This window comes from Amblyomma maculatum, chromosome 1 (assembly GCF_055883805.1).
Source record: "Amblyomma maculatum isolate TAMU_Amacu chromosome 1, ASM5588380v1, whole genome shotgun sequence".
Classification (NCBI taxonomy): Eukaryota; Metazoa; Arthropoda; class Arachnida; order Ixodida; family Ixodidae; genus Amblyomma; species Amblyomma maculatum.
The window spans coordinates 258,622,283-258,688,875 of NC_139344.1; the positions used below are offsets into that span (position 1 = coordinate 258,622,283).

Sequence of the window (66,593 nt, forward strand, 5' to 3'; positions counted from 1 at the left end):
ATATTTCGTCACCGCCTTTTATATATTTTCCAAAGGAACCAATTCCCATGCATCAGCTAATGTAGTTATGAGCTTACATTCGGTGTTCATATGCTCTGAAAAACCACAATGTACAATCAGTGGCAACCACCTAACATAGACTCTTGGAAAAGCACAATTGAAATTTAGTTAGCAACTGTTGAGTATCGTAGCAGAGACGGCGCCAATTTCTAGTTATAGTGATGATGCCTTTTGTTTTTGACATTTCAAGCGAATTTGTGTGGTTCTTGTTCACTTGCTTTCTTGCGACAGGGTGCATGATCCCTTACAACTGCCCTGGAATGTATTAGCATGGCCTTATAAAAGGACAAGTAAATGGGACGTCCCACTGAGATCTTTCTTTGGAGGTTCGAACATAGCCCAGAAGGGAGCTCGCAGGGACGTTCTGCGGATTACCCTATTAGGATGTGGGAGGTAGAGATTTAAACGGGACGTCCCTGGGAGTTGGTGTGCTGTCTGGGTTATTTATTTCGTAAATACTGCCGACTTCTCTTTGGCGGTCAAGGCAGGAGTGCACAAAGTTAAAAAAAAATTACAAAGCAGTAACAACAAAATAACAGCAACAAAGGGCGATTACAGTACGACGACGTAAATTGAACAAGACCAACGGGAAGCAAAGAAAATACTGGCAAATCATCTGACGTCAACCAGACTGAGTGAACAAAATAAAAACAAAGAAACCGAAATGCACTGTGTACTAGACGCGGTATTGATACATTGGCAGTTATATATATCATTAAGAAAGTTTTACCTTCCTCCATATGTTATATATGGTGTTCAAAAAGAGTCGTTTGGAATACCTCTCACTTTAACGATACCTACGCATGATCCGTTAATTCGAACCAATTGATCGAGTCACACTATTTGTTCAGTCTTACGAAAATTTCTAGTTTTCATATTTTCCAGTAGTTTTTAATATTTCATCTCGGGGTGCAGTGACACACACACACACACACACACACACACACACACACACACACACACACACACACACACACACACACACACACACACACACACACACACACACACACACACACACACACACACACACACACACACACACACACACACACACACACACACACACACACACACACACACACACACACACACACACACACACACACACACACACACACACACACACACACACACACACTTTTTCTATCTCGCTCTCTGTCCGGTGACTTGCGGTGGTCCTAGGTGAGGGTGCGTTTGAATGGAGGCGGTCGATTCGCAAGGCGACCGAGTATACTTAAAGAACATCGGGTGGTCAAAATTATTCGGCGCCCTCCACTACAGCGTCCCCACAGTCTCGCCGGCCGCACTCACAAATGCGCTGACATTTTACCATTTCTATTTTTTTTTTTTTTTTGCTCATGTATGAAAAGTTCTCCAGCATGCGTGCACTACATACAGATGCATAAAAACAAAAAAGTCTCGCCCGACAATCACGGACGCGTTGCGATGGAGGCGAAACAAAAAGAATCTGTGCTTGCGATGCTTGCGATACCAGTGTAAAATTATTCAGGCAGCTCCTTTCTCTCCCTTTTCTTGACTTCCCTCCATTCTTTGCGGTTGAGGAGTGCGCCCAGAAGTGATCTAGATCAGCCCTGAAAACGAAAGTGACCGGTCTGGCGCCCTGGTGGTGCCTTTCTAAAGGCCATAGGAGCATGTAGTGCTGCTTCGAAATATGTAGTATGCAGCTTTAGAGCTGAGAACGGAGAATGGTCGTTATCACACACACATTTTACCCAACCGAGAAACGGCCATCCGGCAATCGCGCATGGTGTGAGCAGCCAATCAGCCTCCGGCACGTGGGTGAGGGCTGCAGTGGCAGCACCGGGCCGGCAGCACCGGTGGGAGTCGCGCTCGCCGCGCCTCCTTGACTTCGTGTGCCGTCGCCCCGTCGCTGACAGTGCTCGTGGCCAGCTGTCCGCGTTGAATGTGGTACCGGCATATCTATTGAACCTTCGCTGCTTACCGGTCACGCTTTGATTTTACAGCTTTTAAAACATGGCATTCGATGTCAGAAGGTATGTATGCGAACACTAATGACACTCCTCTTACGCTTATATATCATACTATGCCGCATTTTGGCCACTTGAGCAAAACAATGCTTTCAATTACCGTAGCACACCGGGCGCCGTGCTTGAGTGATCGAGAGCTTTGCAGCCTCCTTGTTTAATATGGCGCCGATCACACCACCACAGCATGATTTTCCGTGGTCAATAAAGCTGCTTGTTTGAGGCCGGAGTGCTTGCGCTGGCACGAGTGGAACGTGGCGGCTACGGCCTCCTTGAGTACCTCCGCCCAGCTGCTTACGTGTACGCATATGCACGCTTTAGTGACACAGGACCGCATATCTTCACGCTTGTTCCGAAGTACGCTGGTAAAAAGGCTGGCGGCGCGTAATATGCCGGTGCCTTTCAAGCATAGTGGCCCACGCTTACGGACGCTGCATGTAGCGATTACAACCGATATTCCTGTAGGCTTCTCACAATATATTAATATGATCGATGCAGGTTTGATATCTACCGCAAGATTCCAAAAGACCTCACCCAGCCTACAGTAACTGGCGCTGTGATATCCATCCTAAGCTGTTTCTTCATCTCCATCCTCTTCCTGTCCGAATTCATCTCGTACATGTCGCCCGAGTTGTAAGTTCTGTCGCTGATTTCGGTTCGGCCGGAGAGCGATATGGGTGATTCATGCAGCTGTACTTTTGCAGGGTCAGTGAGCTATATGTAGACAATCCAAGCAGTGCAGAAAAGATCCCAGTGTCCATCAATATCACACTCCTCAAGCTCGACTGCAGCGGTACGTGCGTCGCCTCCGCGTTTGAAGAGCACAACAGTAACCGATTAACGTACTTCCAGTTGTGGGCCTCGACATTCAGGATGACATGGGACGTCACGAAGTTGGCTTTGTGGAAAATACTGAGAAGACACCTGTGGGCTCCGGCTGTCGGTTTGAGGGAAAATTCTTCATACACAAGGTTTGGACAAATATAGGTTTTTGCTGTTTTGAAATCAATTAATGATACTGTTAGGCATATCACTTATGTCACAACTACTGCTAGAAGCATTGCTAGAAAAATTGAAATGGTACAGTCGATGTTCTAGTGACAGTTACTTATTCTGAAATGACGCCTTTCTTAATGTTTGATAAGCTATAATGGAAATCGAGAAGGATCCCAAATTGTAAAACACTGACATACCTGATTATTGTCGGACACTTATGCACCATGTGTATGCTCCTACATATTTTCAGTCCTGAAAAAGTTTCAATGGCATTTTCAGGTACCGGGGAACTTTCATGTGTCCACTCATGCAGCTGCTAAACAGCCAGAGAAGATTGATATGACCCACATTATTCATGACCTTACATTTGGTGTTAAAATGGTGAGTATTTAGCCATGTGCCTTGCCTTTCTGTGTCTTCTTGTGGCGCAGTCTTCATAACTTCTTGTTGAATTCTTTAGACTGACGAGGTAAAGGGTAGCTTCAACTCCCTTGACGAAATGGACAAGTCCGGAGGCAATGGTGAGCAGCTTCCCGTGAACGGTGCACTGGCTTGTCAGCTGGTCACACTGGATGAATCTGGAGTTGCGTGACTGCGCAGGTCTTTGCTCATCAACTTTATGCTTATTTCTTTCCCTGCTGTAGGAATTGAGTCACATGACTATGTCATGAAGATTGTTCCCACAGTGTATGAAAAGTCTCGAGGCGAACGAATAGAATCCTACCAGTACACATATGCTTACAAGGTACGTACTGGAGCTTTTCCTTTACCTCTTCTTGCCTGTGGGGAGAGTAGCTCAGCTTCTGTCCTCTCTGCGTTCAGAGCTACGTGTCCATCTCGCACACGGGACGCATCATGCCTGCCATCTGGTTCCGCTACGACCTCACTCCCATCACAGTCAAGTATACTCGTCGTGGCGTGCCCCTGTACAGCTTCCTTACTTCGGTGAGTGATTTGTGAAGCCCGTAGTCTCTGGAGGGATGTGATAGGGCAGGTGCGAGGAGACATGCATGGGAAGCATTTGTCTTGGTGGGATCCCTTCTTGTCTGAGTACCTGTATGCTGACCGTTCAGTGAAGGTGGATCCATCTAGCAGGCTGGTGTCATGTTCTCTTCTGGACAGAACTTTTTTTCTTCTTTAAGAAAAGCTGAGGTTTATATGATGGCAGTAATATTTTGTTCTCTCAGTGTGCAGAATTTGTGTTTCATATGTTTAATGCTGTACTTGTTAAATATTAAACCACATTTCAGATGGGAAGCGTTTTACAGTTATCCCTATACTTTTATTGAAATGATGATTCTGTTGAAATTCTCTTGTAAGAGAAATAACTCATAAGTTGCAAGAATCCTTCGTATTTAGGCATTTTTGTCCTCTCCTAACAGTATAGTTTTTCAGTGTAGGTGTAACAGCTCAAATTATTTGTAAAAGTGGATAGGCTTGTCTCAGAGCATCAGATGAAGAGTCCATTGTTTAAGGCAATTCCCCAAGATGGTGGGACTTGTAATAGGGGAATAATTACTTTTTAACATCCATCCAAGTGCAGCCGTACAGCTGCAAAGGAAAGCTGTTCAGCTTTCACAGAAACTCTGGGAAATATCATGGAAGAGAACAAATTATTCTTTTGCTGTGAAATTTCTGTGAAAGCTGTATAGCATTCTCTTTTAGCTGTGTGGCTGCACTTGGGTGAATGCTAATTGGCAATTTCACCCTTACGAGATGAAGGGATTGCTACTAGAGATTAATGTGTGTGGTCAAGGGAGCTTGCAAGTCAGGAAAAGAAATTGTAAGCTCCAGGGAACTTTTTCGTATGGATTCATTATTAAGTCTGTGGGGTGCATGCTAAGCTGTGTTAGAGTGCACTCTAGCTGTATTAGAGTGCACTCTAGCTGTGTTATTGTACTAGAACTGGGAAATACTTTTGCAAAATTAAAGTGGAAGTTAGCTGTTTGCTTAGGAATATTTATTTTCCCATGCAAAGAAATTCATTTCTATGTAGTATATGGCTCGAATATTTTCTGCAGTACAAGGTTACAGTGAGCTTTTCTATTCTACTCCTTTTTACATAAAAACTGAAACTCCAACAGTTGTTGTCTTTCTGTGCATTACTGCCATTGAAATTTCAGCTCCATGTTTCAAGCATTAAAAAAGCAAAAGTCTGAAATGATCCATGAAATGCCTTAGAACTGCACTTTAGTTTCGTGGTTCAATATTGTTACTTTTTCAGTGCAAGCAGTGAAATGTTAAAAAACAAGCAGAAATAGTTTTAAAGTTTCAGGTATGCTTTGTTTCATATTTAAGGGCAAAAAAGAAAAAAAGATTGATTGTGGTCAAAAATAATGATTTCTGGACCTTGGTTATACAGGGTTCATAAACTAATAAGGAACATGTTTTCCATATTTGGTCATGATCTATGCTGTTGAAATACATAAAATTAAGTGTTTCCCTGTGAATGTGGCGACCAAAGTGTTTCAGGTATTCCATAAAAACTTTTCCAACCTGTAATACAGTGGCAGGCTAGTGTCTTGCAATTCATTTTTTTCTCTTTCTGGCCTGTTGGGGCATTTTGGGAGACCTGCATTAGAAGCATGGTCTTGTGACTCATAATTGTTAGGCAAAACGAAACTAAGTCAGTGATAAGCAGAAATATCAGGTGGTGTTTGCTTCCTGCACTGCTCAATTTGCTGTTCAGCTTGTTTTCATGCATGCACTAAGTCGTGCCTCACTTGAAAAACCACAAAATATGCAAAAGAAGCTGCAAGAAATTGTCATTCAACAGTGTCACATTGAAGAAGGTCCTGCCTAGTCAGCAAGTGTTTATAATTGAAGAAAAAAGGCCACTGAACGAAGTTAGTTTCTCATATCTTTCAAGTCATTTTTTTCAGTTCATGTTTTTATGACACACTGCCCATTTATGGAGACAGTTTTTTTTATACTTATGGTTTCACACATGTGCTGCTGCACTTTCAGTGACATTGCATGCCTGTGGGAGAAAATACAAAATCATCTTAAGTTGAGATAGTCATTTGTTATCAGGCTTTCTCATGCCCTGAATTTGGAATGTCAATAACAGTCTAAAACTGCATAAATGAGTTTTTTTCCACTCGTCCTTCCTAAAGCATGTGGTTGTAATTGGATGTTAGAGGAAAAGAAGTCTGCAAAAACATACGAACAGAAATTGCTGCTTGCAGCAGATGAAGGAATCAACACAGCAACACTCAGCAGTCCATTTCAACTGTCTGTGTGGCTGATAGTGGCTGCTACCAAAATTTGCTGATACCAATTGGTAGCAGCCACTTGGATGTGGTGCCGGTACCTATTGGTGTCTTTTTTTCTGGCTGAGACCTATATGCCACAGCTATCTTGCTAGGGCAGCCTGCAGGCCATGGCATTACTGCACTTTTGACAACCCCATCCATCATATGCTTAGGTGCCCTGCAGAGGGCAGGTGCAAACACACCATGGTTTCCTGCTTATAATAGTCTGTGTACCAGCAGGGTTGGAAAGCTTCTCCCTTTTTTTTCTTTTCTTTTCTTCTGGCTTGCTCTCTTTTTCTTGTTGTTGTGCTATCTTCTCAACTGGCCTTTTTGTGCCATCATATATAGTATCTTTTGCATTACTTGAATGTTTCTCCCATTTTCTTGTGGGGTTTCTCTTTAATTTTCTTGCTATTTGAGAAAACTACAAAATTTATTTTTGTTTTTAGTTTGCTGATTACAAAGTAACAACCATTATAAAGGGCCAATTGTCAGGGCTGAGGCATCTTAAGGTTAAGTCCGTTTCGAGCTTCTCAGTTGGATTTACATGGTGCAAGATGGTAGTTGACAGTCAAAAGTGGTTATCCTTTCACTGGGGTATATTTATGAGCTTTGACATATATTTATTTGTGTCTGGATGATGCATGCTGCTTATAAACCATTGCTGGATATCGTAGTGTAATGCCTAGTAAACACAACGCCTTTGCAGAGGGCTCAAGTGGCACAGTGTTCTGCAAATAATGTGACGCGCAAAAATTGAGCTGGGTAAATCCACAAGCCAAGTGGCCTGAAGGCTGTTAGCTGCTGTCAATTTTATTGTCTGCTGTGCATTGCTCTACTACTGTACATAAACGGGATGCTGGCTGTATGCTTGGTGATCAAGTTTAAGTACAGCTAGTAATGGTTTCTGCCTTTAATTCAACCTGTCGACAGTCTTCAGTTTTGTAGGTCACCAAAGTGCGAATTCATATTTGACCTGAAACACTTTGATTTCTGTCTGAAGGGCCCGGATGAGAGCCTGTGAAGTGTGAATTGCTTGTAACACTTGCTGCTCTTTGTTGTGGACAGGTCTGTGCCATTGTTGGTGGCACATTCACCGTGGCAGGCATCGTGGACTCCCTGATTTTCACAGCCTCCGAAGTCTTCAGGAAGTTTGAAATGGGCAAGCTAAGCTAGAGGCAGGCCTGGACAATGCCTCCATTGCTCTGCGGTCTTCTGTTGCTGCTTGCGCTCTGCTACTCACTTGTGCTCTGTAGGGGTGTGTAAGAGCAGAACTTGCATGACAGATGACTGCAGGGCCTTGAAATGGTGTGGAACATTCTCTGAATTTTCCTTGGGCACTGCGTCATGTGACTCGGTGCTGCAGTGGCCCGTGAGATTTCCTTTGCCTTGCAGGGTGCAAGAACTCACCACGGTGCAAGACTGATGTGATGGGCAGCCAGCCCAGTGCCAGGGGCTGGTTTGCAGTTGTTGTGACAAGGCTCTGGTTTGACTCGGTGGTGGGCTATGCAACATGCAAGAGAGCTCCCCAGTGAAGCTTCGATGGAGTGTGAATCTGGTCCTTTCTGGCTGACTAGAGAGACCGTGTTTTTGTTGTTTTATCTCCAAGCACAAGAATACAACCCCACTGCTCATTCTATGCATTAGTTGCTTATTATGGAAACCAGAGCAGGGAACAAGTCATTTTGTGTGCAAGTTTCCATGACTGAAGCTTTTCCTTTCATTGTTAAAGCATCTTTGTATGTATGTGCATATGTACTTTCGAGGTTTTTGTACTAAAATTGCTCACAGTGCAAATGCTTGTCTTATTTCATGTTGTCATTATTTAGTTATTTAGGGCAAGGTCTTTTTTATGTGTATTTTCAGTATTGAGGCTATGATGTCTTATTTTTTAGTTGTCTTATGCATTTAGCTTCCAAAATGGAGTGAATGGTGGGACATGGTCATGCACTGGAAGCTCAATACATAAGGGACTCACTTTTAGGATTGGGTTTTGCCACCTTATTAGATTTAATGGCTGAGCTTTAAGTTTGACCGTGCTTGAGTAGCAGAACATTTTGTGTGTTGTTAAATGGCATTCTGTGCTTTCTCTGTGCAAGGCATTTATAATTTAAGTTTTTTTCTGTGTGATGCAAATAAATTCACTTTTGAAAGTTCATCTTGTTGACTGCAGTGAAAGTAGACTTATTATGCCAAGCATTCATTTTCTACTGATTATAGCACATATTCTTCATTAGCCAGCAAGCAGTCTACACCTGCAATTTCACAGGCAGATAACCTGCTGGTTAGCTTTGCCAGGTACCATTTTTCATGCCAGTACATTCCTTCTTCACGAAAGGTGTACGCAAAAATGCATTGTCCCCTGTTGCTTGTGCAGGCCAATGCGATGCCGTCGGTGAGAGGAAGGTGTGTGCTGTGCGCACCATGTACTTGTAGTAGGTAAATATTTCTCTTAAATTTGAATAAGTGTTGCTGAAGATGACGGCAGATATTTCTCTTAAATTTGAATAAATGTTGCTGAAGATGGCGGCAGATACTTAGCCCAGTTATCATAATCTGTTTAGTGTAAAGCAAAACCCATCCGTGAATGTATCTGAAGTGCATGTTTGTCTGGTGATATCCAGTGATATGTAGCTGAGCATGTTTGTCTGGTGATATCCAGTGATATGTAGCTGAGCTCATAGCCGTAAAGGTAGATCCATAGCTACGTGTTCTTTTTCCCAGAGTTGAATATTACCTACAGGGAAAGCTGGTGCTGCTGCTCTTCACCCACCACTGCGACAATTAACGATGTTGAGGTGAGGTTTTGTAGTTGGTCTAATTGGCTATCGTTGGGCGTAAAACATGGGTTCAGCTGTAACAATACTACTCTTCAGGTAAACCTCAAGGAAATGCTGTGAAAGCTTCCATGCCAGCCTAATAGTTGCGTTAATTAAGAGCCAACAAGCTTTTCTCGCTCCTAGTGGTCTATTCTGACCGGTGGACTTGCCGACCAATAGGAGTGTGGGCTAACTGACAGTCTTGTGACAGGTTTAGGGATGTGATTGTTGTGTATAATTCGGCTCTTGGCGAGTTCTGGTAAGTTCCAGGTCATTGGAAAAAAATGTAGCGTGTTGGCTAACCAGCGCTCATTCATATGTACTACTGACACTTAATCATGTAACAATTTTCACATGTTGCCTTACAGAAACTGGCAGCAGTGCTATTTCAAGCTTGTGGTAGACTCTACCCCTTTTATGGACAAATAATGTTTATGTCCAATAGACAAGCTGTGACTTCAATTAGAACGAAACTGTGCTCCGTTATGTCTTCATGCATGTACATAGTTTACGAATTTAGATAAACCTCGCACAGGTAACAAACTGCCAACATAGTGCTACATGAAAACCATCATATTCAGCCAAATTATCGGATTACAAGCCTAAGAAGGAAGGGAGAAAAAAAAGAACTTCGGGAGGCTAACTGGGCATTGCAGACGCGGTTGATTACGAAGTAAAATTTTACAATATTTGGCGTATAACTATTTCTGTTGAGCAGAGCCGGGCCAGCCAGGCTTCACTGTACAGCCGAGGTGTTATGCGCGGGTAGTTCTCTAGCGCGGGGCTGTAAAGCGGGAACAGACGGCGAGGAAAACTCGTTCAGAGCCAACAGTTTGTCACCGGCACGTGTCTGAACCGAACTTGTTCTAAACTTCTCCGCCACTCAGAAGTGCGCTGATTAAAAAAAAAAAAAAAAAAAAAAAAAAAAACGATTTTAGCGTTTTAGTGGACGTCTCAACCATCTCGACGCCTCAACCGCTCCATAAGCCCATGCATAAGCTGCCATGAGGGAAGGGGGTGGGAGTAAAATAAGAAAGCGAAAAATGTTTCGTAGTGGAAGCATGTACATAGACCTTGGTGGAAGGCTCCAGAATAACTTTATGTACAAATAATGTTTATGTCCAATAGAGAAGCTGTGACTGCAATTAGAACGGAACAGTGTGCTCTGTTATTATCCGTTTCAATCATTTACTAGCTTTGCTTTACCTACGTCGAGTCTATCTGCCTTGTCTGATCTCGCCATGTTATAGTTGTATCAATCTAGAAACATTGATTACCCTAAAAAAAAAAAAAAAAAAGTTAAAACATGCTTCTGCACCCCAACAACCGCATCATGTCAGTAGCAGTAGTGCCAGGCCTGGCCAGGTGGTACCTTGTAGTGGCTAGTGGCTTCGTTCACGTCTTCGTGGCTGGCAAAGCGCAAAGCACCAGCAAAGCACTGACAATGACAGCTTTCGGTTGGTGTGGAATGGAAATACGCTTTATTCGCCAGATGTGCTGACTGCCTTTCGAAAACCCGCAGGTATTTAATGCCCTGAAGATGTGCAAAACGGTTTTTTTTTATACGCCGTAACGAATACCTACTGACGTTTCGTGTGAGTCATGCAGCGCACAGTGTCACGATAGCTGCATGCATTATTTGCGTCCTGTGGGTGTTTTGTTTGCCTGCCTACAGATATTTGTTCACATCTTGATCACATGCTCGAGGTGTAACGTTTCAGCTAAGAGAAAGGAAAACGATGTCGCTGTATATATTTCGTGCGAGCTGTGTAGCGAGAAGCGCATGATTCGCTTTCCATTTTGAACCTCTTTCGCGAAAGCAGGTCGGGATGACAGCCGGTCAGTGCGTGTATGCTCACGTATGTGAATACTGTTTATGGTAGGTTACCGTGGTGCGCCTTTGGTGACTTAGCGGCGCGACTATGTAGATGCTGCTGACTGCTAGGAGTCGCTGACGAACTGTGTGTGGGAAGTGGTCTTTTCTGTTACTGTGATAAGGCTTATCTGGTGATTTTTATCTAAATCTGCAAAGTTGGGATTGATTCTACTAATTGATTTAAAGTCGCGACAACAGATGACTCAGTAAAAATGTTGGTACTTGTCAGTTAAAAAAAAAAGAAATAAAATTGAAGCTCACCAGGAGTAACAAAACTGAGCCACGAAACCAGGGTGCGTTACTGGGAGTTTATAGACAGTTTCGGTTACTAAAACTTGGGCATTAAACCAACAATGCAACAGCCACAAGAAAGTTTAAGGTTTCTGCGTGCTTGCGTGTTATTTAGTGCAAATATTTAAGGTCAGCCTCTATGGAGGACGTTCAGGCAAAGTATATAACTATTGTGTTATATGAAGTTCAGGTTTTACTAGAATCAAGGAGTTATTTGTTGTGCCTGAAGGTGAGGCATAGTTTATGATATTGTGCATAAAGTGTTGCAACATATGCTATGTGCTTTGGCTTTGTTGGGAAGTTAACCCACGGCAGACAGCAGAGGGGCAAGCATGCTTGATATTGGCACTGATGTTCTTAGGTCTCAGTATAACTACTGCTATGTGAAGGAATGATATATGCCCCTCATCTATGATCATTCTACTAAAGCATTAAAGGCATTCTTCTTCGTGTTAGCCTTAAGTATCCAACCAAAATCTAAGCATCCCATCATGGGGCTTCGATGGTTGGGATGTTGGCGATTGATCATACGGTTACAGGTTTTATTCCCAACCTCAACAAATACACTTCGATGGAGGCAAAGTACAAAAAAGATGCCTATGTACTATGCACCCCTTCATGGATCACTGCCTTGTCGTGGCGGAGGGGCTTGCGAAACTCGATGAAGTCGTGAGCTCTGCTGTGTAGGGCCAGCCAAGATAGACAGGTCACGGCAGAGAGTTCTGACAAAATGTGATTCACTGGAGAAGGTAATGGCAACCCACTCCAGTATTTCCTGCCAAGAAAACCCTATGGCCAGTCACAATACCATTATCGATATGGCGCCGGAAGATGAGCCCCCCAGGTTGGAAGGCGTCCCACATGTTACTGGGGATGAACAAAGGGCGATTCCTAGTAGCTCCAGGACGAATGAAGCGGCTGGGCTAAAGCCAAAAGGACGCTCAGTTGTGGATGTGTCGGGAAGCGACCGGAAAGTCCGATGTTGCAAGGAGATATATCACATAGCAACATGGAATGTAAGATCTATGACGCAAGGTAAACTGGATATCGTCAAGCGAGAAATGGACAGATTGAACATTGATATCTTGGGTATCAGCGAACTCAAGTGGACCGGAATGGGAGAATTTAACTCCGGCGACCATTATGTCTTTTATTGTGGGCACGAATCCAAGAGAAGGAATGGGGTCGCTCTCATAGTAAACAGAAGAATGGGCAAAGCAGTGCTAGGGTACAACCCCAAAAACGACCGAATGATTTCACTTCGGATCCAAGGTCACCCTTTCAACATAACAGTTATCCAAGTCTATGCACCGACCACTGCTGCTGAAGAAGCTGACGTTGAGAGATTTTATGCGGACCTACAATGCCTTTTAGACCGCACCCCATCATCAGACGTCGTTTTTCTCATAGGAGACTGGAATGCTAAGGTCGGGAGTGAAGAAATATCCGGAATTACAGGCAAGTTCGGTCTTGGTGAGCCAAATGAAGCTGGGCAGAGGCTAGTAGAGTTCTGTCAAGAAAACAACCTGACCATAGCGAATACTCATTTTCAACAGCACAAGAGGCGCCTGTACACATGGATTTCACCGGACGGTCTGTACAGGAATCAGATCGATTATATTCTTTGCCGGCAGAGATGGAGAAGCGCTATACAAGCAGTAAAAACAAGGCCTGGGGCCGATTGTGGCACCGATCATCAGCTTCTTGTTGCCAAAATTAAGCTTTGATTGAGGAAAACGCAGAAAACTAGAAGGCCTTTCAGGTATGATCTGGATCAGATTCCATTAGAATATGCTGTGGAAGTGAGGAATCGATTTCAAGAATTAGATCTAGAAGACAAAGAGCCCGAAGAGATGTGGACTGATGTTCGTGATATAATACAAGAAGTTGCTACTAAGGTAGTTCCAAAGCAAAAGAAATGCAAAAAAGCAAGCTGGTTATCTGAAGAGGCTTTGCAAATAGCTGAGGAAAGGAGGATGGCAAAAGGTATGGGGGAAAGAGAAAGATACAAGGTTCCCAATGCGGATTTTCAGAAAATAGCAAGGAGAGATAAGAATGCCTTCCTGAACATACAGTGTCAAGCAGTTGAGGACAACAGCCAATTAAGGAACACAAGAGCTCTGTATAAGACAATCAAAGATATCAAAGGAAGCTTCTGTGCTAAGCTGGGCGTGATAAAGGACAAACGAGGCAAGGACCTCACTGAAGCCTCAGAGATAAAGAAGAGGTGGCAGGAATACACAGAAGAACTGTACAAGAAGGACCCGGATGTGCAAACCCAACATAAGCCGGTTGTGATTACTGATCTCGAGCCGGGCATCCTGAAGAGTGAAGTTGAATGGGCCTTAGCCAGCCTTGCTAAGAACAAAGCTAGCGGAATTGATGGTATTCCAGCTGAGTTGCTTCAAAACCTCAACCACGACGCTGTTAACACACTGCATACATTATGTCAAAAGATTTGGACAACCCGGCAGTGGCCACAGGATTGGAGGGGGTCAGTTTACATCCCCATTCCAAAGAAAGGCAGTGCCAAAGATTGTTCCAACTACCGCACGATCGCGCTTATTTCGCATGCTAGCAAGGTGATGTTAAAAATCCTGCAAGGTAGGCTGCAGCAGTATGTGGATCGGGAGCTTCCGGACGTGCAAGCTGGGTTTCGCAAGGGCAGAGGAACTAGAGACCAAATTGCCAACCTTCGCTGGATCATGGAAAAAGCAAGAGAGTTCCAGAAACCCATTTACTTCTGCTTTATTGATTATGCGAAAGCGTTTGACTGCGTAGATCACAGCAGATTGTGGCAAGCTCTCCAAGAGATGGGAGTTCCAATTCACCTCATCTGTCTCCTCAGGAACATTTATGAAGGGCAAGAGGCCACAGTCAGAACTGGGCATGGTCTTACTGATTGGTTTCCGATTGAGAAAGGGGTGAGGCAAGGCTGCATACTGTCGCCCTGCCTATTTAACCTATATGCAGAGTGCATCATGAGAAAGGCCGGTCTGGACGAGTCTTCAGCTGGAGTGAAGATTGCTGGAAAACGTATCAACAACCTTAGATATGCGGATGATACCACTTTAATGGCAGAAAGTGAAGTGGAACTCAAGAGACTTCTGATGCGCGTACAAGAAGAGAGTGAGAAGTTTGGGCTTAAACTGAACATTAAAAAGACGAAGATCATGGCGTCTTGCCCTATCAAGTCCTGGAGCATCAATGGACAAGAAGTGGAAGCTGTGACAGATTTTCTGTTCTTGGGCGCCAAGATTACCTCGGAAGGAGACTGCAGCCATGAAATTAGGAGACGCCTGCTTCTGGGAAAGAGAGCAATGGTTAGCCTTGACCGCCTAGTAAAGAGCAGAGACATTAGTCTGCCAACCAAGATCCGTATAACCCGTGCTATGGTCTTTCCAGTTGTGATGTATGGATGCGAGAGTTGGACTGTGAAAAAGGCTGACCGCCGAAGAATTGACGCGTTTGAATTGTGGTGCTGGCGAAGACTCTTAAGAGTTCCTTGGACTGCCAGAAGATCAAATCAGTCGATATTGTCGACCATAAACCCTGACTGCTCATTGGAGGGTCAAATTCTAAAGTTAAAGCTCAGCTACTTTGGTCATCTGATGAGAAGAGAGGAGTCGCTGGAGAAAGATTTGATGTTGGGAAAGGTTGAGGGTCGCCGGAGAAGGGGTAGGCAGCGAACGCGATCGTTAGATGGCATTCTCGAGGCATTGCAGATGAAGCTATGTGATGTTAAGAAGATAGTGAGAGACCGGAAAGCGTGGCGTGACATGGTCCATAGGGTCACGAAGAGTCGGACACGACTGAACGCCTGAACTGAACTGATGTACTATGCAAGTTTACGCACATAGAAGTATGACAGGTGTTTGAAGGTCTTCTATGGACCTACATTTTTGTTTCATTTATTTCATCAATACTGCCAGCCTTCAAGGAAGGCATTTTTCTCCTCTCCACTGGTTCCTCCTCCTTCCGTTCTTTCATTGTGTAGTTTTGGCATCCACATAGAGTGGGCAGTTACTGCACCATTCCTCTTAGGTAACCGGAATTTAAAATAAAGGAAGAGGTTCAAACAATGCTATGAAATGTATCAAATGTTGTCTGCCTACCATAGACTTCTAGCCTTTTTTGTTGCACACACTTAGCAAATTTGGGTAACATCATAGTTAAAGAGTGTTTTACTGGCAGTAAAGTTTGTACAATTCGTTCAGAGGCTGCAAAGGAATAAGTTTGGCTTAACACTATGTTGTGCCTCATTTTCATGGCACAAATTGTGGTTAAAACATTATTGGCCACTCTTCAAGAGAGAGCATCTTGGCAATGCCTATGCATGAAGAATTTCACAGCCTTCAGTTTGTGTATGTCACTTCCAGCATAGTGCTGTTGCATCTTAAACACAACAGCCCATGCAACATAATTGGGGTTACTCATTTTTGGGTTTTATATTTTTTCAAATTCGGGGGGTAAAAATCGGGCATTATTTTTTGTGTGATAATAGGGGAGAAATTGGGTTTTGTGTGGAAATGCTCCGAAATTCGGGTTTTGTCGGGTTAAATTTACAAACTAATGATTTGTCTAATTTCTCCTAGGCAGTGGGTAACGATTAGGGTTATGTTTTGGGCTGCTTTCAAGAAAATATTTTATAATTTGGCATTTCTGTCGTAATATTACTCAGTGGTGTGAAACAGTCAGTTTTTAGACTAGAAACATTTTGATCACATGAGCTGGTCATCGACGTTTTACACGTCCTTTTCAACTTAGATAATCATCTGCATGCGCAACATTTCGATTTCCATCCGAGACCTGTCTGGTCTCTGGAGGTATCTTAGCTGAGAGAACGTTCGCTCAACATCATAGCTGCCATTAGCTTGACAAAAAAACGTCAACACTGCATTTGCTAGCCTGGGGTAGTGCACAGTTGCGTCGTTCCAGTATTGTCCATCAGTTCAACACTTTCATTCGTGGGGCTTGCTTCCAGCAGGTACTGGTTACACTCTCCGTGAAGCGAGCCTACATCACCCGTCATGGAAATAGAGGTCGGTAGTCATCAAAGGACTAACTCAGCAGCCGCTTCTGGAATGGATCGAGGAAGGCACCCAGTTTCCACATTGTCAACTGGCTTTCTTCTTTGTCTAAGACGTTCTGTCTCAAAGTGCAGCCCCATTTTGTGGACATCTTCGCGCAATACTCTTCACAAGTTTTTACTAATGTGGCACTGCTCTTAGTTGCTTGATCGCTTTTACTGCTCATCGTGGAACTTGTTGACAGCCTTCAGTAGCTTGATGTTAACGAGGTGATCGAAGCTTGGCATCAGAAGTTTTCCGCTTTCTATCGTTTTTTGAACATCTAAAAGTGGCTCGAGTGCATCTCTCATTAAGACTACCTTCGCGTAAATAACCTCTTTATCAGAAAGTATTGCTCGAATAGCTTCTGCTTTAGCGCTTTCATACGATCTTTCAACAAGTTCCGTGGGCACGGTTGTTCCAGAAACCGGGAAAAATCGGGCTTTACCCAATTTTTTAGGAACATGTTCAGGGTGCAAAAACCAGGTAAAATTGGGCTTTACCTGAACACAACCAAATCTAAACATAATCAACTCATTAACACGGCGAGTACAGAATTCAGTTTTCAAGATGCTGTCATAAGATGAATTTTGTGTTCTCTTCTGGTTTCATGAAGTTCCATGGGTGAGGAAAGGGCTTGAAATAGAGGTATTTTCTCTATTTTCCTCATTCCTAAAATATGTTGGCAAAATGGTTCTGGAAAAAAAAAAATGGCAGTGGCTTAGCTTAGCTATGCCAGGATGTACTTAGCGAGAGGTATGTTTCCCTGGCTGAGCTTGTTGTGGTCTTTTATATTTAGCAATGAGAGACATTGGGTACACACATCTTTTATTCATTTTGCTTGACAGAGACGAAGACTGCCCAATGATGCATGCAGTCGTCTCAGTTTTGTCTATACGGTATTTTGATTTGGCAGAGTCTCCAAACACAAAGTCTCATACATTGGATTATTCACCGATGTCAAGTCCATTTGGTGCACACACTACACATGTGTCCAAAGGGATTGTTCGCAAAGCCTGCTTCAGATGTCCTGGTAGCAGACACACTTTCGGAAACTCGAATGGACTGATCTGTCACATGACGTGCCTTCAGATCCTCTTCTGTTGATTCCCGTTGACTGAACTCTTCCATAGGCCCCGTCTCAGCGGCTGTGCTACATCTATTATGTTCAGCAGTCTGGCATCACCGTTTGGCAAGCCGTTCCTCTCTCTGTTAGGGCGTCTCCGCTGCTCTCTTTGCCTTCTTGCGCTCATTCTCTCTCTGCTGCTGCTTTGCGCTGCTTTTTACATTTTGCCGGCGGCTGCGTTTAAATGGAGGCGAAATGGAGAGACTATGTGCTGTGCGACGGCAGTGCACGTTAAAGATCCCCATGTGGTTGAAATTACTCTATAACCCTCCAATAAGGCTCCTCTTTCTTTCTTTCCACTTTCTCTGCCAACTTCCTACCTTCCATTACAGCGCTGTTCAGGTGTCCACAAAGCAAGCGTGACAGATACTGTGCCTTTCCTTTCCTGTGAACCAATTTATTCTTATTATTAATATTATTATTATTGCGACTCTGCATCTGAGCATCTCCGCTTGGCAAAGCGTTCTTCTCTTTGTTTGGGCGTCTAGGCTGCTCTGCATCTTGGCGTCTCCACTTGGCAAGACCTTCTCTTTGTTCGGGCATCTATGTTGCGATGGCAATGGAGTTGGCACGCGACCACAGCGGCCGCGAGCTCTGATGCCATGCGCAGGGCTCCTGTTGGTCCTCTCCGGTTTCCACACATGTGCACTAGTGGCCTGTCTCACACATGGCGAAAAATGCGCTGCTGACTAGTGTAGTGTAGCTCTTGCTACAAAACACAGGTTGATGCTATATATTTCAGCTTCTGGAAAACTTTTGACCTAGTTAATGACTAGTTACTTGTAGGCAAGCTATGGTTCTACGAACTATCACTGCACCTCTGCAAATGGTTCCAAACCTATTTTAGCAACCAATGGATACTCATCTCTTATGGCAGATGCTCATCTGCTTGTTACCCAGTCAGTTGTGGTTAGTGTAATTTGTCGCTATTATTCAATGTGTTTGGAAGGGATATTTTGGACTGTATTAGTAATTAAGGATACAATTTACGGTTGATCTCCAGCTTTTTTGTACAGTGGATTCAGTGGTAGACTGTGACGATTTGCAAAAAGGTATCTCTGTAAATAGCTGGTGCGCACGAAATGCTTTAATGCTTAATTCCTCCAAAACTATAGCTATTTGTTTCATGAGAAGAAAAAAAATCCAATTTTGTTTTTGTTTTTTGTGAACAACAATCTAATACAGCGGGATAATATTTTTTTGCGATTGTGAAGTGTATCTACACAGTGAAGTCAACTTCCAGGCACACATGAATTATCTAATACACTTGGGTCTTCGTATTTTGTGCACAGTCACACGCTAACTAAAGAAAACAATTAAAGTCTGAAGAGTGTTTCCTTGTGCCCCACAAGTCAGTCGTTCTGCTAAAATTGGAATTTCCAAGTGTTGTATGGAACTTGCTGACATCTGTATAGTGGGCAGTGAGCACGCACAAAAGTGGTTTCTGTGTATCCTTCACGGTAGCCATATGGGTAGGTGATACTACTACAGTTGTGAATGACTATTATCTAAACTGAACTTTGTTGCACTCTCAAAAGGGCGAGGTCTCCGGGACGGCGCATTCTTGCAAAAGTGCTTGCACAGGTCAATAAATCACCCTGAGCTAACTTCAGCGTTGAAACTGATAGTGCTAAGGCATAGTGCAAGAATCCATATTTAATGTTCTTCAATATTGCTAGAAGAATACATTGTTTTGGTGCTCATGGTGTTGTTGCAGGTTTGCTGTGAATATTGTTGAAGAACATTCAGTTCAGTGTCGCTCATAGCCTGAGCCGCTATGAGATGTTAAACCCAATAAACAGACCGAACATCAGATCAGCAGGCATGGCAGTTGTCATTAGAATCTTCTGGAGAAGCTTTTCACGTGTTCCAGTTTTTCGTGTGGTATTAATGAGAGATAGGTTGATTTATCTGGCAGCTTGCACAAACATTTCTCCTTTTGTAGATCTGACGCAGGGCATTGTGTCATCTGGCTAGGGTAACTCATCTTGGCATACGGCCCTCCATTCTTGGAAGAAGCCTTAAGTCTTTCATGTGGTAAGATATCTTTTCTTTTTTTTTGTGAAGTATGCTGGTGAAGTAATCCTAACATAAAAGTTTGAGCCAGAGTGTCTACATTATTTAACTGCCACATATAGGTAAGCTGATACCATACTATACATATTAATGTCAGTTATTACTTAAAAAAAAATTAGCTTGTATGACACACATGTAGGGAATATTAATGAAACTTTACATGTGCAGAAGATGAATGACGGCGCTTCATAGGGGTAAATGATAAGTCGTGTGCTCTCTCATATACTGTACTCTTGTTAATGTTATTGTAAGCTTTATATCAGCACTGCTTTGATGTTATGATAGCCTCTTTTTTACGGTTAGTTAGGAAGGCTTTTATAGGGGGTTTGGATGTTTTAAATTAGTGCAGCGTAAGGTTTGGGTGGCTGTGATCGTTTTTGCAAAAGTTCGGAGCAATGCATGCAATGAAAGATTTTAAAAGATTGAACTGTAGCCTGTTTGTGCTTCCTCTCAACTAAGCTAGTCTTGCTGTCCATGCAGGTTGCAGTAAAGCTGCATCACATGGTGTGTGAATCCACTGTATTCAGTGGTCATCAAGCATTTCATGCCTAAACCAGACTCTCTCATGTTTCAGCCTGTTTTGATGTTAATGTTTTCAACTGTCTTCCTGGTTAAAAAAAAGAAAGACAGCTGGGGAAAAGATATATTTTGAGTTGGTTCTTACCTGAAAGTTTCCACTCCTTTTGATTGGGTGAAAGGTAAATAAGATGTTTGGGTGTTTTGTTGGTTAATATTGTGATATAGACCAGCTGGCCAATATGTGTGCAAAACGTTTGGTTGTGACTCAGTGATGTTTCTATTCATTTGTTTTCATTGCAACCCGAGTTGTGCATCATAAAAGTTCTATGGTCAGAATTCCTGTGTAAACTGAAAGCACATAAAGCCCTTGCATACTCAGTTTTCACTATACAGCATTTGCTTTATGAATAGTAGTGTGTTTATATTAATTGCTGTAGCTTGCTGGTTCCACCGTTTATGGCACTAGCATTGATCTTCCTTTGCAGTCTCTTGTTTCATTGTCCGGGCACAAACAGATTTACAAAATAAAAGAAATAAGTTGATGCTTGCTACAACACAATGAGCTGCTTGGCAGTGTAGCTGCTTGTCAGGGCTTTTCTAGTGAATAACACTGCAAATAAGTTGTGGAGTGAGACTTTTTATACGAGCTGCATATTTCGTGCACCTCTTATGAATGCTTTTAGATGTGACAACAGAGTGCCACTTATTGCTACTGCAGGTGGAGACATGACGACTTACGATGGCAGGCCAATTGAGGTTGGTGCCCGTGTGGAAGTCTTGGGCAAGGATGTGCGTGGCCGCGTAGCCTATGTTGGCAGCACGAGTTTTTCCATGGGCCGCTGGGTGGGTGTTGTTCTGGATGAGCCCAAGGGCAAGAACAATGGAACGGTCCAAGGGCGCACCTACTTCTCTTGTGCCGACAATCATGGTATCTTTGTGCGCCAGTTGCAACTTAAGCTGTTGGATGACGAGCCAGCTGCAGCAGCCCCTGTGCAGGCCAAGCCACTTGGTAGGTTTACCGCATGCATTTTGGCTTTTGATATGGCTTCTCACATTTATTATGATCCTGAAAATTAATTTTTGACAGCAGCTTGTTTTGGTGCTCCTTTGACGCTAATGTGTAAGAGCATAGAAAATAATTCCTGTGGTTCTCAACTGGCCCTTATTCAGCTTCACACCTTGGTGCCATCCAACATTATCACCTCCCTTTCTTATGTGCCCTTTTCTGAAATGGAAACACTTAGAATAGTTTGCTTTTCATAATAGTGTAAGTTTTGCTGATCTTACCAGTGGTGACACAAGGAAAGAAGCAGTGCTTCCACCTGGCTGTCTGTCATTTTTATTTTCATGAGAGCCCTTGTTGATTGAGCATTCATATTCATAGCGGCACACAGCGTTTAACTGTTCAGGTTAGAGCTTTGATCGCTATTATTCGCATTGTTGGGCACTATTACCTCCCCTCCTTTCATGTCATAGCTTATTCCTTCAGTAGCCATTGTAAAGCACAAACCGAGATTTGTTGCTTGAAGGAAATCTGGCATCATAGCCTGGGATGCAGTAGCTTTTTATTAACAAATGTGCAGTAAGAAAAGTTCATTTGATGAGTCTCCTGCTCATGGAACCTGTGCCATTTGGTTATCGCACAGTATGTAGTCCAAGGTTTAGCAATGTGCAAGGCGCAGTCAGAAAGAATCAGAATTGGGCAGAGGAGTAATTTACCATATTTATTTATTTATTTATCTATTTATTTACATACTTATTTATTTATTTATAAATGCTGGGGATTTTTTACAGCCAGGGCACAAAATACATGCAAAAAGTCAGACAGTACTTTAAAACGTGTCCAACAGCGAGAACAGTAATTTATAAACAAAAGAAAAATTCTAGAGGGCACTTTGAACCACTGAAGTGCAATGAGGCGAAAGCCATTATAGCGGGACCTCTCTCTCCCTCTCTTCTTTCACTCCCACCTTCCTCCCTTCCTTTATGGCGTGATACATGTGTCTGCGGAGAATTGTGACAGATACTACGCCTTTTCTATCTACTTAAATCAATTTGAGATGCCGCTGATGACTGCTGTACTAATGCCTCCTAGACATCTGGGTCTGCTTCTGTTTGCTGTGTGGTGCGGCGTTCGAGGAAGCGGCAAATGAAAGGCGCCGCACGGACGCCTGGATCGGACACCCGACAGGGTCAGCTTCGTATGTGCATGAATCGCCTGGTGGCGTCATGACCTGTCGTGACGGTACATCGTGCACCCTTTGTCGAACACAACCAGCATTTCATTGAACACATCGAAGTTCATCGGCGTTCTATAATTCGTTTACAGGAAAGGAAATGCACAGTATCTGTCACTCGCAGAATCCCGCTATCATTCCCACAATAGGCTAGGAGAATTATGAAGAGCGTTTCACGATCCGGGGCGTGGTGCAGTTGGTAAAGCACTGGGCTGGGGATCCAAGGGATGGAGGTTCGATTCCCCGATGGAGACAAGGTTTATTAATTTGTTTTTAACTTTCGCTCTCGAAGATGTGACACCTCCGCTGACAACCTTCTGTCGACAACGATGAGGCATTAAAGGCTTTGGCCTTAAAAATTACGGTAAGAAACAATAGAAGAAACAAAATGTTCAGTGTATAGTAATAACTATAAAGGAAGGCGGTTAGATAACAAAATACAGCATCAGTAATGATGCAAGGAAACTGGTGAAGTAAAAGGCTACAATGAAAATGCATCTGAACGGAAATACATAGTGCATGTAACAAGGAAAGAAGGATTTAGTGCAATTTCCAAGTTTGCCCCGCTATGGTGGTGCAGGGGTTAGGGCGCTCAACTGCTGTGCTCAAGGATGCGGGTTCGAATCCCGGCTGCGGCGGCTGCTTTTTAATGGACTTCAATGAACTGCTTTAACGTTCAAGAACCTCAGGTGGTCGAAATTTCCGGAGCCCTCCACTACGGCATCTCTCATAGCCTGAGTTGTTTTGGGCTGTTAAACCCTGTAAACCAAACCTAACCAATTTTCTAGTAACACAGTCTGTAGCACATTCAGTGCAGGTTAGCCTGCATTTCACCATTGCCTTATTTAAGAAAAAGAAATCTGCAGGCAGCCGTCATGAACCACTTACACCAAATTGTAGCAGGTGTCTTCTGTGAAGAGTTCAAAATTTGATGATGTGAAAGATGCCTGAGATGAAAATTTGCTACCTGCACAATCTTATTTGTGGCCCTACATTATTTTGCCGCAACAGTACACCAGATGTCAGCCAGCTAGATCGTTTTGGCAGGCTTCAGGTGGTTCAGAAGTGGGTCATTATGTATGAATAACTGTTCATGGCGAGTTTAGTGGGCATGTATTGCTCTATGATTGGCCTTCTACTGGCTTTAAAAACTTATTTTTGGTGATACTGGAGGATGCCACTTCTACCCCTATTATTCTTTGGTTTAGTGTCTGGCTGGAAGCAGTGCATCTTGATTTTTTTTTTCTCTGGGTTGGTGATGTAGGAAGCGACCTCTTTCTGCTTGACAGCATTTTAGCAGAGCTGCTTTCCCTCATATAGTGTTTTAGTTTGGGAGTTTTATCTCAGGTTACATCTGAAGTCTGAGTTAGCAGCATTCTTAATTGCTTTAATAAATGATATATTTAGGTTGTTTTTAATGTTAATCTTTTCTAAAAAGACGTCTGAGAATTCAGTGAGAATGACCTACATATGCATCCTGCCGGTAAAAGGTGTCACTGTTGTACTGTAAGATTAAGATTAAGGACTCATGTAATCAAATGCTTTTGAGAGGTCCAATAGTATATCGGTCTGGTTCTGGTTAGGAATGCTAAGTTTGAGATCGGGCACGGTCTCTGTAAGCTGTGTGACGATTGATAGTCCTTGGGGGAATCTTGCTTGTTTGGCAATATATACAGTGGAATCTTGCGGATGCAATTCTCACAGGAATTGAAAATTAAAGCATATTGTGTGAAAGTTGTGTTATCCAAAACAAACCCTAAAAGATTGCGAAAGGAAGCATTCTTGGGACAAAACTTAATTTTATTACCATGCTTTGAACAAATTGTCATTTTGTGCCACACTTTGTTTCTTGATGTCCAGAAGCAAACTTTTCTGAAACTCGGAGTCGGGTCACAGTTTCATCACTTAACTTTGCACTGCTGAGAGCGTCACCCCCCTGGAGATCTTGTCAAAAAATAAACACTCAGAGATGTTAGGTATGCAGCATCTTGGCACTCTGCCAAGGTCATCGCTGTGGTTTGCGACAGTGAGGGCATGGAATTGAAGGACCAGCTATGAAATTTTGAAAAATAAAAAATAAAAAGTAAATTATCTGCATCAAAAGTGGGAAGGCTTTTCATTCCGTGAGGAAATGGTACTGAAACATCGGTCACGTCTGTAAGACCAGCTATGAAATTTTGAAAAATAAAAAATAAAAAGTAAATTATCTGTGTTAAAAGTGAGAAGGCTTTTCATTATGTGAGGAAATGGTACTGAAACATCGGTCACGTCGGTAAGCATTACCATTACTTTGGCTACCATTGCCTCTGCTGGCACTTTTTCACTGCCTCCTGGAGGAAAATTCCAAACCCTGTGAATTTTTCATATATTTTCGTATCATATTATTCAAACCCTTGTCATAATATGGTCATATTAGCTGTATGAAAATCCGCTGCCTCTGTAGACATTTGCAACGAGGGCCCCTAGGTGTCATGTTGCTCGCTGGTCTGTTGTACGCGCCTGGCGCCGGCACAGTGCAGCGGCAGCGGTTTGCAACAGTCCAGAGAGGAGACGTTTTGACAACCTCCTCGCCAGATGCAAAGGTCTATAGGGCGCCGGCCGGGAGCAAAAAAAATGTTTTATGCCGAAAATTTTATTAAGTACGATCATAGCATTGAGACATTACTGTAAAAGGTTGTGGACTTCAAGAAAGTTTGCTAGGTCCTTAAAGACAATATACACGAGGATTTTACAAGGTGTACTGGTGAGAGATATTGATCTGTATTTAGAGGGTAATGTTGTACCTCACGTCTTGTGTATTAGTATAGTTTTTGCCTTCTGTCGATGGGTAAGGATGATGACAGGAGTGATTTACGAAATGTCAGTTTTAAGTATCTGCTGCACCACTCGGTGTATTAGGAAATTGTTTGGGATACTATCTGATCCACATGATTTTTTAGTGTTGAATTTTGTGTGAGTCCAATATGATTGTTCGATTGTTATAGAAGTTGGGGAGATTTGTTGCCTTTTATAAAAATTGAGCAGAAAAAGTTATTTTATTCATTAGCATTGCTAGCTCTTTCAAGAGGAGAGAAGATAGGTGACGTGTTGTGCTAATAAGGAGAGAATAGTTTCAGAATCTATGTGGGCGAACAGCCCAGAAATTAGGCAATGTTACATGAAAATAGCATTCCTTGTCCTGTTCGGATGCATGTCTGAATTTCAAGAATGCGGACGCTAGCTTGGCAGTTTTAGAAGGGCATATGCCATGCTTTTTAATAGAATCACATATCCTTTTCACCTGACGTTTTGCACGGATGACATCTCTGTTTAGCTATGGGCTATTTTTTTTAGTTACCTTTAATTAAACATGGCTAATTACAGTGAAGAAGTATATGTTTGAAATGAAGTCAAACTATCAATGTATCAATTGAAGGTTTGGATGATATTTTTGTGAAGACTTAAATTTTGTGTGAACTAGGGTAATATGCTGACGCATCTGCCTTTTCAAAGTTGTATTCACTAGACACATCAGATGGCATTCTTAATGAGCAGTCAAGGGGCAACAAGCATAGCCAGTATATTGTGATCAAAGATGCCTTCAATAATTTTATCTGTGCTTGGTGTACTGGGAAAGGATCAGTTATTAACAGAAGATCAAAGATATTATTGGCTGAGCCCTACTTACGCTTCTGTTGAATTGTTTGGTGAAAATTAAAAGTTAGCATTAGGTCCAAAAAGCTTCTGCAGATGATGTGTAGTATATATAGTTAACCAGTCCACGTCCGAAAGGTTAGGGTCACTTATTAGAATAATTCTAGAGTTGCAAGCATATTGGTGGAGGGCCTCATGACTACCAAAAATGCTTTCATGTCCTTAAAATGGGCATATGTGAAAGCATCTAACAGGAATGGTAGGGTTGTCTCACAGTAGTCTGCAAAAAATGCCTTCAGCTCCTGACACATCTAAGAGCATAACAAATGGCAAGCTTTTTATTTTTAGAGCCATGAGAGGCTGAATCTTTTGGAATTACTGAGTAGTTACTAGTTAGGTAGTTATAATTTTATGGCTTGATATTATTGGGTGTGAAAGCCACGTTTCTGTGATGATGACTGTCAGGTTCTCTATCTGTCAACAAGTTTTCTGATGATGGTATTTTTTTTTTTTAGTAAGCTCTTTCACGTTTAGTAATGGTTAGCTTTTTATCACACTTGCCTCCGTGTCCTTGGCGAGCTGCTTTTTACTTAGTTTTTCTGGCTGGAGGCCAGCTGATGCAGACACTTCAGCAGTGACATCTCACGTGAAATGCAAGACTCTTTCTAGAGGTACTGCATCATTGGTTTCATCATCCCAAACATAGTTAATGAACAACTTTTCGAAAGCATTTTGCCTATAGCTGTTTCATAGTTTTTCTGACTTCTGTATTTTCGGAGAGATATCTTCCACAGTGGCATAATTCAGTTCTCAAACTTTGAAACTATTCTTTGGCATTGCTGATTTGTGAGGGAAATCAAGAATTAAAAAAATTACCTGCCTGTATCTTTTTTTGGTAGTCTGCCTATAACTAGTGGATGTGCTTAGTTGGTCCAACTTTTGGATCTGCTGCTACTGTTTTAGAGAACAATTTTTTTTGGTTTGTTACTTTTATTACGCAACTTATGCAAGAAACATCAGTTTGACAAGACTGCATTCTAGTTTGTGAAATTGTTAGGGCGCCTAACCTATATCCTATATCTTTCAGGTGTTTTTTTTTTGTTTATTTCTTTAATGTCATTTGCATCCGACACTGCCTGTAGAATAGGAATAAAGCATGAATGTTTCCTGCAGCCACGACCACCCCAGGGCCAGCGGCAGAGCCTGTGGCGCTTGATCAGCCCCTCACTCGCACATGGGTGGTGGAAGAGGCAAGTGCCGAGAAGCAGGCTGCACAGAAGGAGCAGGATGCTGAGAAGCAAGCACTCAAGGCCCAGATTCTCGACCTGCAGGAGAAGCTGGACACCTTAATGCAAAAGAGGCAGGAGAGCAAAGCGCAGCTTCGCGATTATGAGCGCACAAGGCTGCAGCTTCAGCAGCTCCTTGAGTTCAAGAGCAAGATCAGTGAGTCACAGGCTGAGTTGCAGAAGCAACTTGCACAGGCACGCCGTGAGGCCCAGGAGGCTCAGGACGAGCGGGAGCGCCATGCAGAGGAAGTGTCTGATATGGTGGAAGCCATGGAGATGGCCACAGTGGAGAAGGAGATGGCTGAAGAGAAGTTGGAGCAGCTGCAGCAAGAGGTGGACCACTGGAAAGAAAAGTATGAGATGCTTGAGCTTGACTACAACACCCTTACCTCGGAGCTGTCTACAGGAGAGCCCAGTAGCTATAAAGAGCGTCAGCTAGCGCAAGAAAATGAGAAGATGCGTGAAGCACTAGTTCGGTTGCGGGACCTGATGACTCAGTTGAAAAATGAGAAGCAGCAGCAGAAGAAAGAGCTAGAGCGGAGTCAAGCCGAAGTACAGGAGTTGGTACGAACGAAACAACTGATGGAAGAGCGGAATCAGCAGGCAGACTGCTCCATAACTGAACTGCAGGAGCAGCTGGACATGGCCCTGGGTGCAGAGGAGATGGTGGAGCACTTGACAGAGAAGAACCTTGACCTGGAGGAGAAGCTGCGTGACTTGCGTGAGGCAGTGGATGATTTGGAGAAACTGCACGACCTCAATGAGGAGCTGTTGCAACAGGCACGTGAGACGGAGCTTGAGCTTCGTGAAGAGCTGGCCCAGGCACACGTGCGCCTAGCAGACAGCCAGCGGCGTGTTGAGGCAGCTCACGAAGCCCTGGCCGACTGTGAGCAAACATTGGCCAAGTACCATGCATTGGTGGCACAGCTGCGTGAACAAGCTCAGGGTCTGGAGCAGCAGCTTCAGTCGGAGCCAACACCCGTTGCTGTGGAGGCAAGCGAGCTGTCACTGCGGCTGGCCCAAGGCAAAGCACATGCCCGTGCAGTGGATTTGGAATTGCGACGGCTGGAGGTGGCATTGGCCAACCGGCACGTGGATTACCTGACAGCGTTCCTGTCCGAGGGCTTCTTGGCACATGAACATGAGGGTGTGCTGACGCTGTTGCTGGTCACACGCCTTGGTGCTAAATGTGGCATCCTGGCCAAGCAGCTGGAGCAGCGCTGGGCAGGGGCTGTGCCGGGGCCAGGCGAGCCTGTGGAAGCCGTGCAGTACTCACATGCCTGCCTGGTACGCTTCCTGCTGGGCCGGCTGCAGGGTCTGCTGCACCAGTATGCCATTGCACTGGACACTTGCAGTGTGGAACTGTTTGCCAAGACAGCCACCCTCTACCCAGAAATGCAGAGCAATGAGAAATTGGTGGACCTCTATGTGCAGCTACTCCGCAAGGATGAGGTAGGTGCTGCATGATAGCGACAAATTCTGCATTTTTGGGTGCATTATTTGCATTTTTTGCTCTGAAGTGCATCGTTTTCCCAACCTCATTCTTCGCAGTTCCTATATTTACTAGCTTTTCATGTTCTAATTAATACAGTCACAATACCGTGAAAATATCTTCTGCATGAGTGGAAGTAGACTGCCAAAACTTTCCTGGTGTGACAATCTCTTGCTTTTTCAATGAAGTATTCGCCGCGAGATCGACCTAGAGGTGGCGCCACCGTCACTCCGGTAGTGTGGATCGGCGGCGGCGCTCGCAGAAACGCACGCTGCGTAGGTCTGCTTCCGAGTTTACGGCGGGTTTGTTGGCGATGAAAACGTGTCTTGTGCAGTATTTCTGCAATATTGCAGAAAGAAATCCAAGGATTTCGCCAATGCAGCAGAAGAAGAGCCGATTTTTAGAAAACAAAGCACGCAACCAACTGTCTTCTAGATTTACTTTGCACGTTTCTTGCGCTGTACCACGCTCACGTGCCTAATGCTTGGGCCTGCCTAATGACAGCTTTGTTTTTCTTATCGACTTTTAAACAGTTTGCGCGTGTCTCATGCGAGTGAGATCGGCGAATTTAGTGTCAAGCCCACGCAGATACAAGGTTCGTGCTCTGACCTGCAGTACTTTTGATTGAATTGAGAAAGCCTGGTTCATTATATCGTACTTGACTCGAGGATTAAGCAGGTTAAATGTAGCATTGGCAGCGCACTGCATGGCGAGTTTGTGAGAAGTTGTAAGTGATGAAAATTAATATGCATTTTTCCCACTTGGCCCTCTTATGCAGCAACTTTTGTGCATGAGTTGTGATTTATATGGTTTGAAGGCCACAGCCCAGCAGGAATGGCAGTTATGGCAGTATCGTTTCTTCTGCACCCAAAAGTACAGCATTTTGCTCTAAAAGCTGGTATGTCATTTTTGCTGCAGCTGGATGAAAATGTGTCCCTGGCGAACCTGGAGCGGGCACTAAGCTTTTTCCAAAGCCTGTATGCGGTGCACCTGTCCAACGAGAGGCAAGATGAGCGACACCTGCTCACCCAAAGTCTGCGATGCCTTGCACTTGCCTGTGAGGCTGTGCAGTGTGCTTTGGGCTTTGTGCGCCATGTGCTTGGTGGACAGGGTGGGGATCTTGCTGCCTTGCTGGATGCTGCCCTTTCCTCGGCCTCTGACCTGGTGCAAGGTATGGCAGCATGTCTAACTTTTAAACGCGACAATGTTAAAGGCCTCGTTCTGCAAAAAATCCGTTGTAACCATTGTCGGTATTGCTGTTGTGAGCAGTCACTGGCATGCTTCTGGCAGATCTTGGCAGGTGCCAACTCTGGCTTCTCCTTTGAGATGGGAGGGTGAAATGGAAACCAGCCCACTGACACCCTTGGGTGCTTAGTCAGGCATGCTACCTCAAGCCATGCAGGCATTTTTGTGGGACGCTCTTGCACTAAATGTGGTAGCTTTGTTCTGTATGCTGATGAGTGTGTGGGAGATAATAGAGGTACAAATGAGGGATTTGGGGTCAAGTGAGTAGGAAAGTTCATGTATCGGCACAAGGGCCATGAAGAGGAGCCAGAGACGGGCACTAATAATGCTGTCATGTCATACCCTTAAAATGACAGTCTACTGTTGAAGATGACTATAAAGGTATTGTCATATTTTGGTAGATCTGGCCACTTGGAGGCAGTAATGAGGGCAGAAATCGCAGTGTAGGTAGGAATTTATATTTTAAATTGATGAAGAATGGTGGATTTGAGGAGATGGCTATCCTTATATGGTAGCAGTTATAATATGGTAGCTGCCCGCAGCGGGTGAATTGAATATACTACAGTTCGTGATTATGCCACAGCATTATAAAGACAGTTCTATTTGTTCATATCAACATAAGGCAGTCTACTTTTTTCTCTTTCAGTAACGTGCATGGACTTTCATTGTTAGTCTTGCATGATGAGCTTTTAAAAAAAAAGGAATCGCACAACCGACGCGGCCGCTGTACTTGCAGCGGTGCTGCCATCGACAGCACTGCATCTGTGATAGATATTGGCAGTTTTATTTAGTTATTTTCTTTTATTTTATTTAAAATTACATTAGCAATCTCAATTATAGCTTCAACAAAATGTGTGCATCTTTTTTAGTGTCATCCTCAATATTGCCACTGCAAACCGCCTAGACAGCACAGCAGTCGTTTTGACCATAGAGTTGCATAGAGTTACTATTCTGACTAACCTATTTACTCAGTTTTAAGTACCCCGGTTTTTTTAATGATCGCGGTGCCCAATGTGAGGGGGGTGTGCTTAGATTCAAAAATTATAAAATAAATACCCTCTTCTTCCTCTTTTTTTCGCGGCAGTATCTTCAGAAGACGTACGCAAGTAAAAAAAAAATTATTTGGTAAACAAACCTGATGAACACCTTCAGCAGCCGCGATTGCAGTTCGCTTAAGCCTCATTTTGGAAGCGGCCCTCTACAAACTCGTTCCAGTTTCTATTATGGCTTTCAAACATCTGACATAAAACTATATGAAAGAGAATTGAACAAGGGTTGAGGGGGAGCCTCAGTTAGCAAGCCGAGCCAACATTTCGACAAGGGGACTTGTCTTCGTCTGGGCTTCGTCTGGGTGCAAAACAAGCAACACATGCCCGCGATGCCCATGAAACCTGCTGAGCAGTGCCGATATCAGGCCTACATGACAATATGTTGATACACCGATAGAGTTGTCGGAGTTGCTTTTGGCCAGCTTTTGGAGTTCTGTATCACCATCTGTTAAGTAGTGTCTGAAAACAGCAACGCACAAAGCTGGAGATCTCGCCAAGGACTCCGCACCACCTCGGGACTCTGACAGCTGCGGCTTAACGACAGAGCGAGCAAGTGTGCTTGGCGGCCTGTTTGCTGCGAAAGAAGGGATTGCTTAGATTCGCATGTAAACTTTTTTCAAAAATATTTTTGCAAGAATAGGGAGGCTGGGGGGGAGGGGGCGCTTAGATTCACGAAAATACCGCGATATATAGCATCCCTGAAGTTGCAGACACAGTCTACTGTTGTGGACACGAGACTACCGCATCGAAAAATTTAAATGGTTTTACTGTGTTTCTCTGCGGCAGAGGCAGGTATTTGGTAATTTGGTAAAGGATCTTTCGGTTGACGCAATAAAAAGTTGCCAGAAAAGTCAGTAGACTGTTCCTTAAAGGTGCAGCTTAAGCATCCTTGGCAATTTTTGAGTGTCTGGGTGTTTTGAGAGAGTAAAAAAATTGTCCCCTCTAGTCATTGCTGTTCCAGTGACAAAACGCTCAACCCTGGTAGTTTTTGAAATCCTGAATATAGTAAAGTGGCAGTCATCACATTTACGTTGTGATGATTGATAGCGAGGAGGAAAATAGCCTCGAACCGGAGTGCGCAGCGTCACTTGTCCTCTCTGGTATGTGTGGACGTGGTGATAGCAGTGGGAGCGCCAGGGTATGCCAGGGCATTCTACGAAGAAAGTGCACGCGTCGTGCACTCATTTGCACACAAATGTCTTGAGAAAATGTCGAAAAGTATCTAAGCTGGTTTGCTGATGGAAGCGATGCGCCATCTTTAAGCCTTTTTTATATTTTCTACGCTTTTTACATATTCTATCCCTGTTGTTTCTTCTTTCCGCCCCTTTCTTTCCTTCCTTTCCCTGATCGTTTCATTTCCGTCGGCCGCAGTTTAGCCGCTAAGAGGTGCTGTGGTTAGCAAAATCTTCTTCTTTACTCTGTTGTTCGAATTAACAAGAAAAAAATACTGAAAAGAGATGACTAACAGGAGATAAATGATTAACAGCAGTGGTATGCGCGTGTGTCGCTCTATGCAGTTCCAGTTGCAACTCTTTCAATTGGGCGAAGACGAGAAGCCTCTGAATTTCAAGCCCCAACTGAATGTGTTTCGCCTTAGCAGCCTTTCGTGCAAGTTTCAAACACTGTGTTAGTAGACAAGGGAGAGGAAAAACTGAATACCAATGCAAGAACGCAGCCTTTAGGCAAAATGTGGATGATATTCCTTGTGGCAGATATTTACAAGATGCCGCCTAGGAAAGAAAAACTGTTTGATTTAGTCACCAGAAGTTTATGAAAGTATGAAAGAACATATCCCGCTTGAAGACAAGGATGCCTAATAAATTGGTTGTCAATATTTAGTGAAACAGCGCTACAATATTCTTTTTGAAAACACGCATCTCGTAAGCTTTTGCTGCCGATAATAAATGAGAATGTGGTCGTCATGGGAATAGCAGCGATTTTTTGAAGGGAGCAAATCTTGTGATGACAAATAGACTATATAATGATTGATAAGACTTTCGCTGAGGTCATATGAGACATAATTTAAGGTCCCTATCGATAATAAAATGGGAATGTGGTCATGGGAATAGCAGTTATTTTTTGAAGGAACCAAATCTTACTACGACAAATAGACTATATAATTGTTCATAAAAATTTCGCTGAGGTCATATGGGACATAATTTAATGTCACTATTTCATAAGTATTCCATTTTCCGTTTCATCTGGATGTCAGCATGACTGCAGCATCAGACAAATGCAGCTAGCGGCCAGTCAAAGAATTTGTAGGATAGCAGCTCCCGCCGTCAACAACAGCCATTGCCACTCCCCGCAAAGTCTGGCAAACCGGTGTTTGGGTCATGTAGGCAAGGCTGAAATCCGATGGCCTGGAAGTGGGCGCTTGAACGCCCCGGCTTTATCACCCAACAAATGTAGCCTAGGGTAGTGTAAATGGATCTGAAATGGCAAATGGGTCCTTAAATATAGAACCCCAGTGGAGGTGTGAGAACTCCGCAGTAGCCACTCAAGCAGTAAACAGTATATGAATGATTGGCTGACCCAACAGATGTAGCGCGATTAGCATTGCTCCTAAACATGGCATGTGATGGCTACATTCACTTGCTTTCATTGCTCAAATTTTTATGGTAGCCCGTACCTGGAAACCATTTAAGGATAAAAAGTAGATTGAAAGCTTCCCTGCCTTGCTTGCTCTACTACCCTCGCGGCCAGTGGTGCGCAAAAGCCTCTTTGTTGAACATAAAAGTTACACACTAATTGTAATCAGGCTTGTAGCCTTCAGCCCACCCGATCAGGAGCATAAATTTGGTCATTTCTGACCGAGTGGCTTGGCTGCTGCTGAAAAGCTTTTTTTCTTTCAGCCAGGTACTTTCAGAAAGCAAAAACTTGCACGCGAAAGCTCCGAAATGCCGATGTGCGCTACTTGTCATTCGTTCTGCAGATGAGGCCGCACATACCAGCATGGCGGTTCTCAGCTTGGCCGCTAGATGGTGCCACATACGCAAAATGGCAGTGCCCATGATGAAACGGTCTATAGACAAGAGTCATGTTTGTAAACAAAGCTGGCGCTGCGATCGACAGCAACATGAGGTGTAGGCAAAAACGCACCGTGCCTACACAGCGCCAGGCGACGCTGCCTTCCAAACCAGTTCGTGCTTGCGAATATTCTGAAGCGTAAGCTTCGCCTGTGCGTAGAAATGGTTTGGTTTATGCCTGGAGAGCAGTTCAGAACCGTTGGAGCCAATTACTGCTGGAATTACCTGGCGAAGAGCTGCATTGCCTTCTTTCGCCGTGGCCTCAACAGCGCGCGGCTACGGTGGGTGGCTGTAGTGACTTTAGTTAAGCTAAATGAAAAGAGAAAGCGTGATGTATAAAAAAAAAACTAACGGTGGGCGGCTGTAGTGACTTTGGTTAAGTTAAATGAAAAGAGAAAGTGCAATGAATAAGAAAAAAACTAATAGTTAACACTGTTAAACTCCCGAGCCTATTGAAAGCACATGAAAGGAGGACAACAATATGAATGACAGGAAATCTGTTTCATATATAATGACTCTTTCGATGAGCTTTCTGCTGCTCCAAGCACCTCGCAATCTAGAACTTAATCTTTTAGTTCTTTGTAATGTTCGCCTATAGTGCGCTTCCAACTTGTTTTATCCTGGCCGATAAAAAACAAAAACAAATGTTTCACATCTGTTTCATCGTATAGACGTATCAAGGTCATTCACAGGTTAATATATACTTGAAAGCTTTTAAGAATGCTCTCTCTTTTGTTCTCTGCTCTATGTAAAAAAGATGCATGAGGGCAAATACAACATTCTCCACAATCACTTGCAGTGAAATTTAAGCGACCTGCTGATCTTCTTTAATATACTTGGAACATTTTTATTGAAATGCACGTCATCTTAATCTGCTTACTTTGCACCCCTTATAGCCGAATCCACTTTCGGACTTTAAACTCCATACACCATATATATCATACTTAAATATCCTGCTCGATCAGAGCTAGGCTGTACGGGAACATCGTTCGTCAGGTTTGTAATGACTTTCAAAAGGAAATTTAATAATATGAGGAATACTAACACTGCGTGACTTTTCCAGGATCCTAATGATGTTTACTTGCTTTCTAGGACCGGTGATGAAGAGTCACTCGTTGAAACTCTCGAAAGTAAAAACAGAGAAAAGCTAACTTCAAAGACTGGGCCTGTTTCGGCAATATCGCGCTAGAGTGACCGCTTAAGGTAACTGCAGTTACTTTCGCAGCAGCTTTTGCGTCTTTTTTGTAGAAACATATACACAGACAGTACTGCAGGTGAATGGGATGTCGCAGCGCGGCTTTCCTGCCTTTGATTAAGGTCCTACGCACACATCGCGTCAAAACTTCTTATTACTTGACAGTATATGCAACAAACGTGCACAAGCTGCAGGCATTTGCTATTGCGCTCTTCATCGCGCTGCCGAACAGCAACCATGAAAATTAAGGGTTGCAAACTGATCAAGTTCCATTGCAGAAGTGCAACGCACGTTAGCCGCGAAGACAATCTGTCACCGAAGGGTCAACTTGTTGCGGCTCAACACCGCTGTCCTTCGCTCTCATCTTTATCCGACCGCAAGAAAGGTGTGAAAACAGGTACCCTTTTCTTTTTTGTGCCTCGTGGCGCAACCAACCGCACCACACCTTGCAAGAATATCGGGCATTATGCTCGAAAACACAGCAAGCGCCGTGCTCCAGAGCAGACGTCGCGGGCTTTTGCCTACACCTCGAAAGTCATTGCTGTCGCCAGCGCCACTGCATTTCCACTGATGTCACGGGCTGACGCTTGTCTGTACGAAAAACATTTTGAAAAAAATATATATATTTTAGTAAAGTGCGTCTGCCCGCGGCACCATTCTTCCCACAAAATGACATCGCCACACATGCTAGCGAGGATTGTGGCGCATTTTCTTTTTAAAGAACAAAGTGTGTGTGTGTGTGTGTGTGTGTGTGTGTGTGTGTGTGTGTGTGTGTGTGTGTGTGTGTGTGTGTGTGTGTGTGTGTGTGTGTGTGTGTGTGTGTGTGTGTGTGTGTGTGTGTGTGCGTGTGTGCATGTGTGTGTGTGTGTCATTTAAATGGCTTTACCACCAGACTTACCAGCTCTGAGGAGAAGCCAACTCTACATAGGTCTTGGAGCCATGAGGGAAAGCATGCGGCACATAGGAAAAAAAGAGTAAAGCTTGCTCGCTACGGAGGGGGAAGAAGATAGCGTGGCCCATTCAGATAGTAAAATAGAGTAAAAGTGCAGCAAGAAGTAGAGAAGGGAAGAAATGGCCAAACATTCGCAATGCTGTGCAGTGCGAAGGACGAGGCAGCGATGGCAAGAACTGGAGGCGCGTCGTGTGCAGTTTTGCCATGAGACTGTCATACACATTTGTTCAATGATAAACAGCGAAAGATGATGCTATGTTCATGCAAGGCTTTGGTTTTCACATGGAATCAAACTCAGTTGTATTCATAGCCGTGTTACATTAAGGAGGTATTTCCACAAGATGTAAGCAAAAATTTTATAATGAAAAAAAAAAATTGCACTAAGAGATTTTGAGAGGGATGGAAGGTATCTTAGAGTTCCTTTTTTTGTTTTTTTATAAAGCAACAAGACGTGTTAAGTAAGTAGCCATTTAATTACAAGAAAGCATCTTTAGGGCCATGTCACCACTAACCGCTGATATAGTGAAGACCTTCATATAGATTTCTGCTGGTCTGAGTCACTTTGCTATAAAGAGGTTGTACTGTGTTGCGGTATTCATTATGTAAAGCACTTCTAAATGATACCGGAGTACCCGGGTTCGAACCCAACCACCGCCAGCTGCATTTCGATGGAGGCGAAAAGCAAGGTGCCTGTGTGCTTTGTGATGTTAGTGTATGTTATAAAGAACCCCAGGTGATCGAAATTTCCGGAGTCGTTCTCTACGGCATCCCTCATAACGTGATTCGCTTTGGTACGTTAAACCCCACAAACCAAACCAAAGTTCTAAATGAGAATGTTAATACCCTTATGTAAGCAAAAATTGTCTGGCAGGCGGGGGGGGGGGGGGGGGGGGGGGGGGGGGGGGGGGGGGGGGGGGGAGGCATTGACCATTTGAAGCCTTGCAGCCTTGGAAAATCACAAACATGCCTCTGGCAGGTGGTAGTTGGCACGTGACAAGCACTGTGACTTTTGCACCCCTTTATTTGAACCCTCACAGCCTAAAACGTCACGAGCGTGCCTCTGGGATGTGGTAGTTGGCAGGCGACAAACACTGGGACCTTTGAATTTGTGTTTTAAACTCGCAGCCTCATCGTGAGCATGATTCTGGCAGGTGGTAGTTGGCAGGTGACAAGGCCAGGCAGTGGTAGCTCAGAGGGGCAGTAATTTCTTGCTGGTGCTCATTTCTCTTTCGCTCATAGAGGTTGCCGGCTTGTGTGAATATTCAGTGGGCTGTGTGACATCACAAGAGCAGATAGCATGGTTGAATTCAAAGGAGCTGCCAACTTGGGCAGCTCCTTTCATGTGGAAGAGTGAAAGGGGAATCGAACAAACCAAGACTCCCTTTTGAAGGCTCGCATCCTCGGAAAGATTACAAGCATGCTCCTGGCAGGTGGCAGGGGAGTGTCCACTTCTCTGACCACAAGGCTAATTTTATCAGAGATTAAGAATCAATAGCTACTGGACATCCCATGTGGTCTAAGTCATCTGAAAGGATTTCACCACAACACAATAAATGATTCAGAAATGAGCATTAATTTCTGTGTAGTTTCTTTCCTTAGGATGTTACATGATGTAGCATCCTGTAGTCGTGTAGCATATTGTAAAGAACTAACAGTTCCACATATATACGAAATGAATCTCCTTGATCTGTGATTATTTTCAAATGAGAAGTGGCGTCAGTAATCTGCTAAGCACTTTTTTTCACAGAATAGGAAAACTTTAAGGCTGGAGAAACTACATGAGGACAGCAATATTTTACGAGTCCTTCAATGTGAAAAACAGTATTTATGACCATTGTCGTTAACTTTAGGACCAGAAGTATGCACAACTTTGATGCATTGCAACACCCATACAGCAAACTCCTCTACCAAGAAATGTTCTGTGTAATGAAGCATGCCACAGGGCCTTGCGAGGCTACCATTTTTCATCTGTGCTTGGAATGTCATTATAGCGAATGCCACGTTCAATAAAAAATAATTTATTCAATAAAGGATAATTTTATTTATGCACAATTTTTGTTTAACTCAGCTCTATTTTTCAAACTCCAGCATATCCCTTGATGTATCTGATTTTGTTGTACGAGTATTTGTGTTAGCACTCACAGTCTGGCGAGCGTTGTGTTTTGGGCGCAGCGGTACGCAAGGTTCGACGGCGGCTGCCTCCAGACGAAGGACCTGTGGCTCTGGGAGCTGAGGCACGCGAACAACTGGAGGCAGAGGTGCGAAGCCTGGGTCAGGTGGTGCAAGCGGCGTGCGCCCTGCAGCGCGCCGTAGCGTCCCGCATTGAGCATGAGCCACTGCCACCCCTGGACAAGCTCAAGGAGCTTGCTCATGAGGCCACTGACAGGGTCTATGGCAAGGAGGACCAGGTGAGCACATGATGCTGATGTAAAAGTGTGTGACTAATTTCTTGAATTTTTTTTCTGCCTTGTGCCATGTCACTATACCATTCACTTCAATCATTTACTAACCAAAGGGCACACAGGAATGGAAGTATGTGAGGTGCAATGCATGTTACGTTTGTGCATGTTCTGTACACTACGATGACAAACATGAGCAAAGTAGCTGATCTTAGACCAATCCTAAAAGATCTGCACCTTGTGAGCATTGTTTTTCTTACATAGTGCAATCTTGTCCCCCATATGTGCCGAAGCTTTTAGCACAGCTGCTGAATAAATCAAATGTGGCTCTTTATCCAGCACCTGGCTAGCTACAGTGTGTAAAGTGTGGAGTTCATCCAGCTCATCCATGGGTTTCAATGACTCACTTGATCAGCATAGAAAATGTGTTTGAGCTCAGTGATTGACAGCAATGTTGGTTGGCTGAAAGCGTGGCAAAAATACAACGCTGAAGGACTAATGTGTGTGACCACTGAATTTGTGTGGACAAAATGCCATTAACTGAAAAAGAACACTAAAGGTATGCTGAATTCGGTTTCTGAAATGGGGTTTTAACTAGAGCTGTATGAATAGTAAAGTTGTGGGTGCAAACTCATTCACGACACATGATGATGATCATGTGACAGTTATGGAACATTACCGAAAAAGCAGTGTTTGCGAAAACACTTAGCCTGCTTGGCCCACACATTGATGCGGCCGAACAGCGAGCACAGTGTTGGACCTCAGCCACACACATGCTGTCATGAACCACGGAGACGCAAAAACGAAACCATGCCGTTGGTGCTGCAGTGCATGCATTTCACTTTACATGGTGTGATTGTGCAGGCTGGGTTTAAACCCGATGGTTTCTGTCATCTACATTTTCTTTTTTTTCTTTTTCTTTTTCTTTTTTTTTTTTCTGGACACTTGGGCTCTAAGATGCGGAATTTTTAGGCTCTAATTGATGAAAATTTAGTGTAATCAAAGAGGTCCTCCACAAACCAGGTTGCTTCTGTGCGTGTGCGTGCGAAAGAGATGATCGGGGGTGTCAAGCTCACAGCTGGTTATTTACTGTGTTGTAGCTGGATGCATTCATGTGCTACGTGGTTTGGCACTTCAATTTTTGACCTGCAAGTGCACAGCGCTTGCTCTCGGTGGGTGTTGTGATACTGACTTGTGTGATACTGACTGGTTTGATGAAAGTCGGTCTGGCCATTTGATTGATTGGATTCTAAGGTTGGCCTGATTCTGTTAGCGATAATATTTCAAATCTTTGATGTCCCCTTTTTTAGCGGATTAAGATGATAGTTTTCTTCCGAAATCCTGGTACACTCAATGTCGTGAGGTACCGAAATCCTGGTACACTCGATGTTGTGAGGCACTGCATATACAGGGTGGCCAGTTTTTCAAGTCACTGTCTCCCAACAGTCCTTCAGCAGACCCACTATTATCTGATTCTCATCAGCTGCTTTCCCCCTTGGCATTGCTTCTGACTTTCTTTACTGGCTGTTTCATTGCGGGTGGGATGTCCACTTGCTCTGCGATGCTGTCTCTGTCATCAATATGATCACATTGGCTGCTGCATAGATCTGTGTAGAACTCGTAGGCTGGGTTAACTATTAATACGGTAGCATTAGAGTCCATATGAGTAGAAAATCCTGGCGGTGTCAGGAAATTTTCTGATTGGTGAAGGGGTTGATGATGCCACAAGGTCATGTGACATAGCTGAGCATTTATTGGCCTGTGTGATGTCATGGGCACGTGGCATGGCCTAGCTGAAGGGTGCTCTGAAGAACGGTGGCAGTTGGCAGATGACATGACTGAGCAGGGATTAGTTGCCGGGGTAGGCAATGTCATGACATCAGGTAGCTTAACTGAGTTCACTTGGAAGTGGGCAGATGCACTGGTCATGTGACATAGCCGAGAGTGGTAGCGCTCTCAGCGTAAGCTGGCAGCTCCTCTTGGCTGTGTGCAGATGTGTTAAAGCAGTTTAGTATATCAGATTAGGATAGAGCCAGAATTAGCACCACTTGTATCTGCTGTAGTGAAAAAACATTCTGAAGCCACCAGGTTAGGTCCACAACCTGCTCTAAGTGCTAAAAAAGAGAAAAGTGATGCGCACATTGGGCTACTGTGACAAACCTGTAGCAGCAACATCGCTTATAATGCTGTCGCATTATAAAAGTGTCTCCATAATTTTCATATCTATTTTGATAATGAGATTGCTGCCCTCCTGGTCTCTTAGCACATACACCCTCCCATGGTGGCTCGGTGGTTTGGTCGCTCGACTACTGAGCTAGGGTAATCAAGTTCGATCCCGGCCATGGAGGTCATGTTTTGATAGAGTTGAAGTAAGTCACCCATGTACTGTGTGATGTCAGTGCACTTTTAACTCTTTCAGGACCTCTCATCGTTCATATATGAACAATGGCATTGCATGCGCTGCCAAGCTAAAATTTTTGCACGTTATACACATCTTGCTATCTAGAAGGTATTCTGAGATCTAAACTTTTGGTTTTAGCATAGTTTGCCTTTTCCGTTACCAGTTTTACCGGTTTGATTTTACTTTTAATTTTTCTTGTTTCCTTTATTATATTGCTTTTGATGGATACAAATGGTGTCAAGTGAACTAGCTTTAGGCACATGATCATTCCTGTGACTGCATTGTTAGAAACTTTTTAGGGTAAGCATTATGCTGGGCCTCTATGCAGGGTCCTGACTGCCTTCGTGAGGCACTGGCAGCAGCTGTAAGCACCCTGGAGCGCCTAGCTGATGCAGTGCATCCACAAGAGCCCCAGCCGAAGCCCGTGGCACCTGTTCAGCTCCGAGCTCAGGCAGCACGGCAGCAAGCGCGTGACCTTGAAGCAGTACGTTCCAGCCTCGAGGCTCGTGAGAATGACATTATTGCTCTCAAGAAAGCCCTCAAGATCAAGGTATGCTCCTGGCATCACGGCATTTATCTTTTCTAGCTTTTCCTTATCCCTTGCTTTTTTCCACCGGTACATAGGTACACAAGGGACCCTGTGTCATGTTCATGGCATTGTAAGATTAGATTGGGTTGGGAAAATTATTCATAAGCTGACTCCGTCAAGCTCACATTGAGATCAGAATCTTTACTGTGAGGGAGTCCAAACTCTCATTCAAATTTATGATTTCAGTTGCGAGTCAGGAAAAATGGGGGAAGGGGGGAGGGGGGGATGAGGCACAGCTGCTTCTGTTACTCTTTCACTTTTCAGAAGTTACGTTTCTTTGTCTTGTCATGGTTTGTACCAGGCATGTGCTTCATCATATTTGATGCGGTCGAATATGATTGTTGGAATCGGCATGCGAGCTGTTTCTAGTGTAGCAGTATGTTCTGTCAGTATGCAGAAAAAGAGTCCTCTGTGTAAAATTTCACACAGTATGGTTTTCCAAGTCAGAAATTGAACTTTGGCCAAAACTTGTTTGAGAAGAAACTACTAGAACTTTCTTACCTTGGGGTAAAGAAGTCAGTCTCACAACTGCAAGCTGTGGTCCAGAGGAAAAACATCATTTTTGTTAAACAGAAAAGGAAAATATATTTTTTTAATGGTAAGAGATAGTAGGACTTGATAGTAGGCACAGAGGCTGTCTTATTTATTGCCGTAAGCTTTTTGTGACTGCTTGTGCTTGCAGCTCAAGGATCCGGACCTTTGCTTATCAAGAAGGCATATCGAGCATGCCTCTGAATGACTCTAAAATTTAAACTGCATAAGTGACTCTAAAGAACTGCTGAAAACCGTTTGCATTACAGCAATTTCATTTAATGAACACTGGAATATGGTTGTCTGTACATTTGATATGAAAGCTAAGCGGTAACAGTGATTTTTCGTGGGTTCATCAAGTTCTTTGTTTTGCACACACTGTCGGGAGTGTCAAAGAATTTCTCCAAAATTGCAGCTGCCACCGTGGACCTTTTCACAGTGCGATGCACTAGCTATGGTGCCTTGTTACACATGGCCCCATTGCATTTTGAGGGTGCTTCACTGCATTGACAGCAACCCATGTGGTGAAATATATTCAAACTGCAATGGTTCAGCATACTTCTAAGAGTGGAGGAAGTGTGTGTATGCAAGAGAGAAAATTATGAGTAGCCCTTAGAACGGAGTGATGCCATCCTAAAATAAAACTGAAAGGCCAGTAATGCATGCACCTAATAGCAGCAGTGAGTTGGCAGGCGTGAATTTAAGAGAAGCGAAACTGAAACTATGGTTCTTCGCAATGGGGGACTTCTGGTCGTCATTGCGCCTGCCATAGCACGCATGTTTGAGGTGTATGCACACCACTTTTCTACCAAATTCAAGTTAGTGCAGTCTATTTAGATGATGGCTGGCTTTGTTGATCCTACTGCAACGTGATCTCTCTCCAAATTAACCGATAGAAGCCCGCCCACGGCCTAATTAATGAGCGTCCGACGCCAGAGATCCAAACGAGTGTCGGCTGGGACTGCGCTTCTAATTTGAATTACCCTAATTTCAGAATTATTAATGAAATTTTACTGTAGAGAACACCAATGGGAGCAGAGCTGATGTTGCAAGTGCAAGCAACACAATTGGTATCGGTACATCAAAGATTGCATATCATCACGCATACCATGATCATCTACAATTACTGCCAGCTATCTGACTTGCGTCTGTGTGTGTGGTTTGTGAGTGCATGCAAATAGCGACTTGTGTGTACTAGAATGTGGTTGTGGAAGCCGGCACCTCGCGCTGCTAGTTTCCGCTGCATAGCCCCAGAGAACTATTTCCGAGCAAGCAAACTTAAGCCCAAGATATGGGCTGTGGTGGGCGGGTAGTTGTAGAAGTGGGCGGTCGTCCTGAGAGATGGGTGGTAAAACCACTGCGGCCCACCATGGGGAGAACCCTCACACTTTGCTTTGAACACATCCAAAGCTCAGGTTCTTTGGGACTTTCACTTTGTACTTGCTGATATATCGTGGGCCCCATTTCTTGTATGGTTTAGTCTTCATAGCTAGATTGCTGCTGTGTGCTCTGCAAGCGAGCACAAGCAAAGTAATGTAAAATACTGTCATCTGACTTGAAATTGGTGAATCAACATTTTGTGCAGTTGGCATTGACAGGTTAGCTTACAGTAAGGTGCGTTATATGCAGGCATTTTAAAGACATTACACGATGCTTCGAATTGAATTACAAGACGAGTGTATTTTTACTGTGTTACTAATAGACTGGTCCCGGCTTTTGCTTGCAGAGTGAAGAATGCAGTGAAATGCATGTCCGCAAGGACATGGCAGAGAAAAAACTTGAGGTGCTGACAAGAGACAGTGATGAACGGGTGGACAAGGTTCAGAGGCAGCTGGATGAAACAAAGATGCGGCTACGCAAGAAGGAGAAGTATGAATGTTTTTACTGTAGTTCTTGAGTTACCAGATAATTTTAAGATGTGGTAGAGGAAGCTCATGGTGGCACTGGTTAAAAAAAAGTGAAGTGTCAGAAATACTTTTTGGCAGTTATAATTTGTGCAGTATCTTCATGCATGGCGTTCCAGGACAGACAGCTGAACGAAGTTTTAAATCCAAAAAATGTAATGAAACTGCACAGGTTTATTCTGTTTTTCTGCTGATTGCAAATGTGCAATTATTTTGCTTGTCAGCGAGTTAGTTCTTGACATATCATACCGTTGTCTGCTCAAGCAATGGAAAAAATTAGCATAAATTTATTTTTAATGGGTAGATAATATAACGGGTAAAGTGTGCAACGTTGGAAGAAGCTTTGAAATTGAGCTAATAGTAGAGGTTTAGCATCCCATTGGGCATCGTCTGCTAGCCATGTGTCTCTGTGCAGTCGTCGTGCCATGAATTCTTTTTCTCATGGCGTTTGCATCGTTGCATAAACAGATTTCACTGCCAATTTGCTGTAACACAAACTACGGGGCATCTCTAGCAATAGTTTTTCCTTGTATAAATGTTCAAAAGCTATAAAAAATGCGCTGAAAATTCTATTTACTTGCCCCAGCTCAGCAAGCAATATGACCCAGAGCTTACTGTTTGAGTTCACTTCACATTAACAAGCCGCTTGTCATTCCTGTTTTATATTTCAATTGAAAGCATTTAAATCAATACCAATGCATCACTGCAAATTTTACGACGATCACTACCATTCGCTTTTAAGTACAGGAAACAAAATAAATTGGTTACTGTTTAAACCTGTAATAATTCATTTATTTGATGCAGTGTTGCATATTTTGTGGCACATAATTTTTCAAGTCATTCCATTGTTCCTGAGTGCAAAGTAAAGATAGACATGATGAGCATCAGGTATGAAATTTAACGAATTAAATATGGTACTTCAAGCCCATGGTATATGCATTTAATGGCTTATGAGCAGTGCTTGTTGAGAGTTGCATCTCTAAATATTTTGTCCTTTTACCTAAGTGCATGAGCTTTATGAGGCGTATAGCTTATCGAAGGTTGTAAGCGCTCGCTTTATCGCGCTTCACCCATTTGCGACTGTACAGGACATGAAATGAGGACACGGATTTGATCCCAGAACATTTTTTTACAGGTGGCATATAATTATGTTTTCATACTAATGTGGCCACACTTTAATGCTCTTTGCAATAATGTTCACAATGATTCATCCAAGGAATTAAACAATTAACTAGAACAGGGGTTCTCAAACGTTTTTGCTTAGAGGAACCCCAAAAGCCTTCAATAAGAGGCTCCTGTGCTTGTTCTTCAGATAGGCAAGGGCTGAAAATGCCTATTCACATGCATATGTAGTTGCAAAGGGAAGCAAAATGTCCACTGCTTTTTTGAAGAGGCATGGAAACAGTGGAGCAGTCCCCATCCAAAATGTCATCAAGCCTTCATCATTAAATGTCTCTTTGAGAGCAGTCCTTGCCCTGAGCTCTGAGGGTTCTCACTGAACACAAGAAGACAGTCCGCGGAACCCAGTTTGAGAACCCCTGAACTAGAAGTTTGAACTAATATGAGGCTGGTAATACGTAACAAACTGTTAGACCGTTGAAATACCTGAACAAAGGCCTGATATTTTCAAAAATTATGATTGGTGGCATCTTCAGACCGTGTGTACACAAAGAGATAGAGTTTTTGGCTGCGTAGCACCTATTTGTTAGCTATGCCTCTGCATTACAACATTGAACGAAAGGCATGAGTGATTGAAAATTGATCAGCTTGTATCTGCAGAACTAGTTCTGCTCTTTCTGGGGAAATTAAACTTAACTTTTGAATGGGAATAATATTTGAGCCTTGCCCAGAAGAGTGCAACTTTTAAAGCTGCATACATCGTTTATCAGCTTACAAGGAATGTTAAAGATGCTTTTTGATGTAACATACATCAACACTCAATACGCTAGCAGTCTCAGATTTGCTCTAGGTGTATATCATGGATGTTGCTCTTACATTCACCTAATTCTCAATTGTTTCGATGGCCCGGGGAAATGGATATGCAAACAAGCTGAGCCTATTTAAGAATTTGAACTCGTTTACATTTGTTAACTTCTTTCACGTTGAAGCTGTTGGTTTGATTAATCTTAATATTTAGGCTCTCACGGCTTAAATGGGTAGTGACTTGAGTTATGCAGAATGTTCGCTTTAAGTGTTTTGGAGCATCTAGAGGAAAAGTTGATAGAGAATTCCTCAATTGTTACAGTCCCTGCATCATATATTTTTTTTTCCTCGTTGAAAAGTTGAGTTGAAACAGCTTGGAGTTGTGGTTACTGATGAGGTCTTATAGTATAATCTGGAATGGGTGTGCCATTGTGACAATGATTAGTAAGCACCTCTCTTCCTTTAATTCTGCTGTCTTTTCATGCATGTTTGTTTGCTTCTGATATGAAATGCAGGTTTGGTGTTTTTACTAGGTTTACAGTGGATAGGATTGCCTATATAAAGTTCACTTGTGGCATGTAAACTGTAGTCTGGAACATTTTATGAACAGTGTCTGATTTTCTCTCTGTTACAGAGAGTTTGAGGAGACCATGGACCACCTGCAAGCCGACATAGATGCATTGGAGACAGAGCGAGGCGAGCTGAAAGACAAGCTAAAAATGATCTCAAAGAAAACTCTTTACAAGGGACTGTCAGAAACAGTTGGCTTGCCTGGTAAGCGATCTCTCATCGGTAGAATAGATGTGTCACAGCTGTGCTGTGGGTGCCAGTCTCTGGTGTGCTTTCAGAGTAACAGAGGCCATTCTTTTTGTGCCTCGATTTACCAGAGGTGGGTATTAGCAGTGTGGTGGTTGAGTTTATAGCCTTCTGGCTATATAGAGCGAAGTTTTTTGTCAATGGGGTACATAGCACAGAGAAAATATAGTACAGTAAAAGCTCGTTAATTCGAACTCTAGGGGGACTAGAAAACTGTTCAAATTAAGCGGAGTTTGAATTAACGTGCGGGTGGAAAAAAAAAAAATAAAATCGCACCCGTCTGCTCGGGCCGATGCCAAATCTGGGATTGTTATTGCGGAATACGCACTACTACACTTTGCGGTGAGCGATTGTGGGTATTAAAATCATGCGAGTCCAAACACCAAAGGAAATAAAGATAGGCAAGAAATTTACGCGCCTGGAACTAATAAGAAATGTACCGGCGTGAGCGTCAAGCTTAATGATGAAATATGACACTATTTATGCTTCAAAAACATGTTTATTAACAATAGACTGTCGATCGAAACATATCAAAATTAAAAATAATCGGTGATTTGCATTTGTTTGTGCTTTCTTTGCCACGACTCGAGAAGCATTGTCTGCAACTTGCCCAACATATCTAGTGCAGCCTCCGAATTCTCATCGGTCGAGAAATAGCGCGGAGCAAAATCGAGTGCTGATGCAGCTTCACATGCGCTCGGGGGCAGCAACGGATCGTTCTCTTTGTCGGACTCGTCGTCGTTGCCAGGCGTGCTCGCCACGCGTGAGTCGTGCTGCTGACTGCATGCAGCCTCGATAAATCTCGGCATCACTTAAAAACCCCGTTGTCTCCATGCCGTCGTCAACGTCCAAAAAGCTCTCAAAGTCAACACCCTCCGATAAAACAGCGTAGGCAGGATCCAGCACCATGGAGTCATCACCTTGAACCACGTGAACATCAAAGTCTGCCATGCTGCAGGCTTCTGTGGTTTTTACCGAAGCCACTTTTGCGGAAACAGTTTGCGATGGTGTCTGTCTTGACGGCGGTCCACGATGTTGCTAGCATGTGGCAAGCTCCGAGCAGGTTGACATCGTACGGCTTGCCGCTTTCCATACACACGAGAATCCGCTCTAGGAGGTGGCATCTGTACAGTGTCGAGATTTTTAATAATCCTGAGGTCCATAGGCTGCAGTACAGCAATACTATTTTTTGGCAAAAATGCCAGAAGGATCTCCTTCAGTCCGTTGACGTCACAATGTGCAAAACAGTTGTCTACGAACAAAAAAATATTCCTATTCTGTGCCGCGAACTTTCTGTCTAGTGTGCGCAACCAGTCCGTGAAGATTGCTCGCGTCATCCACGACTTTTTGTTCGAAGTGCACTCAACAGGGACAGTCTTCGGGCCTTTAAAGCAACGAGGCTTCGCTGCTTTGCCTATCACTAGCAAGCGGCATCGTTCCGTGCCGTCATGCTCACACAAACTAGCACGGTAACCATTTCTTTGCTTCGCATCCCGCCTGAGCACGTATCGCCTTTATAACTCACAATCTTGTTTGAAAGCAACTTAAAATAAAGTGCGGTTTCATCAGCATTGAAGACATCAGAGAGCGAGTAATCGGCAAGATACTCCTTTGGTTCACCTCAGACCCAATTTTCATAGGTTTTCTTGTCGACTGCAGTTGCCTCTCCACAGACGTTTTTAAACGTTGGCCTATGGTGGGCCTTGAAACGAGATAACCAGCCTTCCAATGCGCTGAAGTCGCTGACGCCCATTTGGCTGGCGAAGTCCGCTGCCTTCGCAGCAATGATGGGTGCACTTAATGGAATATTCCTGCTGCGAAAATCCTTTATCCATGTAATGACAGCAGTCTCCATCTCGGAGTAAGCCGACGTCCATAGCCTTTTTCGCGAGGGCTCAATCACCTTTTGGTAGGGGTCGATCATAGAGTCCTTGTTCTTGATGTAGGTAGACAACATGCTTTTTTTGATGGCATACTTCTCGGCAATCGCTGTCTTTGTTAAGAGACCACATTCGACCGCCTGCAATATTTCCACTTTTGTTTTTAAATCCTTTACCGAGTACTTTCCACGACTCGCCATGACTCGCACAGTTGATGAGACGTCACCTTCGAAACACCAAACCAAAGAGCAAGCTCACGCAACACGCGGCAACAAGCGCAAAAGACTACTTGTAGTCCGTGGAGCTGCTTCCACCGATCGCGGCCGCCGCAGCGCCATAGGCAAAGGGATTGGGTAAAGAGCAGACACTCCGATAGGGCCCAGTGGCCCATTTGACTGTAGCGCACCAAGTGGCTGGAGCTATTGCACATCCGCTTTTGGTTAAAGGCGCTCATTTTGAATACTTAAATGCGCTGTGCCATGGCGTGCAGTTTGAATGCTAGCAAGCGCTTGCCGTACTGCCGCGCTCTATTGGCACATTATTTCTGTTCTGTACGGTGTGGTATTATTTTTCTGTTTATTTTCAGCAATGAAATATAAAATTAGGTCACAATTACTGCTGACTGGCCATCAACGCAGCTGCATCAAAGCCTTTGCCAAACAGCAGTATTACAGGAAAGATGCCAGGAGCTCTGAAATGAACATTTATTTTGCTTCATACAAGAACAAAACCGATACAGTGCTGTCACAATTTAGTGCAAGAAAGCAACCAGGAAGAGAGACAAAGCATAGGATACATCGGCCCACGTGTGCATTAAAAAAAAATAAGTGAAAAAAAAAAAAAAGAATCTTCACAAGGCAAAAAACACTACATAGGTATACAAATGTAGCATTACATGCAGATATACAAAGTATAGAAATTGATACATAAGAAAATAGACATACACTATGCTCACAATACATTTGCTGCTCCCTCTACTTTATGTACACAGATTTCACACAGATTTCAAGCAAACATACTTCAAGTCGTCTTGGGTATTATGCCACAGAGGCATTGCTTTCAGCTTAACTGCTCATCCCTTCCTTACACTATAATGTGCTTTTGGATACGACCTTGGCAGCAAAATTCTGGCAGACAGTCAAGTCTTTCATCCTCGGCATTACCTTTTTCAGAAAGTTTGAAAGGTTTCTAAATACAAATATTCAGTAAGCCCGAAATAAGCTGGAAAACATTTAGACTCATGTTACAAAGTGTCTTGTATTCATTTTACAATGAAAATGTAACTAGCACTCGTTAAACTCATAGCCAGAATGCACGATAGTGTCACTATAAGAATGGTTTCTCTATTATGCGTGTCGCTATAGCCTGGATTTCTTTGGAACGGTGAACAATAGAAACCAATCATGCTTAGCTTGCAATGTTCTCACATGGTCTGTTTGTTGGAATGTGAAAATATGTACAGATATGAATATTTCAGGAAACATTAGGGACATTTCTTTTATGCCTATTAACACATTTTTCATGTTGAATAACAATTATATCATAGAAATACCTGATGTGCACATTAAGTCACGTGAAATGGGAAACCGTAAGTGAAAGCTCAAACCTATTGACTCGTGGGATACGAGATATGGGTCCAGACCTCTTGCACGTATGCTGAAATTGTTTCACCAGGGCACACAGCAGAGACTGCCGAATCCTGGCATCAGCTGGAAAATTTACAGTAGAAATATTTGCCATCGTGATACACCTTTACCGAAACTGTGTAAACAGATTAAATGCGAGAAATCTGTAAAGGAATAAAATTACAAACATGGTCAATGATTTATCGAACCTCGCGTGTGTACCGACGCAAAATACACATATCAAATTACACGGCGAAGATTCCTACCAGTAATTTCCAAGAAAAGCTACATTGACAGCCGACTACGCGTTTCATTCGATAAAAATATCTGATACGTGGACTGCAACAACACAGGGGCTACCAGCCAGATGTCCATAGTGTGTTTTAGGAGCATTGAAAATAAATGCGCGGGTGGAATGCATGTTTTCAGAAACGTAAAGGACGGCATTATCGGCGCGCCACTTCTTTAGTATCAAGCTGTTTAGAAACACCATGGCGTTTCCTTTTCTATTGCCTTTTTTTAAACTGCATTCCCTTTCTGCGCGTGTGCAACGCGGGTTTTTCGTTGCAGATGACAGTCCTCGACACACAAGTTTCTGCTTTTCCAGCTTTTTGTGCGTTGCCTTTTTTTCCTGTTGTCTTAACAATAACGGTCCCGTACTTACTACGCGAGAACGCTCGTCTTTAACACATTAGCCTACTCTTTCGATGTTCAGATTTCACCCGGCCCAACATATCACGTAAAAGAGATTGTGCGCTGATGAAGGCCATAAAAAAACACCCCAACACGTAAAACTACGAGAAACCACGCAGAAGTAACCACTAGGCAAACCAAGCAAAGAGCGTCAGGCGTGGGTTCGCTCTTATCTAACTGCGCAGTAACCGGCAAGCCCTTGTTGTGCCATAGCCGAGCGCATATAGGCCTTCCCTTCACAACCACGCCAGCCAGAGTGCTGAGCTAAACTGCTTGAAATGCAGCGTAGTTTGCTAACAGAAAACATTTCTCACCATGCCTTTGCTGGAAGCTGCCAGGGTGTCACGAACTGGCTGACCCATGACGTGCGCACTGGCTCCTGTTCACGAGCTGTGCAATTCAAGAAACCAGCCAGTGCGGTCAGCTTAAACTGCTTGAAATGTAGCGTTTTTCAGCACAATAACGTTCCTCACCTTGTCCTCCTCCAAATTGCAGCAGTTCTGCTTCGAAGGCCAAGAAAGCTGCAAATGTACGCAGTCTGTCCTCACGAACAAACAAGCAGCCTGCGTAGACGACCCTGCCCTTCCAGAGTCTGCTTTGGTCTGCACTGGCAACACCCGCGTGCTTGACAAATGCTGGCGACGCCATCCATTTCGTGATGCTGTCACTAACGTTACCAGTCGTGCATCATTTTCTGGGGCCAGATTTCTCCGAGTGTCCGCTCTTTACTCAATCCTTTCTCTATGGCAGTGAAACAAAAACCTGCAACGGCTTGCGCCGGAGCATCGGCCCTTAGTTATGATAACACACATGGTATGCAGCAGGGTCCCTGGTATAGACGCTGTTTTGGTGAAGGTTGCAGGCTTAGTTTGATACTCAGCCTTACTCGATATTCCGACAGGCCCCTCGTAAGTCGTGAATTATTGTTTTGGAATTGGAATCAGATGCAGCCAATGTAATGACGACCTCCTGGTTGTTGCGCATGAAGGAAGAAGGAAAAGAAAATGCACGGGCCTGCTACTGGCTCTGTAGCTGAGCCACCTCCGCTGCCTCATGTGGACAGAATAGAGAAAGTAGAGAAGAAAGAAAAAGAAGAGGGAGAGAAAGACGCGCGCTGCAACAGCTGTCGTGCACCACTGAAATGGTAGCGGGTGCAATGACGGCCTACAACAAATAATATTCACGTGGTTGCTTACCACCATTAGTTGGATCCCAACGCCATAAGATCACACGATCATTTGGTATGCAGAAGCTGCCAAGCCAGTTGTGAATCAGAAGCGAGCACGTCGGATCGTAAAGCTCGCGATGCTGTTAAATGTAAGCGTCTTAAACTAATGGGGGAACCAGATCCCCCAGCGGATTTGATTCCCCCATCGTCGAAAAAACGATTTGGCGAACATCTCAGCTGGTCGTATTTAAGTTTAGAAAATGTAGGAGCACTTCAAACATTCTCGTTAGGTCGTAATTAAGCTTGCATATTACAGCCGGTTTTAATATGAGGTGCCTGCGTGGCTTTCTAACATCATTCTAAATTTGCTTTCATCTCCAGTGCAGAAAACCGTCGTGTAGGTGTTCATCAGATACAATTACCGTGAACTTTTTTCAGGCCCATTCGATAATCCGAGCTTTTGATTAATTCGGACTTTTTTTTTCTGGTCTCTCACCAGCAATATGACAGCTCCACCAGGTTTCATGCAGGTCCTTCTTGTACAAAAAATTGCCATATGGAATCCTGTGTAAAAGTTATGTTTAATTTTTCAGTAAGGTATATACTTGTGTTCAATTTTAGTTTAATGTATTTGCAAATGCTGTGTGAATTCTGAAATAAGGTGAACAATTGCTGTTTTTTAATTCTGCGTTCTTTTTTTCACTGAGCAGATATTTGGTACTTGATTCGAGATTCGAAGGCATATTTTCCCGGTATTCGTATTGAATTCGTATTTGAAAATTTCAATATTTGCATACCCGTCGTGTCGGGACTTTCCCCAATCAACATTTGCTTTTCATGCTACAAGATTGTGTGCATGTAAACCAGTTCAGTTAGGCTCTTTAGTTAAGAGGAGCTCTCATTAGTGTATGGGCACAAGTTGAGTAGTTCTTGTTGACTAAGGTCTTTTGTTTCTTTTTTTTTTTTTCCTTGTGCAAAACTAAACAGCAGAAAAGTGGAAATCTGGGCCAGTTGGTACATTATGAAGAGGAGATCCAGTCAAAAAGGACAAGAGGAGAGATGACATGACGTTCAGTCATCGTGATGTACATTCTCTCCTCTTGTCCTTGTCCTTTTTGACTGGCTCCCCTCTTCATAAACAGCAGTCCTAGCTTGTTCAGCTTGTCAGTGGATTCATCTTAAAGACAGTTTGCCTTATGCATGCTTTGTAGTTCTACAGTTAACCCTTTATACAACAGAAGGTGGTGGCAACTGCTGCTGCAGTTGAGCCGCTGTCCTTGCGATTGTGAAATGTTTCACAACTTTTACAACTTCGAGTAGTGAGTGATTCTGTAAACATTTCAATGTGATTTTCCTTACATTTATTTCTTCATGTAACAAAAACCTGAGTGTAACGAAAAACCGCAGGCTTTTTTCAATTTCGTTATAACAGGGTCTGACTGTGTCTTCAGTCCTATATTATTAGTACAGTAAATGCGCATTAATTTAAACATAAAGAAACTGAGTGAAATTAAGTGGCATTTTAGATTGGCTAAGCATGAATATACATTCAGAGCAAAATTTAGCATCGCTTAGCATTGCTTTTCTGTGCCTTGCCATGTTTAGCTCAGTATTTAACAGGTTCTTCGAGTCTTTTTAGGATGGAGGCCGAATTAAGGTCTTTAGTGCAACTTTGTCAGAGGAGATGAAGACAATGAATGGGACGATCTCCTAAGTGCAGCGTGAAAGACTTGGAGCTTAGTGTGTGGAGTAACTGGCTACCAAGATGGCGCAGTGGTCTAATGCAGTGGCCAGTAAATCTGATCACTTTGGTCCTGCCTGGGTTTGAAACCCACTGGCAGTGCGATTTTTTTCCTTGAGTCAGGCTTCAACAGCAAAATCGAAGAATGCGGGTAGTAACGTTTATTAGCATTATCCAAAAGTTCAAATTATTGAATGGCTTTAAATAAACTGATAGAAACTGCCAGCATCACAGTAAATTTAGGGGGTGAAAGACTGAGTACTTATAGCCCACTTTTGAGATGACAGCAGTATGACAATGACTTTTTTTTTTTTTGGACATTTTCACAATGTTTTATTGTGCGCACACTGGTGGGAACGTCAAAGCAGAACTCCAAAATGGCAAGGGCCTTTCGGGCACCGTTCACAGTGCAGTGTCGTAGTGGTAGAGCCCACGTCAAGTGGCTGCGTCGTGTGAGGCAGCTCCAATGGCACATGACGAGCGCAAAGTTTCGGCACACTGAAAGAATGCAAGAACAATTTGAAAGGGAAATTCTCACCCGAGTTCATTTAGGTCACTATGAACTGTCGCTGTGGGCTGGTGCAAAGGTGAGAAAAATAAAACCAAAACTTGGTGGTCAGATTGTTCATACGTTGGGGCCATTCATTTTTTACGTCGCATGGGTTGTATACATGTTAGGTATGTGTGGGTAAATCTGCGGAATGCAATATAAATTCAAGTAGAGCTGTTTTGATGATGGCTTGCTGTGCACATGGCCTTCCTTTGGGAGCCTGTTCAAATTAACTGGTGCAAGAAACCATACTATCCAAATTCGCAAGTGTCTGGTGCTGTAGACTTAAATGGGCATTGCCACTCTCATAGCCCGACTTGTTTTGGGACATTAAACCCCATAAACCAAACCAAAGCTTGAATGGGACCTGGACTATGCAAGCAGTTCGAATTATCCGGATTTGCAAAATAACACAATTAATGAATGAGCTTTTACTGTTTGTAACAAATGCAAGGTGGGGTTCTGATTAGCGTGTTCACAACAAAAGTGGCTTTAACCAGACTCCAGAATAAGTGCAAGATGCAGTCTCCTAATAGAGAAAGAATATGGTAGATGACTTAGATGCCATAAAGACACTACTGGCACTGGAGAAGGGAATAAAAATTCTAGGGGGGCACTTTGGACCACTAAACCGCAATGAGGCGAAAGTCTCTATCGCACGGTGTTCCGGAGCCCTTCACTACGGCACCGGTCTGTCTGTTTTCACTCCCACCTTCGTGATAACGCGACAGCGTAAGCTACCAGCTAACATATAAAGTACCACTTTAAATGAGCCTTATGAAAGTGCCGGCGTGGCCTAGGGATAACATGAATGCAAGGGTCTTGGCAGGCTGATTCTGATGTCACTCTCCCATATCCCCTTCAGGCGCCTATTAAATTTTCTGAAAGTAAAAGTTTTTTTTCTCCACCATGCATGATCAGTAGGCCAGGAAGAATTCAAATATAAAAGATTGCGCAAAAATATTTATATTTTATTCGCGTCCACATATGTCAACATGGCGCCTCAAAGCTGCTACATGAATGAAAACATTGCAACATTTACTGCATTTTCTAACTAATTATTAAGCATCAATAAATATTTTTCTCTGAGAATACCTTGACGCCTTCAAGATTGGGACACCTGCACGCAATCAGCATATTACATACTGCTCTTGCACGAAATAACGAAGCGCCGCACTTTTTCTATGTCTAAGATAATGAAATCTGGCATGCAACATCTACATTCTCTTATTGACACATTCATTACAATAAATAGTATTATTAGGCATCGGTGTAGAAAGATGCATGCAAAAATAAGAGCTACTGATTCGTCCCGCCGTAAAACACTGCGATGTCCATCATTACTTGCTGTTTACCAACACATTTCGCTGTAGCAACAAGAGATGGCACCACATGCTCGACAGGGCAGGTCCAAATGTTACGGGTGCCAAATTCAAAGGCGGAAATTCGCACTCCGTGCAAAGATGTAATGAAATTTGGGTCACGTCCACATATGTGGACACAGTGCCTGAAGGGGATATGAAAGGAGAGGCCCGAGTTGGCAGCTCCTGCCAAACGTAATATCAGGCAGCCCTATGTCCATTTAGTGCTCGGCCATGTTAGCTGCCAGCTACTGCCTCCCACGTAACAAAAGCGTTACGGACGGACACGATCCCCGAGTATGAGCCTTTAAAGGCTATCACCTTAAAGCAGAGCGAGGCAAGACATGTGCCAACCAGCATGTACTCGCCCTCTACTGGCACTGGGTTTTCCTGCAGAAAGGCTTTTGTCTTGCTGGGCCACTAGGTTGTGCTAATCAGCGAGACTAAAGAAGTTTGTGTAGGGGGAGGAGTACATAGGCCTATCTCACAGCTTGGTCACCATAGTGAATCTATCAGTGTGGAAGACAGAGACGTGAAAGAGACAAAACAAGTGCAGACTCTCAACACGTCCTTTACCTTCCCTTGTCTTTCATGCTGGTAGATTCACTACAACACCACACCAACTTGTCTAAATGTCTATCCTTCTGCTTGGTTATCAGTGGTTCATAAGACCAAGATTGGCATATTCCCCCTTTACATTTATTGCAGCAAAAGCTACACTACACTACCCTTGAGCATTTCGCCGGTGCCTGAAAGAGCGCCAACTTGGGCCTGTCCTTTCCTGTGGGAGGGTGACATTAGAATCGGTCTGCCATGACATTCGAACTCATGTTACCCCTATGCCGCGCAGGCACGTTCATATGGCTTAGTTAGGGGCTTTATATGTGGGCTACTAGCCTACAGTATCGCGTCGTACCCTTAAAAGCGAAGCGTAAGTATGAACCATGGTACACTACACTACCCTTGAGAATTTTGCCAGTGCCTGAAAGGGCGCCCCATTGCCTAGCAACCGGTTTTGCAGCTGTTGCAGAGGAACAACGCCAAGAAGACAGAGAAACCGCTGGTGATAACAACTTCATACTTGCCACCCTGGTAGAGGCGAACGACAAAAGCGAGTTGCCCACAGCGAAAGCTTTCGCTCCACATTCGGTTCAGCAGCGTCGAACCCCTCTAATTTTATGTTGCATGCAGATAGCGAGTTCTGGCAGTTGAAATGGCACAGCCTGGGCCGTCTTGAGAGGTGTCTTACACTGTTACATATTGCAAAACTGCTTTAGTCACATTTAGTACCTGAAAAGTGACACTAAGGACCTTGAGTGCAGTTCTTCAACAGTCACTATGTAAATTCTCCACAGATTCACTTCACACATCATGCGTATTTTTGGTGACAGAATTGTGTGTTAGAAGGCGTATAAATGGTAAATTGCAAGTACTGCAATTTGAGCATCTACCATTTTACGTGAAAGCACTTGACTGGTTATGTGGTGGTAACTGGCTGTAAATGCAACTGGCAGAAGGGCAGTACATTTGTACTGTATAACTTATTGGTTAGCTTGCAAACATTGGCTGCACTATCTTTGTAATGCACATGCACAGGTTTACAGTGAAGAGGTTCGGAGGATGTGCTTCCGGGAATGCTCACATTCTGCAGGTGTTTGGTGCATTGAGACACCATGTACTCTGGCACATCTTAGTTGGACTCGCGTATGCTTTGAAGAGTGCATAGCGTTTGTGGGCCAGCAGATTTGGGAGAGATTAGCCATGTGCATTCTGACTCTTTTTCTGTTCACCTTCCTCCTGTGGTGTGTTCAGGCGTCCGTCTTGTTGCTAGGACAAGCAGCAGGTTTCCTCCTTCAGTCCCACCACGCTTGCATCTTTGACCATTTTGCAATTTCACTGGTGGTCACCAATTTGGCACTGCCACTTCTGGGTGCATTTAATTACAGAACTAGTTTAGTAGTGCACCGCATCTTGCAAATATGAGGCTTGTTGCAGTGCATATTTTCTGTCATCATTTCTGGCATGCTTGAAACCTGCTGCTCTTTCCTCCGTCTTTTAAGTGCATTATCTATAGTAGCATCTGCTGCACCTATGAGAATGAAATTTCATTTGCTGATTTTCTTATGAGAGGAGACAAGAACACTACTGCGTGCATTAGGTTTAAAGAAGATTGAGACCAAATGCAGCATGGTGGTGTGTGACTTGTTAAGCGCAACAGTCGTTGCATGTGGTGCATTGCACTCCCTGTGTAGCAAACTAGCAATATCAAAAGGGAAAACCAATAGCACCTTCACTGAGTGGGGTGTTTCAGTCTCAACTGGTGCCTCAAGGCAGCTGTGTTAAAAGGAGTGCTGATCACAGTTGCATGGCCACCCTTCTGACCACACAACCCGCCGATCAGCTACGACTGGTAGAGTGGGCCAAGCTAGAGGGAACAGCCAGAGGGCTCCTGGACTAAGGGGCCCTCCTCGGAGTGTCTACTTAATTTTCATTAAATAAAGTTTTTTCTCCTCCTCCTCACAGTTCTTGGTTTCTTCAGAGGTGGTTTAAGGGTTCTGTTTTGCTTTTTTTTTTTTTTCAAAGAGCAAGTTGGGGTTGAATGAATGATACTGAAGATCGTTTTGTTGCCAGTGCACATTTTGCTTAGAGGAACCCAAACACATTGTGAGGAACTTGTGTAACTTGACTTCCATCATGTTCTGTCCAACTTACATGCAAAAAAGTGCATGGAGACATGTTACCCCCAAAAAAATACTCAAATTCAATTGATGATGGTTACCCACATTGCAAAACATTTTGTTGTGGGCAATTCCAGTACGTCTAGTCTAAGCTTAAGTGGAAAAGTCGGGGGTTGTGGTCTAATTGAATTAGGTGTTTGCGGAACCTGGAGGCTTCACAGAACCCAGTTTGAGAGTTGGTGGCACTGTCCCCCTTGCAGCAAGCACAAGCTGGCCACAGCTGCAGGACATCAGAGTGGCACTGCGTCACGTGCACAGTGAGAGGGCGAAGCTGGAGGGCCACCGTGTGAGCCAGCTGCTGGCATCGCTGCCACCACTGTCTCCAGTGCCCCCCCGTGCTGAACAGCAGCGTGATGCCTGTGCCAAGGCGGCCCGTGCGCAGACCCAGGCCCTGGCACTTTGCGTCCAGGTTCGTGTGGTTGACCTGAGTGGCCGGCGTGCCCCTGCTCAGGGTCCCAACTGGGCTGCTTTGATTGAGGCAAAACGCTGCCTTGAGGCCTCGCGGCATGAGCTTGTGCTGCTGCGTGCCTTGGCTGTGGCACGTGTGGCTGCTGCCTGGCGCGCTTTCCCAAACCCTGCCCTGGTGCGCCTCCTGCAGGCACAATAACTACCCAATGTGGTATTTGAAATTGCTCTGCTGAATGCACTACCGAAGCGTTGTCTCTGAAATGAGAGTAGACAGTGATGTTGGCTGTTGTGGCAAGTATGCGAGCTCTTTGGTGTGCCTTCTGAAACCCAGCTATACTGCACCAAGTGCAGTAGCTACCCGGTGTGGCAAGACTATGTTCAAGGTTGCTCTTTTACGCTTGCTAAATCTGCCCCTTTCTAATTACTGTGGGCAGCAGCACTTCTGTATACCGTTCTCTTGAAGCCAAGCCTTTTCTAAGTGCATTCAGAGTTTAATCCTGTACGGAAATATTCAAGAATTTGCAGTAATCAGGGCAGTTGATTGCCAGCTGTCTTACCTGTTGTGCACACTGAGGAATGGAAGCATTCATGAGATTTTTCAGCCTTCTTTTTTGCTTCTTTTCCATGGCCTTCGTGCATTTTTTGCGCCGTGCTACAGCTTTCTACATTTAAATGTACCATGCTTTTTCTGGTGGACAAATAAATAATTCCTTGTTAGGAACAGTGCTGTGAGCGTGCGGTACGTATGAGGGTGACTCATTAACTCTTTCCTTGCCGTGGGGAAAATGAGTTTTTATTTCTTTTGTAGGTTTGAGTATTTTATTTGTGTGTAAAAGCTTTTGCATTTAATATTTCATGTAACACAGGAAATGGACACTAAGTAAACTTGCTTTTTAGGCATATAAGCTTGAACAACAAAATTGCATTGCAGGACAAAATTTTAATAAGTTATAAGTAGTACTTGGTAAAAATAACTGGACACGTAACGATGCCAATGACAAAAAGAAACTAATTGGCACACGGACACAGATGTTCCAGCCTTGTTTCCGTCGTCACTGTCATAACTGAATTCAAGCAACTGTTGCTCAATAAAATAAACTGCAGTCTAGGCAGTGTCACGAGATTTGCAATGTTTTCGAACCGGCCATTTTTGTTTCAGACGTAAAATGCTACCACCCCTTTGGTATGCGCTAATGAAATGCCTCGAGAGAAAAAAGAAAATATGGAAAACTGAACTTCAGTTGCATGCCAGACTGCAGCATTTCTGTAAGCAATGCAGAAAGCTCTGAAATCAGTGTGGAAGTTAATCTTTGGGGTGCATTCAAAAATGGCACTGCAAGGAAAAAAACAAACACTGAAGACTAATGGCGATTTCCACTGGTCGCTACGGAGCACGTTTTCTTGCTCCGGGATGACGATTTCGAATTCCACTGGTCGACCAAGATAGGTTGCGCGTATTCCGCTGGTCGTTTGGGGCAGCTCGGGCCGCTCCAGCTCGATCCGCCGACCGAAGTCGGATCTCGCCGGAAGTCCTAGTCGCTGACGCGGTCACTTCCGGATGCTGCTGGATTCTTTTGGCTGTTTTTGACCGTTTCAGCGACATCGGCAGAGGACACTGGGCATCACCGTTTTTTGCGCAAATATGCCGAAGTGCGTCTATCGAAAAACTCTGCAGCGTTAAAAAATGAGAAAGCAAGTTGTTGAGGGCCGCACTCCTGCCTATTTATCAACCGCAAACATTTTGGCGCTGGGATGCGGCTACAACTTTCGAAACTGGCTCAGCTCTACTTCCGCCGCGCGCTCTACACGTTCCGCTGGTCGACCAAGGCTGATTCGCTCTGTAGCGCTTTAGGTCGGCTCGGGCGCCCAGCTCCGATCGACCAGTGGAAATCGCTATAAATTTCAGTCGTCTGATTACATGCCATATGGCACAGCATGTCAATATGAAATACGGAAGATTCTGAAATTACCGCGCAAAGTCATCGATAGTTGGCTAACTGTGTTCAATGGGCGCAGTGCGAAGAGTTACTCAGACATGAATACTGCATAAGCTGTGAAGTTTCTACTGTACTTGTCAGAGAAGAGGGTGGGAGTGTCGGATTTGTCTGGTATTCGATAGTATCAAGTACGGTGAAGAATTTATTCCAAGTTTATGAATAAAAATTTAAATTTCAATCAAAGAAATTGTCGCTGGGACTGAAGGGTGGGTATTGAATTCGATTGCATTAGTGCAAAGACAGAGACAGTTCGACTGTACTGCGAAAACATGAATTGGACAGTTTTTCTTTGGATTTGCTCTAGTGTGTTTGTTTGTGATAGTATACGGGTGTCATAAAATACAGGCATACTCTAATTTAGTCTTATAAAGGTTTCATATGCTAATCTTTTAACTTGGAGAGGTGCATCCTTTAGTTTATGGCGCAACAAGCAAAGTTTTCGAAAGGCTGACGAACAAGTGTTAGAGATGTGAGTGTTCCAGCTTAAGTTGCTTGTTAATGTCACACCAAGATATTTGTATTCGCTAACTTCAGCAATTGGACCTGAATCCAGAAAGAGGGAATTTTAATAGATGAAGTTTTCTTGTAACACGTAGCAAGACGGCCTTTCAGAGTTTAGTTTCATACCCCATCTACAACACAATGTGAGAATATTGTTAAGGGTCGTGTTTAGTATTGCCTGATCGTCAGCTGACCGGATCTCACCAAAAATAATGCAGTCATCTGCATACATACGGATCTGCACAGGTTCATTACCCACATCAACAATATCGTTACAATATACCAAAAATAGCAGCGGTCCAAGCACACTGCCCTGAGGGACACCAGATGTGACCGGAAGAGCATAAGAATCTTCTCCCTTAATTCAGGTAAAACGAGAGGAAGAAGATGGTTTACACGGTATGAAGGAGCACTGAACAAGGGTAAATGGGGTGCGCCTCAGTTCGCAGGTCGAGCCAATGTTTCGACAAGTGGACTTGTCTTCGTGTAGGGGCGTACCCCATTTACCCTTGTTCAATGCTCCTTCTCCATCAATTGTAACATACTGTTTGCGTTACATTAAATACATACAGGGCAATGTCAAAGTTTGGTTTACTCAGACTTTTTGTTCACTTTGAACATGTGAACAGGTAAATCATATTCATCGTAATGTCACATACAAATCACCAAACTTAAAATTTTGCATAATGATTCGTGCTATGTATTGGACCCCAAAAAATTGGGTTAAGAGCTGGCCTCCATGACAGATGTCAAGACAGATGCGGCTCCAAGACTGTCAGCCCATTACCTATATCGTACACTGAAGCCACATAAGACTGGTTTTAGCTGTAGTGGTAGTAGAAGCGTTATACTGTCTCAGTTATGCCGCACATTAAGCATTAGCTGGCACAGCTGACTGACCATGGCCACTTGAACATCCAGGGCAGAAGACTCTGCCAGGCGTGCCAAGAGATAGGGAGAGGTTGATGGATGGGAAGTTGAAGGGGGGGTGGGGACTGAATAGCCATGGGATAAAGGCAAACACAGTGCTCTAGTTAGCATAGAGGAAGGGAAAAATGGGGTAGAGGAATCAAGCAGAATGTGGTATAGGTAAATAGAGATGACGAGGACATTGGCTTGTACCATGCGAAAGATGCGGGATTGGGAGTAAAAGCAGAGGACTGGCGTATATGGACATATGTCTTTTAGCTGTTCAGTGAGCCGACACGACTCACAGGATTGCAGGGACCAGTTGTGAAAATTCCTAGTAAGTTGATGAACCGGTCTTTACCATAAAGCCCTGAATGGCCAGGCAGCCATTTTGTAGTGACATTTCTGGGTGTAGTGAGAATAGTAAATTGTTGTGGTCTGAGGCCAAGGTTCTGGGGATGGTATGATTTTTTTATGGGATAAGGGCTGTTGGAGGGTGTATGAATGGCACAGACATTGTCTAAGGTGCCCATGCCATTAAGACAGTAGGCATTGGTGCATGCTACTTTGCGGATGGATAACGGGGGATTATGGTGAGCAGCCCCAGCTTGGCGACAACCATCGTTAAGTCTGAACTGCATATTGTAGGAGATGGCTGTGGTGTGAGGTATGAATGCAATGTGGAGGTTAAAGGGAAGAGGTTAGGCAAGGATATGAAGGAACAGTTTAAGGGGTGGGATGCTGGCCTCCTGCTGTACACAGTGACACTTCGGTGTCAACACAGAAGGGTGACTTGGAGTTTTAAATAGAGATTGTGAGGAATAGGAGGGGGAGGAAGAGACCCTTTGCGTAGAGCCTTTGGTTTGATGTGTGGATGGGCAGCTGAAGAGATGCTTTATAAGGGTGTTGAGAGCAAAGGAGTGTTAAAGGGTGCATTGTTGAACAAGGGAATGGGTAGGGAACAGAGTAAAGAATCTTATTGAGGATGAGTGCATCTGCAAGTAGGATTCCTCCTGACTAACTCATACTGGCATGGCTTCTGGCCACCTGCTGCACCAAACCAGTTACTTGCTGGCATGTGGTTATTACTGAGGGGCTATGTGTTCAATTTGCTAATGCGTCACGATCACCCTGCAAAAGGAATATCTGGGGTATGGGCCGATTGCCTGGATCTATTAGGGTGAGGTTTGGTGTAGCATGCCGGTGGCAAGTACGTGTGAGGAAAAGTTCAAAATTTTCTGCCATTGACTGAATGCCAGAGAAAAATACAGATGAAATCAAGCCTTCTTGTTGAGTGTCCTCCACCTCTCCAGGACCATGGGTGCATCGGAGGGTGGTGGAGTTTGCACATATGTGGCACAGACTAGGAAAGTAGTTGTTTCCTGGCCATGGGAGCCATGTTGTGGTTGAAAAGTTTAAAAAGACAGCACCCTGCAGCATTCGTCACGTGAGCAGTATAGTGTGTTGGGGAAGGGTGTAGGTGCATCCTAAATTAGTCTGTTTGATATTGGTACAAGTTCTTAATGTAAATGCATGTGTTGCGTCCACAGTTGGTGTGCAGGGTGGGATCTAAAATGTGGTCGCGGCTGATTTAAAACCTTTTCGATCATCGCCAAGGCATGGACCTAAGTAGAGATGTCTAGAAAAGGTTGCTCCACAAGCAAGAACATGCCTTGGGTGGACACGCGAGTAAATCCAATGAGAACGCGTTAAAAAGAGTCAGTGGCATTGAGAGGTTTCTGAAAAAAAGTTGAAGCCAGTCACTCCATTTTTGTGATTTTTAAGATAAGGCAAATTTTAGAGAGCAAGTGGTTTGCTATGTTTGGGAGGTGAGCACTGTAGAAGTAGAATGGTAACACTGAGGGGAGGGTCCCCTCAGACCAGTGATGTATAATAGGAGCGTAGCTTTGTCAGGGTTGGGTGGATTTGGGCAGGTAATCTGTTCTTCCTTGGGGCTGAGGTATGGGAGTGTTGAGCCAGAGTGAAGTTCAACTTGCTAAACGAAAAGTGTTTTGGATGGTATGCTGAATGTTAGCTACAGCTCTTTCTGTAGATATGCAGAATTCTGCCTTCAAGAGTAACAGTATTCACATTTGAAATGTGGATGGCTGTCCACGCACTGTTCCCAGATTAGCAGGATTCACATATGAAATATGGCTGGTTGCTTCAGACAACTGACAGTGCGCAACATATCTTGCTTTTCTAGCAGAATCTTGGTGTAGTGAATGGGGTAAAATCAGCTAGGTGCTTTCAGTGAAAACAGTAGCTATTTCTGAACACACAGTGCAGAAAACTGGACGCAAAAAAAAATGTCTGCATAGGAAAAGGTCACAGCCTCATAGTAAGTGCAAGCCTTTGCACAAATTTTTAGAGTTACTGCACAAAAATGTGATGTCCTACTTGCAACAGTATATGCGTTAACAGTGTACAAGATGACATAGCCTAACATGATATTCTCAATAAAATAAAAACTGCATGTAAGTGCTTCACATTTAATGCTTTTAGGGCATTCTAGGGACCCAGCTTAGTACAATCCTGTGAGAGCCTCTGATTAAGCACGAGCAAGCCAAGTTTTATAATCTGCCCCATATTTCAACGGACACAGCCCTTCATACTCGTACGAGTTCTCAGTGGTGTGATGTAATTCATCAGTCATCAAAACATCTCAACATCTAGAATTGCCTTGCTTCAGAATATGTACTAATCCGATTCCTCAGCGTGGAGGATGTGATAACAGGCTCAGTGCATCCAAGGATTCAGGCCACTTGCAGCTACAAGGTGAATGTCATGCTTACTTGGCTGCAAGTTGTACAAGGTGCAATCCAAGCTGTGGGCACACTATAAAACACAATGTTCACTGCTGCACACTCGCTCAATACATTCAAGCATCGAGGGATGCATAAGGTGTAAATAGAGGATCAAAGATAAACTTTGCTATTTTTGGACTCGGGGCAATTACTTGGCAGATTGGCTTGAAATAGCACCAAACAGTCATATATAAAGCTTCACAGTGGTACATTCATCTTCCACTATCGTTGTTTGTATGTTGTCCTCACATTGCTTGTGGAAAGAATAGCATGAGGATAGAGTGAGTCATGGATCTGTATATGCTCTTAATATTTGTATAATATTAATTCTTAATATTCTTATTAATAATTTTTAAAATATTTCTCTCCTTTTGGTCTTGTGCTGCACCGTTAAAGCCACGTGCAACCTAGGCAGAACTCACCATTGCTCTAGCAATAACGCAAAATGGTACAAGGGTGGTGGTTAGCGACTCTAAGGCAGCCATTGAGTATTATGATATGGGCAGAATCTCAGCTGCAGCCGCCAAAAAGTTCTCGGAGAAGGGCCAGTACCAGCAGAGCAAATCGCACTGATCTGTTCCCCGGCTCATCAGGGCCTGCGGGGATTGAGAAGGCGCATGTGATAACACGAGGGCTCACTTTCCGGTCAGTCACCGCTGACATGCTGCCTGCATGCAGAAACCCCTTTCTTCGGGTGACGAACTCGCAACATTTCACGAAATCATTTCTTATTATGCGCGCATTCGTAAGACCTATCCAGCAACAGATAAACAGCACAGTAGGAAAGAGAAAATCGTGAGAAGGAAATTGCAAACTGAAATGTTACCAAACCGTCAACTGCACAGTAAATGGCATCCAGAAGTCTTTAATCCTAGATGTACACACTGCAGTAGCATTGCTTATCTCATCCACATGTCTCAACCTGCCCTTCCTGTAATGACCCGAATAAAAATGAAGAATCCTGGGAGACCTTATTACTCAACCACGAAGCAGAAGAGCAACCAACAAAAAGTCATCGATCTCGCCCTAACCGCTGCCAAGTCCCAAGAGATTCTGGCCAACGGTTAGGGGAATGAGTACGGGTTTAAGCTAAAGCCTTCTCCCCCATCACTCCAGTGATCACGGCTCAAGCAAATATTGGTTGATTAAGCTCAGCTTATCTTTTAGTTTAGACAGCTCACCATGGCTGGCACCTGAACAGAGGAAGTTGGCCTCGTAGACTAACCCTTTCTCTAATGTTCCGCTGTCCATATTGCAGAACAGTAGCTCAGATGTCGGCACTGTTCGACAATTGCAATATGAGCACTAGGTTTTAGAGCTTAAACTCTACTGCTCACATTCTCCAAGGTCATTAATCTGCGCAAGCTAGGTACTGCACATGCACCAGTTTCATCTGCACATCGCCACAGCATTACCACAAAAGACATTGCTGCGACTGG

At 43.8% G+C, this 66,593-nt stretch overlaps 2 protein-coding genes across 2 annotated transcripts; both read left to right on the forward strand.

Annotated features, from left to right (window-relative positions):
* Positions 1 to 1,896: 1,896 nt before the first annotated feature.
* On the forward strand, positions 1,897 to 8,477 carry LOC146206320 (endoplasmic reticulum-Golgi intermediate compartment protein 1-like). Its single transcript, XM_084590973.1, has 9 exons — positions 1,897 to 2,078; positions 2,568 to 2,702; positions 2,774 to 2,862; positions 2,922 to 3,040; positions 3,345 to 3,446; positions 3,526 to 3,586; positions 3,710 to 3,810; positions 3,888 to 4,010; positions 7,388 to 8,477. The coding sequence occupies exons 1-9, from the start codon at positions 2,059 to 2,061 to the stop codon at positions 7,493 to 7,495; spliced, it is 858 nt and encodes a 285-aa protein (XP_084447099.1). The 5' UTR covers positions 1,897 to 2,058; the 3' UTR covers positions 7,496 to 8,477.
* Positions 8,478 to 10,485: 2,008 nt separating this feature from the next.
* LOC146206321 (dynactin subunit 1-like) lies at positions 10,486 to 60,048 on the forward strand. Its single transcript, XM_084590975.1, has 10 exons — positions 10,486 to 10,660; positions 19,446 to 19,537; positions 20,814 to 21,104; positions 27,139 to 28,703; positions 29,662 to 29,914; positions 38,386 to 38,621; positions 41,342 to 41,563; positions 43,860 to 44,002; positions 46,595 to 46,734; positions 58,733 to 60,048. Exons 3-10 carry the CDS (start codon positions 20,822 to 20,824, stop codon positions 59,137 to 59,139), a joined length of 3,249 nt encoding a protein of 1,082 aa, XP_084447101.1. The 5' UTR covers positions 10,486 to 10,660; positions 19,446 to 19,537; positions 20,814 to 20,821; the 3' UTR covers positions 59,140 to 60,048.
* The last annotated feature ends 6,545 nt before the right edge of the window (positions 60,049 to 66,593 follow it).

What these genes read in the sequence shown, in the direction of transcription:
- LOC146206320 (XM_084590973.1), top strand. Translation starts at nt 2,059, where the DNA reads ATGGCATTCGATGTCAGAAG. An exon ending in GGACAAGTCCGGAGGCAATG is followed by an intron (nt 3,587 to 3,709) that starts GTGAGCAGCTTC and finishes TCCCTGCTGTAG; the next exon opens with GAATTGAGTCACATGACTAT. An exon ending in AGTACACATATGCTTACAAG is followed by an intron (nt 3,811 to 3,887) that starts GTACGTACTGGA and finishes CTCTGCGTTCAG; the next exon opens with AGCTACGTGTCCATCTCGCA.
- LOC146206321 (XM_084590975.1), top strand. Translation starts at nt 20,822, where the DNA reads ATGACGACTTACGATGGCAGGCCAATTGAGGTTGGTGCCCGTGTGGAA. An exon ending in GGCCTCTGACCTGGTGCAAG is followed by an intron (nt 29,915 to 38,385) that starts GTATGGCAGCAT and finishes TTTTGGGCGCAG; the next exon opens with CGGTACGCAAGGTTCGACGG. An exon ending in AGAAAGCCCTCAAGATCAAG is followed by an intron (nt 41,564 to 43,859) that starts GTATGCTCCTGG and finishes TTTTGCTTGCAG; the next exon opens with AGTGAAGAATGCAGTGAAAT.